Here is a 67,301-nt window from a genome sequence, read left to right on the forward strand (position 1 = left end):
TCTGAGCTGAGACCAGGAAGATGGGGAGGGGTTTACAGGCTGATGTATGTGGCATGGAGGGGAAGAAAGCACTGGCTCTAGAAAGAGGCCATAGCCAAAAAAGAATCACCAACTGACTGAGTGGAGAAAGGGCTTTCTCAGCCCTCCCAGTACTCCCCCACGAGTCTGTTAGTCACTCCATGGGAACCTCTGCACAGAGAAGGTACAGGGGGCAAAAGCTGAAGGAGCCCTGGATTTAAGGGTCCAGAGTTGGACTTGGGCAGTCCCTACTGTGTGCTGCAGTTCATGGGGTCGCAAAGGGTCAGACACAACTGAGCAACTGAGCTAAACTGAGCTGAACTGTGTGACTTGGGGCACGTTCCCCATTCCCAAGTGACTTCTCAGTCAGTGCCCAGTTGGCTAGTGATTGTTAGGGCTTCCCCACTACATTTAATCCTCAGGTAAGGAAACTAAGCCTCAAGATAATGTGAGTTATTTTCCCCCAAGGTCAAGCGGGGGTGGAGGGAGCGTGAGAGCTGGGATCCGGAAGCCTGTGCTCTAAAGCTGTTAGACTCTGTGCTCCCAAAGGAGCCTAATTGTGAATCATGTGGCATTTCCGAGAGTATAGATGTCTCCTGTGCTCTCGGAGATCAGGGAGTGACAGGGTCCATAGAGAGATGATTGGATCCTGGAATGAATGAATTAGTAAATGAACGAACACCTAAACAGTGAACAATAAACATGTGTAGCGGGATATTGGACTGTGGAAGGGTGAAAAGTGAGGACACAAGGAGGATGAGAGCTATGTGGGAATTTAATTCCAGGTTTCCCCGATCCCTTAGGGCAGACTCAGCCTGGAGGCCACTCAGCTCAGCCCCCATTCAGGAGACCCAGGCAAGATGCTGGAGTTCTGCAGGAGATGGGGGGCAATGTGAGGGCAGGGCAACTTTGTGAGCAGGTGGATGTATAAGCTTTAGAAGCCATGGGAAATGATTCTGGGTGTTTTAGGAGAACCAGGCACCTGGTGAGCAGTGGGATGCGGGAGCAGGCACCTCCCAAATCTCAGTGTGAGAGGTCAGGAGGTTGAGATGCTATGAAGGCTGAGAGGCCAGCTCGGGGGCAGGGTTCAGGACCCACCCTGGACCCCAGAGGTGAACTGTTGTTCATGTCCACCTCCAAGCTTTTGTTCTCTGACATTGCCCCAGGTCACAGGGTCTCTGAGAGTGGCTAAATAATGAAACGGGAAAGAGCTGGCAGCAGAGCTTTTTTTTTTTTTTTAAACATAGATCTGCATTTGGAGCTCCAAAATTAAGATACTGTTGTAAACTTTTACACAGTCATTTGTTGTCAAAATCTCATCTGAGAATGAATGTGAGGTTATTATTTTAATTATCCCACCAGTGTAGCTATTTCCCCATTGAACATGTGCTTGATCACTGAGCGCATACAATTGTATTATCTAATTTTGCATTACCTTTGATAAAATTGCCAGCGAAAGAATGTCGTTCTGCCATCTATAGGGATTAAGTCATTAGCGATTTCAGTCACTGACTGACCTATGTTGTTCAGTCAAGTCATGTCTTACTCTTTGTGACCCCATGGACTGCAGCATGCCTGGCTTCCTTGTCCTTCACTATCTCCCAGAGTTTGCTCAGACTCATGGCCATTGAGTCGGTGATGTCATCCAACCATCTCATCCTCTGTTGCCCCCTTCTGTTCCTAAGCTAAGCTAAGTCACTTCAGTCGTGTCCGACTCTGTGTGACCCCATAGACAGCAGCCCATCAGGCTCCCCCGTCCCTGGGATTCTCCAGGCAAGAACACTGGAGTGGGTTGCCATTTCCTTCTCCATGAAAATATTTCATAAATGAATTTCAGTAACTCTTAAACATTCCACAAAATTTCCTAAGAACCTGTGAGAGTATAATACCTGGCAATCCTCTCTAAAACAGAAATTCACCTATCTGCTACATTACTGCTGATGATCTGAAATGTACATGGTCTCTAAAAAATAACAGTACTGAATAAAACTGAAAGGATCATCCAAGTTCCTATATAATACCAAAGTATTTATCCAGGATTACTGAATAAATCATAGCAATTTGGTATCTTCTGTTCCTGCCCTCAGTCTTTCCCAGAATCAGGGTCTTTTCCAATGAGTCAGCTCTTCGCATCAGGTGGCCAAAGGATTGGAGCTTCAGCTTCAACATCAGTTCTTGTTGTTGTTGTTCAGTCACCCAGTCATGTCCGACTCTTTGCCACCCCATGGACTGCAGCGCACCAAGCCTCCCTGTCCCTCACCATCTCCTGAAGTTTGCCCAAGTTCTCCATTGCATCGGTGATGTCATCTGGCCATCTGATCCTCTGATGCCCTCTTCTCCTGCCCTCAATCTTTCCCAACATCAGGGACATTTCCAATCAGTCAGCTCTTCACATAAGATGACCAAAATATTGGAGCTTCAGCTTCAGCAGTCCTTCCAACAAGTATTCAGGGTTGATTTCCATTAAGATTGACTGGTCTGTTCTCCTTGCTGTCCAAGGGACTCTCAGGAGTCTTCTCTAGCAGTTTGAAGGCATCAATTCTTCCATTCTCCACCTTCTTTACAATACAGCTTTCATAATGGTATGTGACTTCTGGGAAGATCATAGCCTTGACTATACTGACCTTTGTCAAAGAGTAATATTTCTGCTTTTCAACACACTGTCTAGGTTTGTCATAGCCTTCCTGCCAAGAAGCAAATGTCTTCTGATTTCATGGCTGCAGTCACCATCTGCAGTGATTTTAGAGCCCACGAAGAGGAAATCTGTCACTACTTCCACCTTTTCCCCCTCTATTTGCTGTGAAGTAATGGGGCCAGATGCCATGATCTTAGTTGATTTGTTTTTTTTTAATTTTAATACCAGACACCTTCAGACCTGGAGGACTCATCTTTTGGAGTCATGTCTTTTTGTCCTTTCATACAGTTCATAAGGTTCTCACAGCAAGTATACTGGGGTGGTTTCCCATTCCCTCCTTCAGTGGATCACATTTTGTCCGAACTCTCCTCTATGACCCGTCCATCTTGGGTGGCCATACGTGACATGGCTCATAGCTTTATCAGGTTACACAAGCCCCTTTGCCACAACAAGGCAGTGATCCACAAAAGCGTAGCTTTAGTCCTACTGATGAATATTCGGGTTGATTTCCTTTAGGATTGACTAGTTTGATCTTCTTGCTGTACAAGGAACTCCTTATCTTTGACAAAAGAGGCAAGAATACACTATGGAAAAAAGACAACTTCTTCAATAAATGGTGCTGGGAAAACTGAAGAGCTACCTGTAAAAGAGGGGCTTCCCAGGTGGAGCTGGTGGTAAAGAACTAACCTGCCAACGCAGGTGACGCAAGAGATGTGGGTTCCATCCCGGGGTTGGGAAGATTCCCAGAGTAGGAACCTACTCCAGTATTTTTGCCTATAAAATACCATGGGAAGAGGAGGCTACAGTCCATGGGGTTGCACAGTCAGACATGACTGAGTGACAAGTAAAAGAATGAAATTAGAACACTTCCCAGCACTGCATGTGTGCTAAGTCCCTGCAGGCTTGTCCAGCTCTTTGCAACCCTATGGACTGTAGCCCACCAGGGAATCCCACTCTGTCCATGGGATTCTCCAGGCAAGCATACTGGAGTGGGTTGCCATGCCTTCCTTCAAGGAATCTTTCTGATCCGGGGATCAAACCCCTGTCTCTGACATCTTCTGTATTGGCAGGTGAGTTCTTTACCCCCACCCACCTGGGAAGCCCTCCTAACACCATACACAAAAATAAACTCAAAATGGATTAAAGACTTACATTTAAGGCTGGAAACTTTAAAGCTCTTAGAGGAAAACAGGCTTAGCACTCTTTGACATAAATGACAGCAAGATCTTCTCTGACCTATCTCCTAGAGTAATGGAAATAAAAGCAAATATAAATGAATGGGACCTAATTAAAATTAAAAGCTTTTGCATAGCAAAGGAAACAATAAACAAGATTAAAGTACAACCCTCAGAATGGGAGAAAATTACAAACAAACAACTGATGAAGGATTAATCTCAAAAATACATAAGGAGCTCATACAGCTCAATATTAAAAAAAAAAAAAAAAACCAGCCCAATCAAAAAAATGGGCAGAAAGCTAAAACAGAAATTCCTCCAAAGAAAACATACAGAGAGTCAATAAACACATGAAAGATGTTCAACAATGCTCAATATCAGAGAAATGCAAATCAAAACTACAATGAGCTATCACCTCACACCAATCAGAATGGCCATCATTGAAAAAAAAAAAAACTACAAACAATAAATGCTGGAGAGGATGTGGAGAAAAGGGAACTTTTTCGCACTGTTGGTGGGAATATAAATTGATTCTAATTTCAGCCACTATAGAGAACAATATGGAGATTCTTTAACAAAATAGGAATAAAACTGCCATGTGATAGTTCCACTACTGGGCATATACCCTGAGAAAACCACAATCCAAAAAAAACACTTGTACCCCAATGTTTACTGCAGCACTATTTACAATAGCTAGGACATTGAAGCATGGCTTCCCTTGTGACTCAGCTGGTAAAGAATCTGCCTGGGTTCGATCCCTGGGTTGGGAAGATCCCCTGGAGAAGGGAAAAACTACCCACTCCAGTATTCTGGCCTAGAGAATTCCATGGACTGTATAGTCTACGGGGTTGCAAAGAGTCAGATAGATTGAGCGACTTTCACACACATAGGACTTGGAAGCAACCTAGACATCAATAGACAGATGAATGGATAAAGAAGTTGTGGTACGTATATACAATGGAATATTACTCAGCCACAAAAAGGACCAAATTTGAGTCAGCTGTAGTGAGGTGGATGAACTTAGTCTATTAAGCAGAACGAAATCAGAAAGAGAAAAACAAATATTGTATATTAACACATATATATGGAGTCTAGAAAAATGGTACTGATGAACCTATTTGCAGAGAAGACATGGAGATGCAGATGTAGAAAATGGACTGGTGGGCACAGTGGGAGAAGGAAAGGGTAGGATAAATTGATACAGTAACACTGACCTACATACACTATCAGGTGTAAAATAGATAACTAGCCGGAAGCTGCTGTATAACACAGGGAGCCCAGCCTGGCACTCTGTGATAACTGTCAACTAAAAAAGATGAAGAACTTGAAGGGAGGGATATATGTATACCTATGGCTGTCATGTTGCAGTTTGACAGAAAACAACAACATTCTGTAAAGCAATTATCCTTCAATTAAAAAATAAATTAAAAAAAAAGATGCACAACTTGAAAATTGCAGGTTAAACTTTATTTGGGGCAAAATGAGGCCTGCAGCCCAGGAGGCAGCACCTCAGATAGCTCTGAGAGACTACTCCGAAGGCGCAGTCAGGGAAGGTCAATAATAAGGTTTTGGTGAAGGAGGAGTTTAATGCAATCAATTGCTTACTTTACAAGAGGTTTTCTGCTAGTCATGAGGATCTGATGTTACCATGAAGGGATTTATTGCTTCTCTAGATATGAGGAGATGCAAGGACTGGAATCATAAAATCAACTCCTGAAGATATCTAACTATCTAAAGACCTGTCCCACCAGATTCCCTGGGGCACATTCCACCTTGAACTTCCTCAGGGGGTGTTGAAGGTCAACAGCTGCAGCAGCACAGGGCTCAATTTCCTGGACCTTCCCGACCCAGGGATCGAGCCCTGGTCTCCCACATTGGAGACAGACGCTTAACCGTCTGAGCCACCAGGGAAGTCCCTAATTCCCACAGAGGCGGGTGACAAACGCCCTTGTGCAGCCGCTGCCACTGCTCTTGGCTCTTGCCAACGCTCAGTGCCCGTTTGCAGTTGACTCAGCCTAGAGGAGTGGAATGGTGAGGGGTGCTCAAGAAAGAGAGGGTATGACTGATTCATGTTGATTTACGGCAGAGACCTCCACAACACTGTGAAGCAATTGTTGTTGTTAGTCACTAAGTCGTCTGACTCTTTGCGACCCCATGGACTGCAACTTGCCAGGATTCCCGGTCCTTCACCATCTCCTGGAATTTGCTCAGACTCATGTCCCTTGGATCAGTGATGCTATCTAACCATCTCATCCTCTACCACCCCTTTCTCCTTTTGTTTTCAATCTTTCCCAGGATCAAGGTCTTTTCCAACGAGTCGGTTCATTGTAAAGCAATTATCTTCCAATTCCCTGGTGGCTCATGATACAGCGTCTGCCTACAATGCGGGTGACCCAGGTTCAATCCCTGAGTTGGGAAGATCCTCTGGAGAAGGAAATGGCAACCCACTCCAGTACTCTTGCCTGGAAAATCCCTTGGATGGAGGAGCATGGTTGGCTACAGTCCATGGCATGGCAAAGAGTGGGACACGACTGAGCGACTTCACTTTCACTTTATCTTCCAATTAAAAAAAAAGGTATCTACTTTGTGACTAGAAGCAACCTTCTACCGAGATGTGTGGTTCACTCAACTCATAGTTCTTACACTGTGTGTTTTTTCAGCCAATAAACCTTAAAAGTTTAAACTCTGAAATATTTGCCTTCAAGGATTTCAAAGGAGAGATTGTGGACCTCTGGCAATTTTCTGGCTATTTCTGAATTTTGCCCAAACTCCACCTTCAGTTGCACTACTTGATGCTCATGACCTTGTAGAAAAGCCAGGAAGATATTGTCTCAAAAGGCTGTGTCTGATCCCAATCTTCCTGAGACTAGGAAGATCAGGGTTACTAGGGCACAATCCCGCCCTAGGCTCCACCCACCCTCCTAATTTATTATTAACAGCCTGAGGATCCACCTGGACTTTCTTTGCTGCCTTCAAGGAAATTGGTTCTTCAGGGACAAGCATGGCCTGGAAGATCACACCACTGCTGTGCCTTCTGGTGTGTGTGGCTGCTGTAGGGGCAGCCCGGCCCAGGACTCAGCTTCTCAATGTCTGCATGAATGCCAGGTACCATAAGGAAAAACCAGGTCCCGAAGACAAGTTACACGGACAGGTAGGCTGAGGGGTCATCTGGGATGGGGAAGAGCTGCCTCAGGGAATGTCTACCCCCGTCCTTGGTAGAGGCAGGGAAGTTCCCTGAACAGCTCTTTCTTCAGTTTGCATCGACTGTTTTACACATACTGTGTGCCCAGTGTGGTCAGAACAATGCCTAGAGCTCAGCTTCTTGGTTGTTGAGTTTCCGTGTTACTCAAATCAGGAAGCAGGCCTGGAAAGACCTTTTGGGGGGAAGGAGGGGGTTGATTTTCTTTTTTTAATTCTTTTTTTATAAGTTTGTATTTGGCTGTGCTGGGTCTTCATTGTGGCCCACAGGCTGTTTGCTGCTCTGCGCAGACTTAGTTGCTCTGTGGCATGCGGAAATCTTAGTTCCCCTATCAGGGACCAAACTCATATCCCCTGCGTTGCCAGACAGATTCTTAACCACTGGACAAGCAGGGAAGTCCCCTTAATATTCTGCTTTTATACTAAATTCTAGGCCATGGGTTTTCAGTCATTCATAAGATCATTGTGTATTTCTGTAATTAGAACTGTACTGGGGTTGTGGTTCATTTAACTTGCTTCCTCACCTTCAGGTCTTTATCACCTTCTCAAAGAGGCTTAATCTGGTCATTCCAGAAAACTGAAATTTCCTGTTCCTCTCCTGTTTTTGCCCAAAGAAATTATCCAGTGCTAAGTTTTCATTGTGTTCCCAGTTCCTAGAAAAATGCCTGAGTTAGCAATAGGAGCTCAATAAAAATTTAAATTAATAAATGTTGTGATGACTGCTATCCCTGGGATTCCACAGTCTTGGAGAACCCTGTCCCCCAAAAAGTGTCCCTCCACCTGATGTTTCTCTGAAGACTGTTGGGGAATCAAGGACTGAAGGGGAGAGGTGGAAACATTCTGGTTGTGCTGGGTGTGAGAGCTCACCCTTGAGTCCCTCTTCCCTTCCCCGCCCTCAATCAACAGTGCAGCCCTTGGGAAAACAATGCCTGCTGCTTTGTCAACACCAGCATCGAAGCCCATAAGGATATTTCCAGCCTGTACAGATTCGACTGGGACCACTGCGGCAAGATGGAGCCTGCATGCAAGCGCCACTTTATTCAGGACATCTGTCTCTATGAGTGCTCACCTAACCTGGGGCCCTGGATCCAGGAGGTATGGGCACCAGCCCCTCAGCAGAGGACAGCCCCTAGCTGATCCACCCACAGCCACTTGCAGGGACACTCCAGGAATTCTGGTCTGAGGAGGGTCATGGGAGCACCTCGTTTGCCCTTTTCCTGTTTGCCCATTTCTGTTACCCTCTAACCATCAGTTCAGTTCAGTCACTCAGTCGTGTCTGACTCTTTGTGACCGCATAGACTGCAGCACACCAGGCTTCCCTGTCCATCACCAACTCCTGAAGCTTACTCAAATTCATGTTCATTGAGTCGGTGATGCTATCCATCCATCTCATCCTCTGTCTTCTCCTTCTCCTCCTGCTTCCAGTCATTCCCAGCATCAGGGTCTTTTCAAATGAGTCAGTTCTTCACATCAGATGGCCAGACTATTGGAGTTTCAACTTCAACATTAGTCCTTCCAATGAACACCCAGGACTGGTCTCCTTTAGGATGGACTGGTTGGATCTCTTTGCAGTCCAACGGACTCTCAAGAGTCTTTTCCAACACCACAGTTCAAAAGCATCAGTTCTTCAGCTTTATAATCCAAATCTCACAACCATACATGACTACTAGAAAAACCATAGCTTTGACTAGACAGACCTTTGTTGGCAAAGTAATGTCTCTTCTTTTTAATATGCTGTCTAGGTTGGTCATAACTTTTCTCCCAAGGAGAAAGTATCTTTTAATTTCATGGCTGCAGTCACCATCTGCAGTGATTTTGGAGCCCCAAAAAATAGTCTGTCACTGTTTCTCCATCTATTTGCCATGAGGTGATGGGATCTTATGTCATGATCTTAGTTTTCTGAACGTTGAGTTTTAAGCCTACTTTTTCACTCTCTTCTTTCACCCTCATCAAGTAGCTCTTTAGTTCTTCTTTTCTTTCTGCCATAAGGGTGGTGTCATCTGCATATCTGAGGTTATTGATATTTCTCCCAGCAATCTTGATTCCAGCTTGTGATTCATCCAGCCCAGCATCTCATGATGTACTCAGCATATAAGTTAAATAAGCAGGGTGACAATATACAGCCTTGACATACTCCTTTCCCGATTTGGAACCAGTCTGTTGTTCCATGTCCAGTTCTGACTGTTGCTTCTTGACCTACATACAGATTTCTCAGGAGGCAGGTGAGATGGTCTGGTATTCCCATCTCTTGAAGAATTTTCCACAGTTTGTTGTGATCCATACAAAGGCTTTCGCATAGTCAATAAAGCCAACATAGATTTTTTTCTGGAACTCTCTCGCTTTTTCGATGATCCAGTGGATGCTGGCAATTTGATCTCTGGTTCCTCTAACCTTAAAACAACCTAATTATAGGGGTGAAATCACCAGGCAATTTAACCTAACTCCTGACTTGTGCTCTCCTGAATAGATAGCATGCCTTGCCTAACCTATTGATTCTTTTCCTAGATTAAAAAAGTAAGGATGAAGAATTACTTAAGTAGCTAAAAAATGATTAGCTCTGTACCTCAAACAGCTCGCTTAGCAAACCTGCAGGCAAGTCACTGGGCAATATGGTATCTGAAGTCAGCCAGTTGGTGCACAATGGAGAATGATGCATAATCTAACTTCCTGCCTTAGTGATTCCCTGAGGTTCTTTCCCTTTTCTCCGTAAAAAACGGGCATGGCCGAACATAATCTAGAGCTGGCTTCAGGACATGAATTAACTTCTCTCCAGATTGCTGGCTTTTCTTTTTTTTTTTTAATTTATATTTTAATTTTTACTTATTATTTTATTTATTTATGGCTGTGCTGGGTCTTGATTACTGTGCGGCCTTTTCTCTGGTTGCAGCGTATGGACTTCTCATTACAGTGGCTTCTCTAGTTGTGGAGCACGGGCTCTAGGGTGCGAGGGCTTCAGTAGTTGTGGCACTTGGGCTCCATTACAGTTCTCCAGCTCTAGAGTCCAGTTCAATAGTTGTGGAGCACAGGGTTAGTTGCTCCACGGCACGTGGGATCTTCCCCAACTAGGGGCTGTATGCATGTCCCCTGCATAGGCAGGTCGATCTTACCCACTGTACCACCAGGGAAGTCCCATTGATTACTGGCTTTTGAGCAGAGAGCAGCTAAAACTGAGTTTGGTTAACAGTGGAGTCACTGCCTCTCTCTCAGCCCTGGACACCATCAGGGCTGTAGCAGCTGAGATCCCTGGCTGACTAGAGCCCTCCTTCCCTGGTTCCTGACCCAGGTGAATCAGAGCTGGCGCAAAGAACGGATTCTGAATGTGCCCCTCTGCAAAGAGGACTGTGAGAGCTGGTGGGAAGACTGCCGCACCTCCTACACCTGCAAGAGCAACTGGCACAGGGGCTGGGACTGGACCTCAGGTGAGAGCTGGGGGGGCGGGGAGAGAGGGCTTTGGAAGGGGTGGTGGGGGTGCGGAAGGGTTTATGGAGACTTGCAGCTGTGGGGCTGGTGGAGCAAGAGGTGGTTCTGGACCCAGTGGCTACAGGCTTCTATCCTCCCCACAGGGTACAACCAGTGCCCAGTGAAAGTTGCCTGCCATCGCTTCGACTTCTACTTCCCCACGCCTGCTGCTCTGTGCAATGAAATCTGGAGTCACTCCTACAGGGCCAGCAACTACAGCCGGGGCAGCGGCCGCTGCATTCAGATGTGGTTCGACCCTGTCCTGGGCAACCCCAACGAGGAGGTGGCGAGATTCTATGCTGAGAGCATGAATGGGGCTGGGCTCCATGAGGCCTGGCCTCTGCGTTTCGGCCTGCTCCTATTGTTGCTCTGGCTGCTCAGCTGAGCTCCTATTATTTTCTGACACCTGGCAATCCCTGCCCCGTTAAGCTCCACAGTCAGTTTGTTCCTTGGTGGAAACTGAATAAAAAGTCAGTCACCCTACATGTGTCATGTAAGTTATTTGAATGTGAGTGGAAATGAGACTTTTGCTTTCCAGTACCACTGACTGAAACTAGTTAGACTTGGGCCAGTTTTCAGTTCTGATACTTGCTATGATCTTGCCAAATAACTTTAATCTTCCAATCTAGGGATATTCATAGCTCTCAATTTCATTTTTCACTGCAGCTTTATCTAGAGCCAGGCAGAGGAATTTATCATTTGAATTGGACCCAAGTATTCCAGAGCTAACTGGAATGCTTGCTCTATCCTTTTCTCAGCTCTTCAACAGAAGAGAGGGCAATGGCAGTGTCCAGCATGGACAACATGTTCTGGACTGCAGGCTAGGAAGAGGTGAAGGGTGACCCGAGAGAGCTCTAGACCTTCTAATACAGCACTACCTGGGGGCTCTGTCCCAAATTCTTTATATATTTTATTCCTATAAGGTATAGATGCTTTGTCTCTATTCTGTTGTTGTTCACTCAGTCATGTCTGAATTTTTGTGACCCCATGGACTGCGGCATGCCAGGCTTCCCTGTCCTTCACTATTTCCGGGAGTTTGATCAAATTCATGACCATTAAGTTGGTGATGCCATCAAACCATCGCATCCTCTGTTGCCCCCTTCTCCTCTTGCCCTCAGTCTTTCCCACAATCAGGGTCTTTACCGATGAGTTGTCTCTTCACATCAGGTGGCCTAAGTATTGGAACTTCAGCTTTAGTAACAGTCTTTCCAATAAATATTCAGGGTTGATTTCCTTTAGGATTGACTGGTTTCATCTTTTCACTGCTATCCAAGGCAATCAAGATTATCAGGAGAAATATCAATAACCTCAGATATGCAGATAACAGCACCCTTATGCAGAAAGCAAAGAGGAACTAAAGAGCCTCTTGATGAGGGTGAAAGAGGAGAGTGAAAAAGCTGGCTTAAAACTCAGCGTTCAAAAAACAAAGATCATGGCATCCGGTCCCATCACTTCGTGGCAAATAGATATGGAAACAGTGACAGATTTCATTTTCTTGGGCTCCAAAATCACTGCAGATGGTGACTGCAGCTATAAAATTAAAAGATGCTTGCTCCTTGGAAGAAAAACTCTGACCAATCTAGACAGCATATTAAAAAGCAAAGACATTACTTTGCCAGCAAAGGTCCATCTAGTCAAAGCTATGGTTTTTCCAGTAGTCATGTATGGATGTGACAGCTGGACCATAAAGAAAGCTGAGCACTGAAGAACTGTTGCTTTTGAACCATGGTGTTGACTCTTGAGAGTCCCTTGGATTGCAAGGAGATCAAACCAGTCAATCCTAAAGGAAATCAATCCTGAATATACATTGGAAGGACTGATGCTGAAGCTGAAGCTCCAATACTTTGGCCACTTGATGCAAAGAACTGACTCACTGGAAAAGACCCTGATGCTGGGGAAGATTGAAGGCAGGAAGAGAAGGGGATAACAGAGGATGAGATGGTTGGATGGCATCACCAACTCAATGGGCATGAGTCTGAGCAAGCTTAGGGAGTTGGTGATGGACAGGGAAGCCTGGCCTGCTGCAGTCCATGGAGTTGCAGAGTTGGATATGACTGAGTGACTGAACTGAACTGAAGGGATTCTAAGTCTTCTCTGGCACCACAATTCAAAAGCATCAGTTCTTTGGCACTCAGCCTTCTTTATGGTCCAGTTTAGTTCAGTTTCTCAGTCATGTCTGACTCTTTGTGACCCCATGAACCGCAGCACGCGAGACCTCCCTGTCCATCACCAACTCCCATGTCCATTGAGTCAGTGATGCCATCCAACCATTTCATCCTCTCTCATCCCCTTCTCCACCTGCCCTCAATCTTTCCCAGCATCAGGGTCTTTTCAAATGAGTCAGCTCTTCCTTCCCATCAGGTGGCCAAAGTATTGGAGTTTCAGCTTCAACATCAGTATTTCCAATGAACATCCAGGATTGATCTCCTTTAGGATGGACTGGTTGGATCTCCTTGCAGTCCAAGGGACTTTCAAGAGTCTTCTCCAACATCACAGTTCAAAAGCATCAATTCTTTGGCACTCAGCTTTCTCTATAGTCCAACCCTCACATCCATACATGACTACTGGAAAAACCATAGCTTTGACTAGATGGACCTTTGTTGGCAAAGTAATGTCTCTGCTTTTTAATATGCTGTCTAGGTTGGTCATAACTTTTCTTCCAAGGAACAAGCATCTTTGAATTTTATGGCTGTAGTCACCATCTGCAGTGATTTTGGAGCTCCCCAAAATAAAGTCTGTCACTGTTTCCATTGTTTCACCATCTATTTGCCATGAAGTGATGGGACCAGATGCCATGATCTTAGTTTTCTGAATGTTGAGTTTAAAGCCTACTTTTTCACTCTCCTCTTTCCCTTTCATCAAGAGGCTCTTTAGTTCTTCACTTTCTGCCATAAGGGTGGTATCATCTGGATATCTGAGGTTATTGCTTTCTCCTGGCAATCTTGATTTCAGCTTGTGCTTCATCCAGCCCAGCATTTCTCATGATGTACTCTGCATAGAAATTAAATAAGCAGGGTGACAATATATAGCCTTCACATACTCCTTTCCCGATTTGGAACCAGTCTGTTGTTCCATGTCCAGTTCTAACTGTTGCTTCTTGACCTACATACAGATTTCTCAGGAGGCAGGTGAGGTGGTCTGGTATTCCCATCTCTTGAAGAATTTTCCATAGCTTATTGTGATCCACACAGTCAAAGGCTTTCGCATAGTCAATAAAGCAGAAGTAGATATTTTTCTGGAACTCTCTTGCTTTTTTGATGATCCAATGGATATTGGCAACTTGATCTCTGGTTCCTCTGCCTTTTCTAAATCCAGCTTCAATATCTGGAAGTTCATGGTTCATGTACTGTTGAAGCCTGGCTTGCAGAATTTTGAGCATTACTTTGCTAGCATGTGAATGAGTGCAATTTGTGGTAGTTTGAGCATTCTTTGGCATTGCCTTTTTTTGGGGATTGGAATGAAAACTGACCTTTTCTGGTCCTGTGGCCACTGCTGAGTTTTCCAGATTTGCTGGCATATTTAGTGCAGCACTTTTACAGCATCATCTTTCAGGATTTGAAATAGCTCAACTGGAATTCCATCACCTCCACTAGCTGTGTTCATAGAGATGCTTTCTAAGGTCCATTTGATTTCACATTCTAGGATGTCTGGCTCTAGGTGAGTGATCACACCATTGTGGTTATCTGGGTCATGAAGATCTTTTTTGTACAGTTCTCCTGTGTATTCTTGCCACCTCTTCTTAATATCTTCTGCTTCTGTTAGGTCCATACCATTTCCGTCCTTTATTGTGCCCATCTTTGCATGAAATTTTCTTGAAGAGATCTCTAGTCTTTCCCATTCTATTGTTTTCCTTTATTTCTTTGCATTGATCATGGAGGAAGGCTTTCTTATTTCTCCTTGCTATTCTTTATAACTCAGCATTCAAATGGGTATATCTTTCCTTTTCTCCTTTGCCTTTCACTTCTCTTCTTTTCTCAGCTATTTGTAAGGCCTTCTCAGACATCATTTTGCCTTTTTGCATTTCATCTTCTTGGGGATGGTCTTGATCACATCCTCCTGTACAATGTCACAAACCTCTGTCCATAGTTCATCAGGCACTCTGTCTATCAGATCTAATTCCTTGAATCTATTTGTCACTTCCACTGTATAATCATAAGGGATTTGATTTAGGTCATACCTGAATGGTCTAGTGGTTTTCCCTACTTTCTTCAATTTAAGTCTGAATTTTGTAATAAGGAGTTCATGATCTGAGCCACAGTCAGCTCCCTATCTTGTTTTTCCTGACTATATTCTCCATCTTTGGCTGCAAAGAATATAATCAATCTGATTTTAGTATTGACCATCTGGTGATGTCATTGAGTAGAGTCTTCTCCTGTGTTGTCAGAAGAGGGTGTTTGCTATGACCAGTGTGTTCTCTTGGCAAAAGTCTGTTAGCCCCTGACCTGCTTTGTTTTGTACTCCAAGGCCAAATTTGCCTGTTACTCCAGGTATCTCTTGACTGCCTACTTTTGCATTCCAGTCTCCTATAATGAAAAGGACACCTTTTTTTGGTGTTAGTTCTAGAAGGTCTTGTAGGTCTTCATAGAACGGTTCAACTTTACCTTCTTCAGCATTCCTGGTTGGGGCACAGACTTGGATTACTATGATATTGAATGGTTTGCCTTTGAAACAGATCATTCTGTTGGTTAAAATTAAAATGTAAAATTAAACTTACAATGAGGTACTATTTCATACCCACTAGAATAGTTACAATAAATAAGACAGGCAGGGACTTCCCTGGTGGTCCAGTGGTTAAGACCCTGTGCTCCCAATGCAGAGGGCCCAGGTTCAACCCCTGGTCAGGGAACTAGATTCCATAGCTAAGAGGTCACATGCTGAAACTAAAGATCCCACATGATGCAACAAAGATCCTATGGGCCACAACTAAGACCCGGTACAGCCAAATAAATAAATACTTAGGAAAAAAAAGACAGGCAATGACAAATGTTCACCAAGATGAAGGGAAACTAGAACCAGCCTGTATTGCTAACAGGAATGTGAAATAGCACAATCCTTTGGAAAACAGTATGGTAGCTTCTCAAAAAGTTAAGCAAAACCCATTGATTCTACTTCTAAGCAACTACTCAAGAGAAATGAAAATACAAATCCACAAATGTGCATGTTCATAGAAGCATTATTCAGAAAAGCCCCAAACTGAAAATAACTTCAATGTCCATAAACTAGTGAGTAGACAGACAAAATGTGTTGTAACCATACAACAAAATGCTATTTAGCAATAAAAAGTAATGAACTATTAGTACACGCTACGTTATGGGTGAACCTTAAAAACCTTATGCTAGGTGAAAGTCCACTAGTCCCAGAAAAGGCAAACTTATAGAGATAGAAAGTAGACTAGTGGTAGCCTGGGGCTGGATTTAGGAACAGGAATTAACTATAAATGGGCATAAGGAGGGATGAAAATGTTCTAAAGCTCATTTATGGTGAGGTTGCACCGCTCTGGAAAATCATTGTAAGCATTAAATGTATAAATGTTATGATATGCAAAATGAACAAATGCATGGATGAATAAATGAATGATTGCCTATAGAATACACTCCCTTGCAATGGCAGTATATAAGGAATTTTACACATTTTTGAATTTCTGTTTAGTGTATTCATGAGGGGATATATTCTAAGCAGTTTAGTGACTGGGGCCATAAAAATCTATCACCGGAGCCAAACTCTATCCCATCATGAACTTTGAGAGATTTGTTGGGCCAACGTGGCAATAAAGGAGGGAGTCAATTATTGGAATAGTTGTAGATGATATCAGCGTGGATGCTTAGGAGAGTGGCCCATTGACCAAGAATTTTTTTTAGGGAGAATGTTTACTGTGGTTGGCACAAGTATGGTCTACTAAATTGAGGGTTAGAGACCACAGCCAGGAGAAAGAAAAAGGGCTGTATCATATGACTAATCAAAAAAAGAACATGAAGCACATTACCAAAAATACCAACACAATGACCACAATCATAGAGCCTTCATCAACTTCCCTAATTCTTTAAAAATGATTTCTGATTACCTGTTTGTATGTTGAATCTGTCTCCATAGAAGTCTCCTTCTTTGGGGCTGGAATTTTTCTGGAAACTGCAAGTTCCAAGGCTCTGACAGGTTAAATCATCCAAGCGTTAGTTTATGGTGGTGACATCAGATTCATGAGTCTATTTTCCAGTTAGTCAATTATGGTAGGATCTTTAGAAAAACAAGAGGAGAGAAGAGAAACCCTTGTTAGCAGGAACCAAGATTTGGTCAATCTATTAATTTCTAGTATCAGAATAAAAGAGAGAATTTTCACTCGGGTGTAATTTCAGGTTGGTGCAAAAATAATTGCATTTTTTGCATTGGAAATGATGTTAGACAAAAAGCAAATTTGAGTGATTTTTTTATTCGAGTTCAAAATGGGTCATAAAGCAGCAGAGAGAACTCACAACACCAACAACACATTTGGCCCAGGAATGGCTAATGAACATACAGTGTAGTGGTGGTTCAAGAAGTTTTGCAAAGGAGATGAGCCTTGAAGATGAGGAGGGTGGTCGCTGGCCACCGGAAGTTGACAACAAACCAACTGAGAGTATCATCAAAGCTGATCCTGTCACAACTACATGAGAAGTTGCTGAAGAACTCAACATCGACCATTCTACAGTCGTTTGGCATTTGAAGCAAATTGGAAAGATGAACAAGCTCAATTAGTGGGTGCCTCATGAGCCGACTGCAAATCAAAAAATCATTGTTTTGAAGTGTCGTCTTCTTATTCTATGCAACAACAATGAACCATTTCTCGATTGGATTGTGACACGTGAAGCAAAGTGGATTTTATATGACAACCGGCAATGACCAGCTCAGTGGCTGGACTGAGAAGCTCCAAACATGGTTACTGTTGGTGGTCTGCTGCTTGTCTGATCCACTACAGTTTTCTGAATCCTGGTGAAATCATGACATCTGAGAAGTATGCTCAGCAAATTGATAAGAGGCGCTGAAAACTGCAGCACCTGCAGCCCGCACTGTTCAACAGAAAGGACCCAATTCTACTCCAGGACAACGCCCAGCCACACATCGCACAACCACGCTTCAAAAGTTGAACGAACTGGGCTATGAAGTTTTGCCTCATCTGCCATATTCACCTGACCTCTTGCTGACCAACAACCGCTTCTTCAAGCATCTTGACAACTTTCGCAGGGAAAATGTTTCCACAACCAGCAGGAGGCGGAAAATGCTTTCTAGGAGTTCTTTGAATCCTGAAGCACAGATTTTATGCTACAGGAATAAACAAGCTTATTTCTCACTGGCAAAAATATGTTGATTGTGATTGCTCCTATTTTGATTAATAAAGGTGTGTTTAGTCGTAGTTATAATGATTTAAACTGCAATTTCTTTTGCACCAACAGAGCATGCACCTACTGCTGACTGCTGTGTTCCACGAGGTCTCAGCTGATGGCTGTTTTGAGGAGAACGTATTATTAGAACCTGGAGCGGGAGAGGTGGACAAGGAGAGTCTGTCTTCTTGGCCAGTTTAACCAGCCTGTTTTTTATAATTCCATTTGTCCTCTCTATTTGCCTCAGCTCTGTAAGTGATGCACAGCAGATGTGTTTAGAAATCTTGAGGACCTTACAGCCCATTTTGTAAGCTGTACATGAAAATTACTATCAATAATAGAAGGTCATCTTAAAGAATAAAATCATCCTGGAAATAGATTTGTTGACAATCATCATGCAAACCCTTACTTATGAAAATGAGTGTGCTTTTTACTCATTTGGGAAAGGCCGCAATCACTAAACATTCACAGTCATAATCCATTGAAGAAAGAAACTCGCTCAGTTGTATGTGACTCTTTGCGACCCCATGGACTGTAGCCTACCAGGCTTCTCCGTCCATGGGATTTTCCAGGCAAGAATACTGGAGTGGGTTACCATTTCCTTCTCCAGGGGATCTTATTGCCTTGTATAAAAATCCTCTAGAAAGGATGAGTTCTTTTCTTTGCTCTAACATCTTTTTCCACAACATGAACACGATGTACAGGGAAGCTCTCATAACACCGATAAGCAGGATTTTAAAACATGGAGCATACCAATTATACCTATTTTTAGCATCCTTCCTTGTCTCCCTTGTCTCCTTCTTTACTTATGAGTGCTGTGCCAAGAGGGAGCAAATTTTTTATGTATTCTAGCAGCTGTCTGGTAAGTTCCAAGATGATTTTGGTATAAAATATGTCTTGATAGGTTTATTATTCTGAATTTAGGACCTGATCTTGGAGAAGGGAAACAAACAAACAAAAAAAGTGTTGTCAGGAAATAGCCTCACTCTTGGCTATATTATTAATATGACAACTATATGTTGTAACAACCTTTCACTAAGAGTTTAACTTCTCTAGAAATGAGGGATCCTACTATTTTATGTTATATCATGACCTAAGAGCATGATGCAAGTTAGTACAAAGCCCTCAAAATTAACATGCCTTTTGAAAAGTGAAAGTTCAAATTCAGGGACTTCCCTGGTGGTCCAGTGGTTAAGAATCCACCTTCCAGTACAGTGGACCCAGTTCGAGCCCTGGTTGTGGACCCAAGATTTCACAAGCAGTGGGGCAACTAAATCGGATTCTGGAACTACTGAGCCCATGTGCTCTAGAGCCCACGCACTGCAACTAAGACCCAATGCAGCCAAATAAATATAATAAATAAATATATATGTATTTTTTAAGTAAGTTCAAATTTAGGTTGGTAAGGATGTAACTTTGCTATACGTGCAAAACATATAGGAAAAACTAACTTATTATTCATTTTAACAGTAGACTGTATACTCAAAGACCAGTTCACTTACAAGTGACCAATATTATTTAAAGCTTTATGCTTCTTTAAATAGAAGGAATTTGAAGAAGAACTTCTGGAATGACAGAGTCAGAACATCTGAAAATCCACTCCTCCATAAAAGCAGTAACACTGGAAAAACTTGTTAAAACCAACTTTTCCAGAACTCTGGAAATTAACCAAAGCTTTCAAAAATCTAAGGAGAGTTTATTCAAGAAAAATTGCTGAATATCACTAGGAACAGTGAACTTTGTGGCATTTTTATTTGCTTTTCCCATCCTCCTCTCCACAACACCACAATAGTATCCAAAATCGGCAGTCTCACAACTCCTGCTGCTGCTGCTGCTAAGTCGCTTCAGTCGCGTCTGACTCTGTGCGACCCCACAGACGGCAGCCCACCAGGCTCCCCGTCCCTGGGATTCTCCTGGCAAGAACATTGGAGTGGGTTGCCATTTCCTTCTCCAATCTCACAACTCCAGTAACTACAAAAACCAGTGACCTAGCAGCCACTAGAGGGGGCAGAGTGGGTGTGAAACTCCCCAAAAAGCTCTGTTCCGAGAGAACTGTCACTGCTTGATCTATCTGGAAGCTCTGTGAAGAGCCCTATTCACAGGGCTTGTCTGACTCAGAGCCCACGCGGTGAGAAACCCATCCCCCGGTGTTTGTCTAAACAGTCAACAGCTAATTATTTGACATCCCAGCTTCCTACCAGTTGTGGCAAACCAGAGGCATGATTTAAAGAAAAAAAAAAAACTTAAAAGTAATATTAGGGAATGAGAAGCTAAGAGAGAGCTTTCCCCATCTACTTGGGAATCCTAAAATTTATGTGCCTTTGCAGAAGTGTATGTCCAGGAAATACCTGAGAAGGCACCAGTCCCTTAACTCTGGTGACCTTGAGGCCTTGCTCATGCAGTTAGTGATGGATAAGGCAGAGTAAACTGTTAGAGCATTTGAAGCTTGCCTGAACCAACATACAGAGTCCCTTAGCAAAGAGTAGGAGACATTGTTTCAAGGCATTTAAGGAAAGCTCTGTCCAATCATTGGCTGACAACTGAGCTAACCAGGCAGAAACTTCAGTGACTACCATGTACCAGAACAGACTTTATAGAAGTAGTCCGTGAAAATCAATAAACAAATAAACAGCACTAACATAGCAAGCTCTGGTTGAAAAGATATGATTTCTGAAGTTGTCACATATATTATTTAAAATATTCAGTTTTCAGCAAAAAATGTTGGACATACAAAGAAACAGGAAAGCATGTCCTAGCAAAGAGAAAAAAGTAGTCAATAAAAACTGTCCCTGAGGAAGCCCAGATGTTGGACTTATTAGACAAAGATAAGGTATTAAGATAGAATACCTCTAAATCATGTATTATAAATAAGACTACAGGAAACTGGGTCTAAGGAAGTCAAGGAAAATAAGAAAATGACATCTCACCAAATACAGAATATCCATGAGATATAAATTATTTAAAAAGGAAATAGAAAATTCTGGAACAGAACAGTACAATAACTGAAATTAAAAATTTACTAGAACTTCCTGAACTTGATAAAGAATATCTACAAAGAGCACTAGAGCTAACATCATATGTCATAATGAGAAACTTGAGGCTTCCCCGAGAAGAATGTCTCTCCTCACCACTCCTTTTCAATAGGATACTGGAAGTTCTAACCAATGCTTAGGATGAGACAAGAAATTAAAGCTATACAAGTTGGGGATGGAGAAATAAGTGTCTTTGTTAGTAGACGACATGTTCCCCTATGTAGAAAATCTGCAAGAACTGACCAAAATAACGCCTGGAACTAGTAAGTGATTATAACAAGGTTGGAGGACATAAGGTCAATAAGCAAAAGTCAATCTAGCCTTCCCACATACTAGCAATGAACAGTTCGGGTCCGACTCTTTGTGACCCCATAGACTATACAGTCTGTGGAATTCTCCAGGTCAGAATACTGGAGTGGGTAGCCTTTCCCTTCTCCAGGGGATCTTCCCAACCCAGGGATCGAACCCAGGTCTCCCATAGTACAGGTAGATTCTTTACCAGCTGAGCCACGAAGGAAGCCCAATGAACAGTTAGAATTCAAAATTAAAAAAATATATATATATATATATATTATGTTATGGGACTTCCCCAGTGGTCCAGCGGTTAAGAATCTGCCTGGCAGGGGACACAAGTTTGATCCCTGGTCTGGAAAGATCCCACAGGCCACACAGCAACTAAGCCCTGGCACTACAACTATTGAAACCCTCAGGCCTATAGCACGTGCTCCAAAACAAAAGATATCACTGCAGAGAAGCCTGCACATGTCAACTAGAAGCAGCTCCTGCTCCTCACAACTAGAGAAAGCCCACAGGCAGCAAAGACACAACACAGCCAAAAATAAAATAAAGAAATAAAAAGTTTTAAAAGATCAAAACTTATTGGATACAGCTAAAGCATTGTTTAGAGGGAAATCTAGAGCTACAAAAGCCTATATTAAAAAAAAAGATTTTAAATCAGTAACCTAACCTATTACCTTACAAAAATAAAAACAGACTAAGTAAAATAAAACAAAGTAAACTCAAAGCCATCAAAACGAAAGAAATAGGGAGTAAAGCAAAAATAAATGGAATAAAAGATAGAAAAACAACAGGGAAAATGAAGAAAACCAAAAGTTGGTTCTCTGCAAAAGTCAACAAAGTTGATATGTCTTTAGCTACTTTGATATCAAGAAAAAAAGAGAAAAGAATCAAATTATTAATATCAGGAATAAAAGAGGGGATATTACTCTTATTCTCATAGAAAGAAAAAGCATCATAACAGAATATTATGAACAACTGTAAGTCAACAGATAACGTAACACAAATGAAATGGACAAATTCCTAGAAAAGCACAAACTATCAAAGATGACACACAAATAAGTAAAACATTTAAATATACCTATAGTGAGTAAAGGGGCTTCACTGGTGGCTCAGACAGTAAAGAATCTGCCTGCAATGCAGGAGACCTGGGTTCAATCCCTGGGCCAGAAAGATCCCCTGGAGGAGGAAATGGCAACCGACTCCAGTATTCTTGCCTGGAGAATGCCATGGACAGAGGAGCCTGTCAGGCTATGGTTCATGTGGTTGAAAAGAGCTGGATACAACTGAAGTGACTCAGCAGGCATAAAAAGTAAAGAGATTGAATTAGTTTTTAAAAAATCAATTAGTTAATTAATTTTGACCATGCCTTGGCATGTGGGATTTTAGTATCTGCATCAGAACCTGCACCCCCTGCAGTGGAAGCTCAGAATCTTAACCATTGGACCACCAGGAAAGCCCCTGAATTAGTAATTTTAAAACTTCCTCAAAGAAAAGTTCAGGCCTAGATGGTCTCAGTGATGCGTTCTACCAAATGTTTGAAGGATAATGAATACCAATCCTTCGCAGATTCTTAAAAAAAAAAAAAAAAAAAAAAGGAGAGAACACCCCCCAACTCATTCTATGAGACCAGTATTACCCTGATATAAAATTAAACAATATCAAGAAAAGAAAACTATATCTTTTATGAATAAAGATGTAAATCTCAACAAAACATCAAAGAATTCAGCAGCATATAGAAAAGGATTATACACCATTACCAACTGGGAGAATTTAAAGAATGTAACTTGGTTTAGCATCTCAAAATCAATTTATTTAATATGTCATATTACTAGAATAAAATACAAACCACCTGATCATCTCAGTGGATGCAGGAACATCATTCGACAAAATCCTTTAATTAAAAAAACAAAATAAAACACTGAACCAACTAGGAATAGAAGGGATTTTCCCCAATGTGATAAAGGACTTCTATGAAAAACCCACAGCTAACATCCTGTTCTAAGCCAAAAGGCTTTACCCCTAAGATCAGCAATAAGACAATTATAACTCTCATCTTGCTGTATAAAGGTTGTAGCTAGGGCTATTAGTGAAGAAAAAGAAATAAAAAACACACAAATTGGAAAGCAAGAAGTAAAACTATTTTTATTCACAGATAACATGACATTCTGTATAGAAAATCCTAAGGAACCCTCAAACACATGATTATTAACAAGTGAGTTCAGCAAATTTGAGGAGGCTCACACTTCCTGATTTCAAAACTTACTACAAACAATAATAAGACAATGCAGGAGCAGCAGATAGATAGGATAGAACCTAGAGCCCAGATTTTTGACAACAGTGCCAAGACAATGCAATAGGGGAAAGAATAATCTTTTCAAGAGATGTTGCTGGGGCACAACTCAATATTCAAATGCAGAAAAATTAGGTTGAAACTTTATTTTACACCACACACAAATTAACTCAAAAGTGGATCAAAGACCTAACCATAAAAGCTATAACTATAAAACTCCATAAGAGAACTTAGGGGAACAGCTTCAATAATTTCTTAGCTATAGCAAAAGTAACCAAAAAAAAAAAAAAAGATAAATTGAGTTACATCAAAATTTAAAACTTCTGTGCAACAAAAGACAAAAGAATACAGAATCAGAATATATGTCTGATAAGAAGTTAACCCAGAATATATATTGAGAATTCCTATAATTTAACAACAAAAGAAGTGTAAACTGATTAAAAAATGGGCAAATAACACAAACAGATGTTTCTCCAAAGAAGATATACAAATGACCAACAAGCATATGAAAAAATGTTCCACATTACTAATCATTAGAGAAATGCAAAATAAAACCACAGTTACATATCACTTCATACCCACTAGGGTGGCTATTATTAAAGAAACAAACAAACCAACAGAAGATATTAATACATTCTGGCCAGAATGTGGAGAAATTGAAATTCTTGTACACTGTTGGTGGAAATAAAAATTGTGCATCCATTTTAGAAAACAGCATGACAGTTCCTCAAAATTAAAAATAGAGGGACTTCCCTAGTGATCCAGTGGCTAAGACGCCAAGCTCCCAAGGCAGGGTGCCTGGGTTTGACCCCTGATCAGGGAACTAGATCTCACGTGCCACAACTAAAAGTTTGCAGGCTGCGACTAAAAGACCCTGCATGCTACAATTTAAAAAATTAAAAATAGAATTACCACACGATCCAGCTATTCTACTTCTGGTTATATATCCAAAAGAATCGAAAGCAGTGTCTCAAAGAGATAATTGCATACCTGTCTTCACAGTAGCATTCTTTAGGATACATTCCTGGTGGTCTAGTGTTGGACTCAGCACGTCCAACACACAGGGTGCCATTCAATCCCTGGTAGGGAAACTATGATCCCACATGCCACGTGGCATGGCCAAAAAAAAAAAAAAAAAAAAGACAATGTCTTGGTAGCATTCTTCACAACAGCCAAAATGTGGAAGCAGTTCAAATGTCCAAGGATGGATGAATGGATAACATATTATCCATTGTAGTATACATACAATGGAAAATTATTCAGCTATAAAAAGGAATGAAATTCTGACATGTGGATGAACCCTGGGACATTCAGTTTAGTTCAGTTCAGTTCAGTCGCTCAGTCGTGTCCGACTCTTTGCAACCCCATGAATCGCACGCAGCACGCCAGGCCTCCCTGTCCATCACTAACTCCTGGAGTTCACTCAGACTCATGTCCATCGAGTCAGTGATGCCATTCAGCTATCTCATCCTCTGTCGTCCCCTTCTCCTCCTTCCCCCAATCCCTCCCAGCATCAGAGTCCTTTCCAATGAGTTAACTCTTCGCATGAGGTGGCCAAAGTACTGGAGCTTCAGCTTTAGCATCAGTCCTTCCAAAGAAGTCCCAGGGCTGATCTCCTTTAGGATGCACTGGTTGGATCTCCTTGCAGTCCAAGGGACTCTCAAGAGTCTTCTCCAACACCACAGTTCAAAAGCATCAGGACATTAGGCTAAGTGAAATAAGACAGACACAAAAGGACAAATAATGTGTGACCCCAATTATATGAGGGAAAATCACTGCAGATGGTGACTGCAGCCATGAAATTAAAAGATGCTTGCTCCTTGGAAGAAAAGCTATGACAAACCTAGAGAACATATTAAAAAGCAGAGACGTTACTTTGCCGACAAAGATCCATCTAGTCAAAGCTATGGTTTTTCCAGTAGTCATGTGTGGATGTGAGAGTTGGACTATAAAGAAAGCTGAGCGCTGAAGAATTGATGCTTTTGAGCTGTGGTGTTGGAGAAGACTCTTGGGAGCCCCTTAGACTGCAAGGAGATCAAATCAGTCAATCCTAAAGGAAATCAATCCTGAATATTCATTGGAAGGACTGATGCTGTGGCTGAAGCTCCAAAACTTTGGCCACCTGATGCGAAGAGCTGAGTCATTGGCAAAGACCCTGATGCTGGGAAAGATTGATGGCAGGAGGAGAAGGGGACGACAGAGGGCAAGATGATTGGATGGCATCACCGAATCAATGGGCATGAGTATGAGCAAGCTCCGGGAGATGATGGACAGGGAAGGCTTGCGTGCTGCAGTCCATGGAGTTGCAAGGAGTCGGACACGACTGAGCGACTGAACAACAACAACAAAAAGAGTAGCCAAATTCACAGACATAAAAAATTAAATGGCCATTGCCAGGGACCGGGGAGAAGAGGAAATGCGGACTGCTGATATAATGGAAATAGAGTTTCTGTTTTACAGAATGAAAATGGCCTAGAGATGTGCTGCACAACAATATGAATATACTTAACACCACTGAACTATAAGCTTAAAATAGTTAAAACAGTAAATTTTCAATAGTCTATACCACATTTGTTTAAAAGGCTAAAAAATTGCTTAATTATGTTTACAGATATGGTAGATGGTGAGGTATTATTTTTTATCAGATTTGAGACAATTTTTCTCTGTGACCCTTGACTTCTATACCTCAACTTCCAGCTGGTTCATCTGGCTGCTCATAAATTAATCTGATTTCTGCCATTCAAGCCTTCTCAAGCAATCTAAATGTCCATCAACAGATGAATGGATAAAGAAGATGTGGTGTGTATACATATGTTTTCACACACATAAATGCACACACAGGGGCTTCCCTGATAACTCGGTCAGTAGATAATCTGCCTGCAGTGCAGGAGACCCAGGTTTGATCCCTGGGTTGGGAAGATGCCCTGGAGAAGGAAATGGCAACCCACTCCAGTATCCTTACCTGGAAAATCCCATGGACAGAGAAGCCTGGTGGGCTGCAGTCCATGGGGGCAGAGTTGGGCATGACTGAGCAACATTGAGGAACTGATGCACACACAATAAAATATTACTCAGCCGTAAAAAAGAATGAAATATTGCTATTTTCAGCATATGAATGGATGTACAGATTGTCACACTAAGTAAAATAAGTCAGGTAGAAAAAGACAAATATTGTATGATAACACTTATATATGGAATCTAAAAAAAATACATTACTGTGTGGTGTGGCTAAAATAATAATAATACAAATGAACTTATTTACAAAATAGAAACAGAGTCACAGACATAGACAACAAACTGATGGTTACCAAATGGGAAAGGGGATAGAGAAGAATAAATCAGGAGTATGGGACTAGCAGTTACACACTTGTAATAACCTACAATGGAAAATAATCTTGTAATAACCTACGATGGAAAAGAATATGAAGATGTATACCTGAAGCTAACACAATATTATAAATCAACTATAGTTAAATTGGGCTTCCCTGATGGTTCAGACAGTAAAGAATCTGCCTCCGGTGCAGGAGACCTGGGTTTGATCCTCAGGTCAGGAAGATCCTCTGGAGAAGGGCATGGCAACCCACTCCAGTAGTATTCTTGCCTGGAGAATTCCATGGACAGAGGAGCCTGGTGGGCTACAGTCTATTGGGTCGCAAAGAGTCGGTCGGACACAACTGAGTGACATCACACACACACACATAGTTAAATTGAAAAAAAAATTTTTAAGCCTACTCAGTATATGACAGACTTTTCTACATATAATTCTTCACAGTTTTCTTGTGAGCAAACTGAAGCTGAGAAACATTCAGTAATATTTCCTATAGCTGTGGGAGAGATGGAGCTATCACTGGGTTCCATCATGGCTGCAAAGCCTGGGTTCTTCCTCACTAGGTCCCATTCCCCTCAAGTCAGCACTTGGGGTTAAAAATTCAGATGCCCTCTTGGAGATGAGCAATCATCCAGATTTTTTAAAATTTAATTTGTCTTTGTTTTGGCTGTGCTGGGTCTTCATCACTGCTCAGACTCTTCTCTAGTTGTGGAGAGTGGGGGCTACTCTCCAGTTGCAGTGCGCAGGCTTCTCATTGTGGTGGCTTCTTTTGTTGAGGGGTAGGGGCCCTCGGGTGTGGGGGCCTCAGGAATTGCGGTTCCCAGGTCTAGAGGGCAGACTTGAGTAGCTGTGGTGCCCGGGGTTAGTTGCTCCGAGGCACATGGGATCTTCCTGGATCGGGGATTGAAGCTGTGTCTCCTGCATTGGCAGGCGGATTCTTTAGCACTGAGCCACCAGGGAAGCCCGCTCGAGATTCTGATGAATGTTGAATGTGTGGACCCTGGAACGACTAAATTAACAAACAGAGAGACGAGTGTAAACAAGAATGGCTCACTTGACAGACTAAAGGAACCTTGGAGAGGGTGGGATCCAAAGAGAGGGAAGAGCAGGAGAAGATCTGAAAGAGGAAATTGTATCTATACTTACCAGAGCTCTTAATCAGTCTGTCCTGCGCTGAGGACGGAGGCCACAGAGGACAGCCTGGCAGCTTGGAGCTGCCGCCAGCCTGGAGAAAGGCCGGCCCAGTCAGAGCTGCGTGTGAACCTCGTAGCAAAGGAGGCTCAGGAGCTGCAGTCAGGAGAGTCGGCAGGTTTGCACACAGGGCAGGGACGCAGCTCTCCTTAGAGAGAGCACTCTCCGTGGGGAAAGTGACTTAAAGGGGAGGAAATTGGAGGAGGGGAGACCTTACTCCAAACGCAGAGCCAATGGAAGTGAATTCCAGAAAGAATGTTTGGAGAGTCCCTTGGCAGGGCTTGGGGCTCAACAACATGGGGGATGGTGAGGGAGAGGGAGGTCTCCATTATCAATTCTTAGGTCCTTCGGTGACAGAGTCTAAAGGAGCAGATCTGTTCTGTAGGAGGTAGGTGAGGGGGTGGAAGGTGAGGGGCAGTCATGAACAGAGTAGGGGGCTGTCGCTTTCGCTGGGTGCCTCCCATGACTTTAAGTTCTTGTCTGGTTAGCAACTCCAATGTGGGGGACTTTTATGCTGTCCCTTGTCCTCGGATCTTGCATTTGTTCTTTGAAGGATAAAGGCAGGGATCTGGTTGATTTGTCCAGAAGTCGCTGAGGAGACCAGAGTCACGATGGAAGGAAATGATTTTCAGAAAATAGGGAAGGAAAAAGAAGTCTGAGAAAGCAAAGCTGTCTAAAAACAACCCCCCTCGTCATTTCTGTATCATTTAACCATCACCATCCTGTGTGCTACCTCGCTTGATCCTCACGCTGAACCGGAGAACTCAGCAGAGCTGGGTCACTGCCATGCCAGGGTAACAGGGTTTCTAAGCTGGCATGGAAACCTGGGTGATCAAGGGTGTGAAGGCAGAGCACTTGCTGGACACAGGATGAGGCTGTGTCCTCTTCCGGAGAGTAGGGCATGGACCTGAATTATTTAGTTACTTCTCTTGGGTCAGTCCAGAGAGAAGGTAGGCGCACAAGGAGTCTCCTCTAACTTGGGAAGATTCCCCCAGGGAATCTAATCCCAGATGCCCTTTTGAGCCCCCCAAGCCTACGGTGAGGGAGCCGCTGCCCTTGCCAATCTTCTCTACTCCAGCCTCAAGGAGCCTCAGGACCCCAGCCCTGAAGGAACAGGGTCTGACCCCATCCTTCACTGTGGAGTTGGGGAGACTGAGGCAGAAGGCAAAGGGGGGGGACCCTGCGAGGGGCTCTCTCCCTTCAGACTTTGGTCTCCTCCACAGCTGCCTCTGCAGGAAAGGAAAGAGATGCCCTGGAAACTGACACCACTTCTGCTGTTTCTGGGTTGGATGACCTCTGTGTGCAATGCCCGGACCCGGACAGACCTGCTCAACGTCTGCATGGATGCCAAGCACCACAAGGCAGAACCCGGCCCTGAGGACAAGCTACACAACCAGGTGAGGATGGAGTGTGGCTCTGGGTTGGGAGGGGGCTTGTTCAGACAAGGAAGAGGAAGTCAGGGTGATGGGGGAGGGGTTGAGGGGTCAAGCCCTTCCACTACACACACACATCCTGAGTTACTATTGTGGGAAAAGATGAAGGCAGGATGGGGGTACAGTTGATGTGATTCTAGAGGTGGCCTGCTCAGAATAGGATCCCATGTTGGCAATAATGTGGAATAAACACTTCCTGAGCACCTCCCAGGTGTCTTGTGTGTTCTGTGCATGGTTTCGTATTCCCAGAGGTCCTGCGATATGGGTAGATGATGTTCTCCTCCACTTGATACAAATGAGGAAACTGAGGCCCAGAGAAGCACATGGACACCCAGAGGATTTGGTCGGGACTTGCCCCTGTGATGGGGTGGGGGTTGAGGTGGGCACTCCCAGGGGTTTAAAATGTAAGAGACGTCAACATATATTACTGCACGCTGTAATGCAGTACACCTTTCCTCCTTTGCTCAAAAAGCCACCTTGCAATGAGGCTTAATACAACCACCCTCTTTCAAATTTCAACAGTCATTCCATATTTCTATTCCCTGCTGTTATTTTGTCCATATAATTGATCAGATCCTGATTTTTTTCTCTTTCAGCTTCTTACTGTCTCCTTTGACTGGAACATATATTTCTGCCTGTTTTGTTCTCTTCTGTATTCCCAGCATCTCGAACAGTAACTTGTATAAAATAAGTACTCAGTAATTATTTTTTAGGGAATAAATAAATTACTTTGTATGAAGCACTGTATAAACGATAGCTATTGTCTTCCCAAGACAGGGCTTCTCCCTGGCTCTCACTGCCCCCATCAGTCTTGTAACTGTGTCTCCCCCAAGACAGGAGTTTCTGGAGGCCAAGGACAGAACGGTCCTAACAGTGAGCATTCTTAGGACAACCTGCCTGAGACAGGACAGCAAGAAGAGCCAAATGGGAAGAGGCTGGAGGTGGTAGAGTGTGTGGTCTGGAGGCAATTAGTCTCATGTCTTCCCGACCCAGTGCACCCCCTGGAAGAAGAACGCCTGCTGCTCTGCCAGAGTCAGTCAGGAGCTGCACAAGGACACCTCCTCCCTGTATAACTTTACCTGGGACCACTGTGGCAAGATGGAACCCGCCTGCCAGCGCCACTTCATTCAGGACAACTGTTTGTACGAGTGCTCACCCAATCTGGGGCCCTGGATCCAGGAGGTACTGGGGTCTCCCTCCTTCCACCCCAGCAGGCTGCCCCCAACTCAGTCACAGCTGTTCCTACCAACATCCCTGGCTGACTGAGCCTCCCTGCCCCTACCTTCTCCCCCAGGTGAACCAGAAGTGGCGCAAAGAACGGTTCCTGAATGTGCCCCTGTGCAAAGAGGACTGTCAGAGCTGGTGGGAAGACTGCCGCACCTCCCACACCTGCAAGAGCAACTGGCACAGGGGCTGGGACTGGACCTCAGGTGAGGGCTGGGGTGGGTGGGGAGATGGAGGTGTGGGGTGGAGAAAGGGGGTCTGAGGATTTGGGATTGAGCAAGGATTCCTAGGGGCGGCCAGAGTTAAGCTTTGGGCCTAGGGACAGAATGTATGTGCCCACCCTCTCTCCCCCTGCAGGATCGAATAAGTGTCCAAATGGGACCACCTGCCGCACATTTGAGGCCTACTTCCCCACACCTGCAGCCCTGTGTGAGGGCCTCTGGAGTCACTCCTACAAGCTCAGCAACTACAGCCGGGGCAGCGGCCGCTGCATTCAGATGTGGTTCGACCCTGCCCTGGGCAACCCCAACGAGGAGGTGGCGAGATTCTATGCCTTGGCCTTGACTGCTGAGGCCTGGCCCCAGGGAATTAGACCTCTCTCTCTCTGCCTGGCCCTGATGCTGTCACTCTGGCTCCATGACTGAGTCCAGCCTGTCCCCAGGTTTGATGACCAGGCTGGGCTCAGTTCAGCTCCCACAAATGAGGGAGCCATCAGCACACTTCCATTCATTATCCATCCCTTTGTCATCCAGTTCCTGCTCCAGGGTGGGGCTTGGGGTTTCTCTGACAGCCAGTTCTAATAAATAGACCAACACCTCTGAGTCTGATGAATTATTTTGGTTCTGAGTTTGTGTGTGGTAGAGGGCAGATTCCATAGTTTTTGGATTCCTTCAGATTAGAGAAACAAAACATAAGCTTGTTCTGCTACTCACTATGTGAAAATGAATCAGTTGCTTGAATTTTCTTAAACCAGTTTCCTTCTCAATAAAATGAAGATAATTATCCTTCCTTCTCTCATAGTTGTGAAATGTTGCCTAGAAAGCATGTGTGCCCAGTGCCTGCACATTATTAGTCCTCAGGGATCCTGTGGCCCTTGTAGCCCCAAATGAGGGAGCCAAGTCCAAGACTTTATTATTTACATTGGGTCCCAGAGGAAGGCCTTTTCCCCAGGTTCTGTGCTCCCTTCTGCTGCTATGGGAAAACTGGGGATTGGAGTCCAGAGAAGGCTGGGGGTGTGTGTGTGTGTGTGTGCGTGTGTGTGTAAACAAATTCACCCATGATACTGACTAAAGGGGCAGAGTTGGGGCTTGGCACCTCAGAGAAGAGGGCAGTCTGTGAGGTTCCTGCAGAGCAAACACTGAAGATTCTAGCCTTAGTTAAGCCCTGCTGAGTCCTGGAAGCCTGGCTGGAAGAGGGGTGGAAACTCTTAGGGCTTCTCAGAGGCGGGAACTATCCCTAACACCTTTGTCCCCTCCAGGATTGGTAGGTGTGCCTCTCCTGGATGACTGCTCTGCCGTTAGCCCCCAGAACTGGGCCTCAGTTTACCTCAGGGTCTCCAGCTTCCCCTTGGAGGAAACCTTTGTCTCCACATCCCAACCACAGTTATCCTCAGAGAGGCGCAGGTACCTGCAGGTACCTGAATGAGAACTTCAGGCAGGTGGTGTCATCAACTTGAAACTAGAAGCCAGGAGTTAAGACTCAGTCTAGGTCTCTCCCGCCTCCTCACACCAGGAGGTAACTGAAGGGGGAAGTTGGCCACAGATTAGAGGACGAGTAATTGGGTTATTGGAGAGGTCTTGAGACACTGTTTCGCGTGTGGGTGGGTCTCAGTCATTACGTTTATCTAGTCTGGAAGGCCCTACCGACCCCTCTCCACGTCCCCGGTTTTGCTCCAGGTGGGTAAAGTCACTGTATATTTGAAACAGAGAAAGGAACTCGTTGAAATTGACCCAGACACAGATTCTATTCAGCAAAGTGAAAGTTCCCAGGTTAAAGGGGATCCTCTGACAGCGGCCTGAGTTGGCGGCAATGGGAACCAGGCGGGAGGCCTATGCCTTTAAGGATCCAGGGGGCGGAGGGGCGGGGCAGGAAGCGGACTCCCAGGAGACGCCGCCACCGGCTAGGTCTTTTTTTGGGGAGGGGCGGGCCAGACCCTGCTAAGAGCGGCTGACCTTTCCGGGCGGCCCAGGGGCCCTCCCTCTCCTGGTGGGAGGGGAAGAGGCCAGAGGACGACGGAGCGAACCCGGTCTAGGGAGCTCCTGGCTCCGCGTCCCGCCCACAAAGGCTCAAGTTTGTTGACTTGGAGGGAGTAGCTGGGGCGGGGGCGGGTGCTAATAATACCCATTCGTTCCGCCGCCGCGCTTTACAGTTTACACAGCTGTCATCTTCGTTACTCCTTAATTAATAATAAAAATAGCCGCCTTTCGGGAGCGCCCACTGGATGCCGGGCCCCGTACCGAGAGCTTTACAAGCACAGTCCCGTAGACTCTGCCCTCAAAACGTTATCCCCATTTTACAGAGCCGGAAGGCGAGGCTCGGAGAGGCGCCGTGACCTGCCCGAGGTCAATCGGCCGGTCAGCAGCTCTGGGATCAAGGCGCTGGGCCCGGGCGAGGCGGGGCGCGCGGGTGCTACCCCCGGCTCCGCGGAGAGCCGCGGGGGCGGAGCGGCGGGCGGGGCGGAAGGCGAGGGGGGTGCGGCGGCGGAGGATGGCCATCTTAAGTGGCCGCTGAGAGTCCAGGGCCGCTTCCCCGGGGAAGGGGGCTTCGGAGCAGCCCAGGAGGTGGGAGATTGAGTACGGCAGCCGAGGCTCTAGGGAGAGGTCGGGAGTCCGAGGGGCTGAGGGAACTTTCTTCTGTATGGGCAAAGGGAGGCCTGCTCTCTTGACTGCTGAGCCCCTCAAGGCCGGGGCCTGCGGGTATGGGGGATGGTGCCAGGGAACTTGGCCGAGAGGGGGAAGGGCTCTGCCTGGGCTGAGAGGGGCTGCCAGGGACGGTGCTTGGGGATTCGAGGACACTGGAGCTCTTCTGGGGGTTTGTGAGGGATCCCCCCACGGGATTTGGACCCAGTAGAGTTTGAGGGCTCAGGTCTAAGGGGGCTGGATTTCAAGGGAGTTGGAGGTGATGGGGAGAGGGGACGGCAGGAGGTTCATCATGGGATCCTTTGCAGATTTTGGTAACTCGATCCTACGAGTCTGTAGGGAGTCCGAATGGAAAGGATTTGAGGGTGGGATCAAACGTTTATGGAAGTTGGGGGGTCGTATAATTGCCAGTGTAGAAGGAAGGGGTCGGGATCCCGAAGTGTCGGGCGCAGGATGGGGGGGGACTTGGGCTTCGATGCGGGGGTTAGGAGCTGGATCTCCTCTGGTGATGGCGGGGCAGGATCATGTGGGGTTTGAGAGGCCTTGGGATTTGGGGGGTCCTGGGTCCTGTGGGATGCAAAGGGCAACTTCCCCATGGGGAAGAGGGTGGGGGCAGGGGCGGGCCGGGCCTCGGGCCGAGCGGTGGGGGTGGGGGCCGGCCGCCCGGCTCCGCGCTCCGCTCCTGCCCCTCCCCCGCCGCCTCTGAACAAACTTTTCTTTCTCTTCAAGTTGAGGCCGGCGCTGCTGGCGGCGTCGGCTGCGCGGCAAACCCGGCGGCAAGCGCGGCGGAACGCGGAGCTCCGATCTCCGGGTCGGCTTCGCCGGCGGATCCTTAGCCCCGGGACCCGGGCCCGGTCCTAGCCTCAGCCCCGAGCGTCCCGGGGCGGATGGCGCGGGCCGGTGGGCACCGGAGGCGCTGAGCCCTGCGCGGGCCATGGCCTCCGCGTGCGGGGCGCCGGGCCCGGGGGGCGCCGGGCCGGGGGCCGCTTTGGGCAGCCCAGCCCCCGCCTGGTACCACCGCGACCTGAGCCGCGCCGCCGCCGAGGAGCTGCTGGCCCGGGCAGGCCGCGATGGCAGCTTCCTGGTCCGAGACAGCGAGAGCGTGGCGGGAGCCTTTGCTCTCTGCGTCCTGTGAGTGGGGCCGGGGCTCCGATCGGGCGGGGGTACGGCCCGGGCTTTCTTGAGTGTTGTGGGGGTAGGGCCTGGGACGGTGGGACGCCAGCGCCCCCCAGAGTGAGGACCTTGGCTTTCTGCTGGACTTAAGGAAGGATGCAGGGAGCACTTCCTTCCTGCTGTGTGTCTGGGGGCAGAGTATGTGGGGTCCTGCTGCCCCGGGTGGCTGTAATTGGGGAAAATGCAAGGAGTCTCTGGTAGACCGGGTCAGGCATCCTCCAGGCAGGCGTGAGGGTGTGCATTCCACGGTTGTGTGCATTTGTGTTTATGTAGGGATCAGGTATCTGACAAGGAGCCGGGGCCAGAGGAACTGATGGCCTGTGTGGGGGGATGCCCAGCAGCTTCCTTATGGGGACTTTCTGAATCCCAGAACTGAGACTGGGGCCTGCCTGGATATGTATGACTGGGTCTGGGGGGCAGGGTAGTGTGGAGGAGAAGGGGAGGGAAGGCTGTATGTGGCCATGTCATTATTTCATGAATCAGTGGGTGAGTGTGTGTGCTCTAGCTCTTGGGAATGCGGCTGCCCTAGGCCTGAGCTGTAGGTGCTGAGTGTGGGGCTAGACTTGGCAGCTCTCCGAGTGGGCCTGGTTTTGTGCTTCTACCCATCAACCATGTGTGGCGGTGGTGTTGGGTGGGTTTGCACTTTCGGTTTTGGAATCTTCCTGAGCTGCAGCGCAGCCCCCCCCCCCCCCCCGCCCCAGATCAGCCACTGGGTGGGCTCCTGTAGGCCTCTGGAGTGGGAGGTAGTGAGTGGGAAGCTGTGGCGCTGCTTTGTTTAGCTCTAGTTATGTTGCTCAGCCCCATGAGCCCTCCCAAGTCCCTATCCTTGTGTCTCTTTCCCCTCTGTTCTCCTCACATCTTTGGGGGTACACTGGTCTAGGCCAGGGGTTTTCAGTTGGGGTTGATTTTACCCCTCAGGATAGTTGGCAGAGATATTTTTGATTGTCACAACTGGGATCATGCTACCTGCTCCTAGTGCGCAGAAGCCAGGGATGCTGTTCGACAGCACTCAGGACCGCCCCTCACAACAGAAGAATGTGGTCCATAATGTTAGTGGTGCTGAGGTTGAGGAACGCTGGCCTAGACAGTGGATCTGAAGAGGAAGGGGCTTATGTCCCTTGAGTTTCAGCTTATGTCCCACGTCTGAGGCCCAAGAGGGGAGACTGATGAGGGACAGCCTGGGTAGATGAACATCTTAAGAGTCCTGCATACCAGCCCCCTATGAGGCATACCCCCTAATTAGGGAGGGGAGGGAGGCAGGTGCTAGGTCAGCTGTTGAGTGGGAGGGGGACAGCTGGGCCTGTGTCTGGATGAGGAACATTATTGTCCCAGGAGGGAAAAATTCTGGCTCCATTACCAGGGAGGGGCTGGGTGGGGTGGGGGTCTGTCTGTGTGTGGGGGCTTCAGCTTTACCAGCTGACTCTGGTTACTCCCTGCATCTCAGGAACCTAGAGGTGGGTGATCAGAAACATACTTGCTTACCTGTACATGACACCTATGTGTACAGGGGAAACAAAGACACACCCCTGCCCCTGTAGTCACAGGCAATCCAACAAGCAGGCCAGGATACAAGTCCTGGTCTCTGTCCTGACTCTAAATGCTAGCTTGGCCTCTTCCTTTGTGGCCTTAGGCAAATTGCTTTTCTTTGAGCCTCAGTTTCCTTTTCTGGAGAATGGGGATAATAATAATAATATCTTCCTTAAAGTGTGAGGATTAAATGAGATCATGTCTGTAGGACATTGAGTACCTGGCTTGTCACAGAGACAGGACACAGTTAATGGGATGCTATTATTGTTATAAACACAGACCCACAATCCACAAACCAACACACCCAGTCACACACAGATACCCACACAGTTTGTGCCCAGTGGTCAGGAGAGTCCCCAAAAGTTTACCTGAGAGGAGAGGGTGGCCCTGTGCCCAGGGTATAGGGTCTCCTCAAGTAGACGTTTGATCCTCTCTAGTGCCAGTACCCACCTACTGCCCCACACATGGTCCAGGTGACTCCCTTGGGCAAGCCTGCCTGGAGGCGTGGCTGTAGAGAGATCCTCCCTCCCCACCGAGCGCGGGTTGTACCATTTGGACCAGGCTCAGCTGTCACCTGCTCAGCTGTTGCTGCCATCTGTCAGCACCCCTCATGCCCCTCCTCAGCTTGGGGCTCCTAGAGGCCCAGGTCCCCCACAGCGGGCCCCCATGTGTCCTCCCAATTTCCTGGTGTCTGAGGAAGGGGAAGGAAAGCCCTAGGGTGGTATCCCCACATCCCCTCAGCAAGACTGCTTCAGACACACTGGACTCCAGCAGAACCACACAACCAGTGTAAACACAGGCGGCAGACACACGTGTGATTGCACGTCACCCATGCACGCAGATGAGTTACCCAGGCTTCTGAGGACTCTTACTCTGGCGGGGGCCCCGGACTAGTACCACAGCCCAGAGGGTCTGTTTAGACAGCTGCAGAAGCCACAAAAGAGCTGCCTGTTGCTTCCCCGGCCTTGCAGTGGGTGTGGAGCATATGTAGGTCTGGGGTGGGGTCCGGTCAGTCCTGCTCTGCTTAGCACCAGCAGGATAGAGTGGACAGGCCCCATCATTAACCCTGTGCAGCCTGGGTAGACAGTTTCAGGGAAACGTAGCCAAGGGGCCCCGGGGGCTGGGCCCACTGGTTGGCAGGAGGAAGGGATGCCTTGGGACTTAGATGCCATCCTGGGGGAGACAGATTTGGACCCCCTGCTTTGCTGTCAGGTATCAGAAGCATGTGCACACATACCGAATTCTACCTGACGGAGAAGATTTCCTGGCTGTGCAGGTAGGAGCTTGGACCCTGACCCCATCCTTGATTCTAGCCTAAGGTTGGGGACCAGGTGACTGACCCTTCTCCCACTCTTGCTGGCCTGCAGACCTCGCAGGGTGTGCCAGTGCGACGCTTCCAGACCCTGGGGGAGCTCATCAGCCTGTATGCCCAGCCCAACCAGGGCCTGGTGTGTGCCCTGCTGCTGCCCGTGGAGCGGGAGCGAGAGCCGGACCCGCCGGATGACCGTGATGCCTCAGGTGCTGCCTGGGTGCCATGTACCTTCCCTGCCCCTCACCGGACATCCCCTGTGACTTCCCACCCCATCTTCTCAACCTGCCTCCTCTGAAGCCCCCTGCCACTCTTCCTGGTGCCTGGGCCATTTATTCCCTTCCATGGAAGTCCCTGACAGCCATGGTGCCCACCCCCCGCCCTACCCCCCACTTCACGGAGAGCAGGAGGCTCATACCGCTGCCTCCTGGCTCCTGTCCACAGATGGGGAGGATGAGAAGCCCCCACTGCCCCCGCGCTCTGGCTCTACCAGCATTTCTGCCCCCCTGGGGCCCAGCAGCCCCCCAGCAGCCCCTGAGACCCCCACAACTCCAGCTGCTGAGAGGTGAGACCCCCAATCCCTCCTGAGCAGGCAGTCCTTGTCTTTTCTGAGAACCATGTCCTCAACAAAGGTGGGAAGACCTTTAAGGCACCCCCTCCCCGACCCCCAGGAGGCAGACACCCTGATCTGTTGCACTGTCATTGCCACTTGTACCATCTCCTCTAGGGAGGGGGTGGGGGGTGCTGGAACAGTATCAGCGGGCCTCCACTGACCTCTTAACCCCTCCCCCAAGTGCTCCCAATGGGCTGAGCACTGTCTCGCACGAGTACCTGAAAGGTAGCTACGGGCTGGACCTGGAGGCCGTGCGGGGCGGAGCCAGCAACCTGCCACACCTCACCCGCACCCTTGCCACCTCATGCCGGAGGCTGCACAGGTACCTGGGGCACCCAGCACCATGCGCTCCACCCTTACCTCATACCTGTCTTCTCCCACCCGCTTGCTACGCAGATGCCCTGACCTTTGACCTCTGGCTCGGTCCAGAGAGCCTGCTGTTGCCTCCTGACTTATCCTCACCTGAACCCTTGTATCCTCATGGTGGCGGCTGAAACCCCTACACACTCAGCCCCTTTTCCCTGTCCCTGGGTCAGAGTGGGGAGTTCTGACCTAGTGTCTCCATAGTGAGGTGGACAAGGTCCTGTCAGGTCTCGAGATCCTGTCCAAGGTGTTTGACCAGCAGAGCTCACCCATGGTGACCCGCCTTTTGCAGCAGCAGGTGGGACTGTGGAAAGACCTCTGGGGAGTGGGTTTGTGTTCTGGGACTGGGCGAGGGGCCTCCTGCTAGGTGGTCTCATGGACAAACCTCATTCTTTCTCCCTGCAGAACCCACCACAGACCGGGGAGCAGGAATTAGAGAGCCTGGTGCTGAAGCTGTCAGTGCTGAAGGACTTCCTGTCAGGCATCCAGAAGAAGGTGCCCTGACTCCTGACCTCTAACCCCTGATCCCCTCACCTGGCCACTTGCCTTGTCTTGATCTGAACCCTGAATCTATAGTTCAGCACTGACACCAACATCAGCGGTGGCCCTCCCTGCCCCTGCCCTCAGCAAGGCTCCTGACCTCGCCCTGCCCTTGCCCCCTCCAGGCCCTGAAGGCCCTGCAGGACATGAGTTCCACAGCTCCCCCGGCCCCACTGCAGCCATCCACACGTAAGGCCAAGACCATCCCTGTGCAGGCCTTTGAGGTACATAGCGGGGGGTGGGGGGGATATTCCAGGGCAGAGAGCGGGTGGAGGTGAAGAGGGTGTTACCTACTCCCCAGGTCTTTTCAGCAACACCCCCACTTCCTGGCCTGCAGGTGAAGCTGGATGTGACCCTGGGTGACCTGACCAAGATCGGGAAGTCACAGAAGTTCACGCTGAGTGTGGACGTGGAGGGTGGGCGGCTGGTGCTGCTGCGGAGGCAGCGGGACTCACAGGAGGACTGGACAACCTTCACACATGACCGCAGTGAGCCAGGGCCCAACCCAAGATGGGCAGCAGGGTGGGCCCCCTGGGTCTGTGGGCACAGGGTGGTGTGACTCATTCTCCATCCCCTAGTCCGCCAGCTCATTAAGTCCCAGCGGGTCCAGAACAAGCTGGGCGTCGTGTTTGAGAAGGAGAAGGACCGGACGCAGCGCAAGGACTTCATCTTCGTCAGCGCCCGGGTGAGCAGCACATGGGCCTGGCCACCGGGGGCTGCAGGGGTCCCTGCCAGATGGGAGGAAAGAGAGGTCATCCCTCACGGGGCAGGCAGTTATGATGGGGTGCAGAGTATGTGTACTGAGAGTGGGAGGCCCAAGGGTGGGCTGATAATCATTCAGTGAACATTTACTGAGCACTTGCTGTATGCTTGAGGAGTGGGTGTGTGGTGGTGAGCCAGAGGTGTGTCCCTGTCCTTGAGGGACAGGCCACTTAGCAGGGTAGGCCCGTGGAAGGGGACTTCCTGGCTGCCCACCTGTGCCTGACTGACAGCTGTCCCCTGCAGAAGCGTGAGGCCTTCTGCCAGCTCCTGCAGCTCATGAAGAACAAGCACTCCAAGCAGGACGAGCCCGACATGATCTCCATCTTCATAGGCACCTGGAACATGGGTCAGGCCCGCGGAGGGACTGGGGTGGGAGAGAGGAAAGGCCCCAGGCAGGGGCCTGACTGCCCCGTCCCCTCCACCTCCAGGAAGTGTACCGCCTCCGAAAACTGTGACATCTTGGTTCACATCGAAGGGTCTGGGGAAGACCCTGGATGAGGTCACGGTGACCATACCCCATGACATCTATGTTTTTGGGACCCAGGAGAACTCAGTGGGTGACCGCGAGTGGCTGGACCTGCTCCGCGGGGGCCTCAAGGAGCTCACGGATCTGGATTACCGCCCGGTGAGGGGATGTTGTCTTGTCTAGCCCCTCTCCCCACACACTGGCTGGCTCCCCACAGCTTGACTGGCTCTCCTTCTGGTTCCTGGGAATATCTTTTAGGAAGTCTACCCTGAGTCCTTTATGCTGTAGGAAGGCCACTCTTTCTGGTCCCTCAGGAAAAGGTGTGGCAGGCCTTCTTACCTTGTGATTTCCAGAACCGTCTATAATGTGGGCTGGGCAGGGTGAGGGTGAAGGGAGATGGGGACAGTGGCCCAGCCTGGGACAGGGGTGACCCTGCACGCTCTCCCCAGATTGCTATGCAGTCTCTGTGGAACATCAAGGTGGCCGTGCTGGTCAAGCCAGAGCACGAGAACCGCATCAGCCACGTCAGTACGTCCAGCGTGAAGACCGGCATTGCCAACACCCTAGGTGAGGAAAGAGGGTGGGGTCCCTCTGGCCACTCCTCCTGCTTCCTTTCCAGCCAGGGTCCAGGGTCTCCTCCTATCTATAGAACTCTTTGAACTTGGCAAAGCATGTTCATATTCTAAATGTCTTCCAGCCTCAGCAGGAGGCATGGCCAGGATAATTATCTCCATTTCATAGATGATAAAACTCGAGCCCAGGTGGTCAAGTGAGCTGTCCAAGGTTACACAGGCTAGTATGTGATAGAGCCTGGCACCAGCATAGTGCCCAGGTCTCCCTGTTTGCAGTCCACTGCTACCTCAGGATAGATTGTGCTCAGTATCTGCAAAGCCTTGCCCCTTCACCACTGGGGTCCCTGTGATCTCCGGGGACTCTGCTCTCACATGCAGACAGACTCAGACCATCCAGATGGGGCTGCAAGTGCCCGGTGTGGACCCCAGAGAAGGCGTGGTTGTGTATGCAGGGAACCGCCTGCCTTACGGCTGTGGGGGAGTTGGGAGGATCTTTGCAGTGCTGCTTCAGCGGGTGGGGGGTGAAGTTGGGAGCCCACTGAGGGTGCCCCAGGCATTCTTCTGTTGCCCTGACAGGAAACAAGGGGGCCGTGGGTGTCTCCTTCATGTTCAATGGCACCTCGTTTGGCTTTGTGAATTGCCACCTCACCTCGGGAAATGAGAAGACTGCCCGGTGAGGGAGTGCCTTCCCAGTCATCCCTTTAGCCTTACCCTCTATTCCCGAGAGCTATTCCCTCTCCCATACTCTAGTCCACAACCCTCCTACATCCCTGTCCCCCAAGGCCTCCTTCCTTACCTCAACTCAGGACCCCTCTGTCTGTCCCTGATTTTGACCTTGTCCCCAGCTCCTTCCTCTGTCCCCAGGGACCCTGATCCCTGCCCTGTCCCCAACCCCAGCCAGAGACTTCTTATCTCCATGTCTGTCCCTGACATCTGACCCTGGAGCTCCCCCTACCCCCACCATAGGCGGAACCAGAACTACCTGGACATCCTGCGGCTACTCACACTGGGCGATCGGCAGCTCAGTGCCTTTGATATATCTCTGCGTTTCACTCACCTTTTCTGGTTTGGGGACCTCAACTACCGCCTGGACATGGATATACAGGTGTGAGCAGGGCCCAGTGGGTGGTGGGTAGGGAGGCTGGGCTGGGGCCCAGGTGGGCTCTCACCTCTAGCTTGAAAGGGCAAGGCCCCAGCTTTTATGTCCCCTCTCCCCTCAGGAGATCCTGAACTACATCAGCAGGAAAGAGTTTGAGCCCCTGCTCAGGGTGGACCAGCTCAACTTGGAGCGGGAAAAGCACAAGGTCTTCCTTCGATTCAGTGAGTATGGGCGTGGTAGCGGCAGTCCCTGAGGCTAGGGTCCTTGTGGTATCCCTGGGTCTTCAGGGCCCTGACCCCTCCATCCCTGCCTTTCCTAGGTGAGGAGGAGATCTCCTTCCCACCCACCTACCGCTATGAGCGGGGTTCCCGGGACACGTATGCCTGGCACAAGCAGAAGCCAACTGGGGTGAGTGAGGAGAATGGGTTAGGCCCGGGGAGACCCCCCAGGACTGTGAAGAATCAAGAGTGTGTGTGGGGTCAAGCCTCTGCACTTACCATTCCAGCCTCTATGGCCCGTTGAGGCCTCAGGGGTGTTCCTGGGTGTTGGAGGTGGATGTCGGACCCAGTGTGGTAGGGGCATGGGCCTCAGCTAAGCAACCCCCAACTGACCCCTGCCCACACTGCTGTCCCCTGCCCCAGGTCCGGACCAACGTGCCTTCATGGTGTGACCGGATTCTCTGGAAATCCTATCCCGAGACCCACATCATCTGCAATTCCTACGGTCAGAGCCTCCCGGACAGGGTGATGGGCGATCCCGGGTGGTCCTTGACCTGACTCTGCCTTGGCTTTGGGAATCGGGAGCAGAGAGTAAGGAGCTTTCCGCTGAGCCCCCATTCCTACTCCCCTCCCCCAGGTTGCACGGATGACATCGTCACCAGTGACCACTCCCCTGTGTTTGGGACGTTTGAGGTTGGAGTTACCTCTCAGTTCATCTCCAAGAAAGGTGGCTATTCTGGCTGTGCTGTGGGCACGGCATCCATCTGGGTGGGTGCAGGTGTAGCCTGGGGGGTGTACACAGCTTTGAAAATATCTGAGTGTGTGTGTGTGTGTGGGTGTGTAGGGGCGGGCACATACATGCATGTGCAGGAATGTGTCTGAATATGTGATGTGTAAAGGTGTCTGTGTTCCTGAGTCATCGTGGGAGGTATATGCCCGTGAGCAGGTGTGTGCGTATGAAGGTAATTGTGTACATGTTTCTGCCTGCCTGGGGCTCCTTGTGTACCTGTGTGCCTAGTGGCGTGGTGGATTGTTGGCGGGCATATCCTGCAGGCACTCCAGTTCCCGGCCCCTTCTCGGATGGTCTCTCATTCTTGGGCTTTGGGGTCTCCCTGGGCTGCTTGGGATGGAGGAGGCCCCTCCTGGCCTTCCCCCTGCTCTGCCAGGGCTCCAGATTCCCTGCCCCAGTGCTCAGTCTCTGTGTCCTGTTCCTTCTGCCACCCTCTCAGCCCTCCTGTCTGCATTCCTCCCTTTGCCCCTCAGGGCTCTCAAAGACCTCAGACCAGGCCTACATCGAGTTTGAGAGCATTGAGGCCATTGTGAAGACGGCCAGCCGCACCAAGTTCTTCATCGAGTTCTACTCTACCTGTCTGGAGGGTCTGAGGCGGAGCCCAGGGCTGGGTGTGGGCCATGGGGGATGGAGGCCTGAGGTGCCCAGAGTGGGCAGCCCCCTAGTTAGGGGGGAGGGAAGCTGAGAGGTGGCACTCAGTTGGGTGTCCCCTTCCCCCTCCAGAGTATAAGAAGAGCTTTGAAAATGATGCCCAGAGCAGTGACAACATCAACTTCCTCAAGGTGCAGTGGTCCTCACGCCAGCTGCCCACGGTGAGGCTTGGGGGTGAGGGCACCGAGGGAAGTGCAGCCAAACGCCAGCTGGAGCCTGCCTGGGAGGGTGGGAAGAGCCCATGGTGTGGGCTTGTGCGTGGAGTGGGCATGAGTGAGGACGAAGGCATGTGCTTTATTTGCGGGGGGAGGGGGTCTGGAGACCAGGTTGCAGTTCATTCATTTGTTCCATAAATACTTCTCAGCTTCACTAAACGTCAGATGCTGTGTTGGCCATTGTTGATGGAGAAAATCAATTAGTTACAGGGCTCTTGAGTGCTCTGAAAGGCCCATGGAAATCTTTCCTTCAGGTGGATGGGAGTAAGCACAGACAAGCTTGAGGGTGGGATGAGCCAGAGCCATGGCAGGAAGTGGGGTGGGGGGGTGCTTTATTCCTCACTGGGCCTCTCTGCTCCCAGCTCAACCCCATTCTGGCTGATATCGAGTACCTGCAAGACCAGCACCTCCTGCTCACAGTGAAGTCCATGGATGGCTACGAATCCTATGGTGAGGGCAGAGGGGGGCCGAGGGGCACAGGAAGCTGGGCAGGGCCCTAGGAAGGCTTGCTAATTTGCTGGTCTGTTCCATCTGCCCTTCAGGGGAGTGCGTGGTGGCGCTCAAGTCAATGATTGGCAGCACAGCCCAGCAGTTCCTGACCTTCCTATCCCACCGTGGCGAGGAGACAGGCAACATCCGTGGCTCCATGAAGGTGCGGGTGCCCACAGAGCGCCTGGGCACCCGTGAGCGACTCTATGGTGGGGGCTCCATTGGGAGGGGTGTGGGGCATACAGTGGGGCGGTGCGGGCAGGTCTAGGAGAGGAGGACCAGGGCTGTGGGGTGGGCGTTGGAATCCCTGGAACATTTGGCAGTTGTACAGCCAGGTCTGGGGGGTGGGCCTGCCCTGGGGAGTAGCTGGGAAGGGGCTAGCTAGCCCGTGGGTGTCTATGAGGTGCAGGACCCCAGGTCCCTTCTAAGTCTCCTTTCCCTTCCTCTCCCAGAGTGGATCAGCATTGATAAGGACGAGGCAGGAGCAAAGAGCAAAGCCCCCTCTGTGTCCCGAGGCAGCCAGGATCCCCGGTGAGCTGGGGCTCTGTGGGGAGTCATGAAGGGGTGCCTGGGGACTTGTGGCCAGCCCCTGCTTCATCTCCCTCCCCTGTGTACCCTGACAGGTCGGGGAGCCGCAAGCCAGCCTCCACAGAGGCCTCCTGCCCACTGTCCAAGTTATTTGAAGAGCCAGAGAAGCCACCACCAACTGGGAGGCCCCCAGCCCCACCCCGAGCTGCTCCCCGGGAGGAGCCCTTGACTCCCAGGTGAGAGAAGGAAACTGTCATTCCCATCCTTTATCCATCCTGATCCATCACTGTGCGTGGCTCTCAGGGTTGGCCTGGGGATCATCCTCTGCTTGGGTCTCTGTGGGGCCCTATGCCCGTGGCCACTGGCCAGCCAGGCCTCCTGATGGTGTGGTTCTGAGTCAAAGGGAGCACAGTCAGCCCCTCCTCTCGCTTCTACCTTAAAAAATAGACTTAGAAATGGTTTCTGCAACAGCTCCCTTAGATACTTAACTTGAGCCTTCTGTTTGGAGAAGGCCTGTGTCTCAGCACAAGTTGCCCTGGGGCATTCTATGGAACACTGTCCTACAAGATGCCCCACTGGAAACGGCTTGTTGTCAAATGAGTTTGGGAAATGGTTGTTGCTAGATTCTTTTCTTAGATATTCCCAGTGCACAATAGTATCAGCAAAAGCTCTGAGCTTGTGGACAGGAAGGAAATCCTTTTTCAGCTGTGTTGAATATAGTTTCCCAAACTTAATGGGCCAGGAAACTTTTCCATGCAATAACTATTAATATCCTGGGGAACTACAGTTGACCCTTGAACATGGCAGGGGTTAGGGGTGTATAACTCATAGTCATCCCTCTGGATCCTCAGTTCCTGTGTATCTGAAGTTCCACATGGATTCAACAAATGTGGCTCATATATCGTGCAGTACCGTAGTAGTGAAAAAAAAAATCTGCATAGAGTTGGACCCATGTAGTTCAAGCCCATGTTGTTTAAGGGTCAAGGTCAAGTGTAGTGTTCCGTGGATCATACTTTGGGAAAGTGAGGCTTGCTTTTTAATTATATCGTTGTCATTTGAACATAAATAAAAACTCCTGGTGCATTTTCAGTCATCTTCAGCTGTTATCAGTCACTTTGGTTTTATCTTCAGCCTTGAGTATAACTAACCTGAATCCTTGAGTAAGATTCCTCAGTAGACTGGCCTCAGATGTCTCCAGGGCTTTCCACATCTGGCTGGTCATTCTCATTGAAGGCTTTTATTGCCCTGCCTTCTGGCCTCTGTTTTCACCCATTTTACAGCTTTTACAGTTACAAAATCCAAAAAAGGTCGGAGACTCTTAGTGAGTGAGGCAAGGAAGATTGGGGGTTATCCAGTTGTCTCCCCAGTTTTAGAGGTGAGGACACAAAGGGGCAGAGAGGGAAGGTGATGTGCCTACGGTCACATGCAAGTCTAGGGGTGGGGGCTTACATCTCCTGACTCCCCACCCGGTGCTCCTTCCACTGCATCCCCTGCCCTTCTCTCCTTTGATTCTGGGCCCTGATTTTATTCTGCTCCCAAACCCAGGTTGAAACCAGAGGGGGCTCCAGAGCTGGAAGGGGTGGTGGCCCCCCCACCCAAGAACAGCTTCAATAACCCTGCCTACTACGTCCTTGAAGGGGTGCCACACCAGCTGCTGCCCCCGGAGCCACCCTCACCTGCCAGGGCTCCTGTCCCACCTGCCACCAAGAACAAAGTGGCCATCACAGTGCCTGCCCCACAGCTTGGGCGCCACCGGGCTCCTCGCGCGGGAGAGGGGAGCTCATCAGATGAGGACTCCGGGGGTACACTGCCCCCTCCAGACTTTCCACCACCACCACTGCCAGATTCGGCCATCTTCCTGCCCCCTAGCCTGGATCCTCTGCCAGGGCCAGTGATCCGGGGCCGCAGTGGGGTTGAGGCTCGTGGCCCACCACCTCCCAAGGCCCATCCAAGACCCCCGCTCCCGCCAGGCCCCTTGCCCACCAGCACTTTCCTGGGGGAGGTAGCCAGTGGGGATGATCGCTCCTGCTCAGTGCTGCAAATGGCCAAGACACTGAGTGAGGTGGACTATGCTCCCGCCGGGCCTGGCCGAGCCATGCTCCTGCCAGGCCCCCTGGAGCTACAGCCGCCCCGGGGGCTGCCCTCGGACTACGGCCGGCCTCTCAGCTTCCCTCCGCCTCGCATCAGAGAGAGCATCCAGGAGGACCTGGCAGAAGAGGTGTGTGGGCCAGGGGTGGCTGTGTGCCTGCAGAGTGTGCCTGCCCGCGGTGGAGGCATCCCTTCACCGTTCAGCACTCAGTGGAGTCCTCTGCCTTGGGCTGGGCACTGGGGAGCTGAAGGTTGCAAGAAGCAGCCCCTTGCTCTGCCTCTCTCCCCACCCCAGAGCACGTGGCAGAATATGGCTGTCTGCAAGTCCTTTTGTGGGTGCAGGCCCCCTCAGTGCTTCCTCTAACCTGCTCTGTTCCCTCAGGCTCCGTGCCCGCAGGTCGGGCGGGCTGGCGGGCTGGGTGAGGCAGGCATGGGAGCCTGGCTGAGGGCCATCGGCTTGGAACGCTATGAGGAGGGATTGGTGCACAATGGCTGGGACGACCTGGAGTTTCTCAGGTGGGGGCTGGGCTGGAAGTGGATGGGGTGGGGCTGGGCTTGGGGGCGAAGCTAGGGGCTCTCTGGACCGCCTGGCCCTTCTCCCAGCATCTCTTACCCTTACAGCGACATCACTGAAGAAGATCTGGAGGAAGCTGGGGTGCAGGACCCGGCTCACAAGCGCCTCCTTCTGGACACCCTGCAGCTCAGCAAGTGACCGCGGTGGCATTTTGAAGCTGCGAACTGAGCGCCAAACCCGCCCTTGAAGGCCCAGCCAGAGCCCTGGAGTTTAAGAGTTATAAGGGGTCGGGGCAGTACTTTTCTGCCTATTTATTGGGGACCTGTGTTCCCTACTACCCAATCATTTGCCCAATCATTGTCCTAATTAGGACATCCTACCCCTCACCTTTTAGAGCCAGGGCTGCGGAGGTGAGTTGCCATGGTTACCGAGGACCTCGGTTTTTCTGGTGCTGTCCTCCCTTTCTGGGCCACTCCTCCAGCCCCAGGGGGGCCATGGGTCCATATGGGTACGTCTTGGGTTCCCACTTTCACCGTTGTTCCTGCTGCCCTCCACCCAGCCTGAACCAGTGGTGGAGGGGCTCAGCTGGGACCTCTCCCAACCCCCGCTCAGGGGTGTCCGTCCGGCAATGAAGGAATAGCCCGAGGAGAATCGGGCTGGGGTTTATTTAAGCTTTTCTGTGTGGGTTTAGGGAGGGCGGGCACTTTAATGTTATTGGGGCTGGTCTGGGTAGGGGCAAAGAATCTTGGCCACAAAGCGCCAGTTTGCTTAGTTTTGTCTCCCGGTCTATACCACCTGTGCTGCAGCTGTGTGGCAGCTGGGGGTTCCTCGCTGGTCATAAGGGGAACTGGGCTCTTGCAGGCAGCCTATCCCCTTCATGGGTACTGAAGGGTTCCAGTGTGATGTCAATAAATTAAGTTTTATTTGGATTGAGCAAAACTCACCTCAATAAATTACAAGTTTTTCAAAGAAAAGAACAGCAACAACAACAAAAAAGACAGGAAAGAGGAAGCCCTCTGTCCCGATGCCCTGGCAGCTCTGCTCATCTCAGGGCCTCCCCTCTGTGCCAGACTGGCTGAGGATGGGTGGGGAGGAGTGAGGGACAAAACAGCGGTGGAACCCTTTGTGCCTCTCATTATCCCAATGATGACCAGCCTTTGTACCGGTGGGGTCAGTGTGGGTGGGCCCAAGGGCTGGGGCAGCAGGCTGGTCACCAAGCCGAGGGGAGACCCAGCCAGCTGCAGAGGCAGGGAAGGAAGCCGGGCTGTTCCATTTGGGGATTCGCCTTTGAGCACTGTTGGGGCAGGCATTGTTTGATCCCCTTTTCAAAGAGAGCCAGGCTAGAAGCTGGGGCTCAGCTCTCCTGGAGGAGAGCTCTCCCAGTGAAAAGTACCCGCCCCCACCTCCACCCCCACCCCCACGGTGCGGAATGTGGGTGGGTGAAGACAAGAGTAGCCCTGGCTTGGTCTCCGAAGCTGGGGAGGGCAAACGGAGGGGTCAGACACAGTGGGAGTGGGGCCATCAGGCAGACCTGGGATGGGAAGGGGCTGTCAGGCCCTGGAGGGGCAGGGGTAGGCAGGCCCGGAGCCTCTGGAGGCCAGCGGCTAGAAGAGATTGGTCTTCAGGGCCGGGCCGGGCTTCCGGTGAAAGGAGGACAGAACCCCCGAGAAGGGCCCGGGCCCAGGTTCCGCCGGCTGCCAGGCCTTAAGCAGCTCCGCCGCGCCCGCGCCTGGCCCGCCGCCCCCACCGCCCGCCACGCCGGCCCACAACGGGCCCTTGAGTTGCTGTGGCCCCGGCCCAGGTCCGGGCCCGGAGCCCAGGGCGGCGGGCAGCGGGCTGGGGCTCAGGCGCGGGCTGGCCAGGCCGGGCGCGGGCGGCGGCGGCAGCGACGCGGTGCTGTCGGGCGTGGGGCTGCACGTGGACTCCTTGGAGTCGTCGTCCTCGGACGAGCAGCGCGCCTCACCCTTTTTGGCTCCCGCCGCGCCCGCCGCACCCTTGGCGCTGGCCGCACGCTCCTGTTTGCGGAACTTGGCCCGGCGGTTCTGGAACCAGACCTGCGGGCACAGGGACCGGTCAGCCCGGGGCCGCCAGGCGCGAGTGAAACCTCCGTCCGGAAGGGGCCCGGTCGCGATTACTACCAACCAGCCTTCCGAGTCTTGGCCCCTCGGCCCTCCACCACTGCTCGCTGGCCTCCTCATCTCTCGCCTCACTCCCCTGCTCCACTGGTCCCTTCCCCCAGGTCCTCAGCGTCTTCCCCTTGGGATCGCACCCGCGGACCCCGCCGCCTCCCGGTGTTCTCTGCCTCTTGGGCCGGACTCGGTCTTCGCTCTCCTCGTCTCCCAAAGCCCTTGCCCCAGTTCCTCCCTACAAGAAGCCCAGGGCTGTGGAGAGCGGGTTAGGGTACTTGGGAAACCTTTTGTTCAGGGTCTTCAGTAAAGGCGCTCCAGCTGAACATCTGAACTCAGATTTATAAGATCGACAAAAGTCTGTTTCGACCCGGCTCCTGCGCCTACCCTGTACCCCGGGCGTTCCAGGCTCAGAGGTTTCACAGCTGCAGAGCTGAAGAGGGGGCCTGGAGGCGCTGGCAGGCTTTCCCCCTCTTCCGCCTATTTTGGCCCCGAGGCCACCTGGAGTTGACCCTCTACCCACTCGTCCTCCATCCTGGCTTCCCAAGCATCACTCTGCAGTGCTCAGCCCTACCCGGGAGACTGAGGGGAAATCGTGACGCTGAATAGCTCCGTTCTGCCGAAGGCCTCAGGCCCCTTCTGCCCGCCGCCTGCCTCCCGGGGCTGCCGGTCCTCTCCTGCCCTGTCACCGCCTGCCCGCGCCCTGGCCCCTGGCCCTAGCTCTCTGCCAGCAGGCTGCACCCGCCGGCTGCCCAAGTGAGGCCCCTCTGTCCCGCGGACTCCCAGGTGTCAGACACTAACTTCCCGCCCCGCTCCGCGCGCGCACGCTCCCCGCACATATCCGCGAAAACACACCTGCACGCGAGCCTCCGTGAGGTCGATCTTGAGGGCCAGCTCCTCGCGCGTGTAAATGTCGGGGTAGTGAGTCTCGGCGAAGACGCGTTCCAGCTCCTTCAGCTGCGCGCTGGTGAACGTGGTGCGGATGCGCCGCTGCTTGCGCTTCTCGTGCAGGCCCGACGGCTCCGGGAAGAACTTGTAGGGCACTACAGATGTGTGCGGGAGGCGGGAATCAACGAGGGTGGGGACGTGAGGAGCCGAGCCCGGCCCGCTGGGTTCTGCGCCTGAGGGATCGCTTACGGTCCCCTGCCCCTGACCTGGCCCCTGGGCTTGGCCCTCTCAATCTGAGATCGCTTCATCACCGCTGGATTAGAGCCGGCAGGGATGAAGGCGGACAGGGCGCGGGGAGACCTGGGACCCAAAAGCTGCAGCGAGGGAACCACAAATCTGATCCTCTGGTCAAGACTCTTGACCGGTCGCTGCCCTCCGCAGGGCTCCTTCCACCTCCCACCAGTCTACCCACCCCTGTGACCCTCAGCATGTCTCTCCCTCAGTCGACCTGACTTCTGATCCTGTTCTACCCTTCCTAGCCTGGGCTGTCTGTGAGGTCTCACCAACATCCTGTCTCTCCAATAACCTGTCTCATGGACTGCAGCTGGGTGACTGAGACTCTCCTGCCTAGGTCTACCTTCAGCCCTGCCACGGACTCTCTGGTGTTTAAAAACTTGGCCATCTTCACCCTGCATCCTTCTCCCCAGAGCTCATTTCCTCAGCCCCATTTCACATCCCATTCTCCTCCAGGTGTCCCCCTCTCCTCTTCCTCATCTCTCTCCATCCTCATCGACCTGCAATTTCCCCCTTCTGGACCATTCTTCTCTTTGTGCCCATTGTGAAGGGTTATTTCTCCCCTCCCAGCTTCCTCCATCTTCTCTTTGCCCTTCTTCTTCCTCCCAGGCACCTCCTTCTGTCTACCAGCTCCTCCAAAAACCAGCTCCAACCCTACCCATCACTCTTTCTGTCCAGTCTCCTATCTGCCCCTTCTGCTTCCCATTGCTCCACAGACAGCATTTCTGACACTACCTCCCCATTCTTGTCTCCAGCCCCTGTTTAGGTCTCCCCATTCTCCAGAGATCTCCATTATCCTTATCTTTGTCATGTCTCCCTAGTTCTCTATCTCCCCTAATCCTGTCTCCAACACCCCATGCCTATCCTCATCTTCCTCATCTGTTTTCTGTCTTCCCCGGTCCCCATCTCCCATAATTCCTGCCCACATCATCTGGTATTTATTTCATCGCCCCAGCCCTGGGTCCCCATTTCTCCCACGGACTCTGATCTTTCCATCTCTGCTCAATCTTTGTGTATCTGTCCCCGTCTTCCTCATCTCAGACTTCCAGCTTTCTGGGGCCCATCTCCCCTTTTTCTGTTTCTAGCTCCACAGTCCCCATGTGCATATGACCCCAAGTACCCAATCTCCCTATCCCTGTCCCAGTTTGACTCCAGTTTCTCCCTGGTTCTCATTTCTCCAAGCTCAGGTCTCTCGCACTATCCCTCCCCATCACACAGGTCCCAATCTTCTACTGAGTCCTGTGGTCCCAGGAAGGAAGGAAATGAGATTAGGTGGGGCAGCTTGGACTCTAACTGGAGAGATGAGGGCGGCTAAGAGCCTTCATGAGGTTGAAGGTTCAGTTAGAGACTTGGATGAAGGAGGCTTGGGCATCTCATGGGGCTGCTTCTAGGTTCTGCAGGGCTCTAGCTGGGAAAATCTCCAGGGGAATGGAGAAACAAAAGTGGCTTAATGACCTGAGCATCCTTTTCTTCTGACCACAGAATGGGTTTCAGTGGTGCAAGAGGGTTTGGGCACATGTAGGATGGGTTTGAAACCAGGCAGTAGGGGCTTGATGGTGCTGGAGCTCTAGGAAGGCTCCCAGCTGGGCAGCTCATCGGCCGCCAGGGCCCATCCTGGGGCCGGGCATGACATAGGGTGGTGATGATAAGGATGGGCAGTCTGATTGGCCTGAGCTGGGAGCAATCTTCCAAGGATACAGGGTATGGAGAGGTTTGGTGGTCAATCGTTGCATGTGGGCAGGGGAGGGCCTGGTGAAGAGTCTGGGGCTAGACCGGGGATCTGTTTATTTCCTTGACCTGAAGAGCACAGGATAGGGATACAGCGGCGAGAAAGAGGAACAGGAAGGATGAGAGGGTGGGGCTCAACTCTGCCTAGGGAACCTCCTCTTACTCGAGAGGCTGTAGGTCCCGCGGGAAGTTGGAGGATCTGGCTAGGGCAGAGATTGTGCGGCTGTGGGGGACCGTCGCAACCACTTGCCGAGTGGGCAGGGGCTGGAGGTGCCGTAGGATTTGCAGGGAGGGTTGGACCAGGGCTGGGCTCACCTGCCGAGTAGGGCGCAGGCTGATGGTCCCGTAGAGCGCCAAGCGCGCAGTTGGAGGAGCCGAGCGCGGGGCAGGGAGGCCCGGCCGCGGGGAAGGCGGGTCGCAAGGGACTGTACTGGAAGCCGCCGGGCTGGCTGCAGGCGCCGAAGTCGCCGTAGGCGGACGCCTCCATGGCCGCCACGCACGAGTCGTACGAATTGAGGTAGGAGTAGTCCATCGGCCCGGGGGGCGGGGGCGGGGGCCGGGCCTGGCCGGGTCGGAGTCTGGGTCCCAGGCCGGGTTGGGGTCAAAATGGGATTTGGAGCGTCAGGCGCTGAGGACCCGAGGCCAGTTCTGAGCGCCCGCGAGACCGCCCGCCCCGTCGCGGCCGCGCTCCGCTTTGGTGCAACGCAAGTGCAGCCCAGCCCGGCCCGCGCGCCTTTTAACGCGCAGGACCCCGCGGAGGGGGTGGGGCGGGGCGAGCTCGTCGAGGCGGGGCCTGGACGGCCAAGACCCCGCCCCCAGTCTCCCCGACCCCCCACCCAAAGGGTCGCCGCCGCCTTCTTAGGGCTCGAGAGATGCAGGGCAGGCTGCCCGGGCCCCATCCCTAGAGTCCCCATCCCGCCCCAGTCCGGACCAGACCTTCAGTCTATGCATTGTGCCAGGCCGTAGGGTCCCGACCCCTTTCCCTGGCCTCCCCACCTGCGGCCCCGCAGAAGGGAGGGGAAACAGGCCTGGCGGCGCTCGTGTGAAGAAGTTAATTCAATTCGTCCAGTTAACCGAGTTATTCTGATTCAGTCCCTCGGCCCCGCCCCCATCAAGGTCCTATCCCGGAGGGGACCACGGAGGCGGCTCAGGAGGGCGTATGGCGACAAGAACGAGAAAGAGATGGGACCTGGGATGGGGATAGAGGATGTGGATGAAGAGAGGAGACAGAGTCGGAGACAGGGAGAGAAAGGGACAGAAACAGTGATGGAGAAAGGTGGAGAAAGGAATAAGGGATAAGGGTTCACAGACAAGGATGAGACATGGAGGAGAGAGCTAGATTGGGGGCGGGGCGGGGGAAGCAGAAGGGAGACAAGGACGGAGGTGGCGACCAAGGTGAAACATGTACAAGAGGAAGGTGAGGATGGAGGTGGGGACAAGGCAGGGAGACGGAGGAGACAAAGATAACAGACAGACAGAGGGGATGGAGAAAGTGAGGGAGGCAGGCATGGAGACAGAAGCCACATGAACGAGACACGGTCGGAAACAAGGATTGCAATGGAGATCAAGAGAGAGATGAGACAAAACAGGGCCGTGATAGTGAGACAGACACACAGAGGGTGAGTCTCAGTGACACAAGGCCAGGGACAGACACAGCGGAGGAACAGAAGCTAAGGGGCGGAGAAAAAGAGCCTTTGGAGAGCTGAGACCCACCAGCTGGAGTGCCTGGCGGGCAGAAGGATTGCTGTGAAGGCGCCACCTGAAGCTACTGAGGGGGAGGGCTGCCTCTATCCTGACTTGTGCCCTGCACCTTCAAGGCCCAGCCTGCCCCTCCCCTCCCCCAGGTCCCATAGCTCAGTCCCTCCCCGTATTGCTGCGGATGTAAACCTCTGGTTCCCAGCACCCCGGGCACAGAGTATGTGTATGTGGCTATGTGTGTGTTCAAGGTCAAGACCAGGCAGTAACCAAACAACCCCTTCACTCTCAGCTTCTACCCCCTCCTCCAGAGGCCTTTTTCTTTTTCAGGAAAACCACCTAGATTCAGTCTGGACCTGGCCACAGTGTGCTCCACAGACTTGGCCGTTGGCCTCCACACTGTGGGGCCATAGGATACAGAATCTTTTCCAGGAGAACAGAACAGAGAACTCTTCAACCCCTGCAGCTCACCGGAGAAGGATCTGGCAGCTTCCTCACCCAGCCCCTAGCCTCCTGCACCCAGTGTTGGCAGATCCTGCCAATGAGGAAGTGGAGACCCAGCAAGAAGGCAAGGAAGTGGCAGCCCTTTGGTACCAGCCAGAGTCCTAGGGGAATGAGAGAATGGCTCCCTAGTTCCCTCCCCGCTAGCTTAGTTACACAGTGGGGAGCAGGCCCACCGTCAGGTCATCCACTTCCCCGGCCACTCATTCTTTAATGCCTGTCCCCCATTTCTATACTGCTGCTTGTAGGGGGCTTGAGGTGTTTTCTCTAATTACTTTTTAGGAGGTCTAAACTAAAACTGACTCAGAATGTTCTTTCTGCCCGTGTGGGAGGTGCACCTTGACCCAGGGAACCAAAGGATCTCAGAATCGGAAATCAGACAGTGCCACTGCTCTCTTCCCTAGAACTTCTGTGGCTCTCCGCTGTCCTCAGGATCAAATCCAAGCTCTCACTCTGGCCCACAAGGTCCTCCATGCCAGTGCTCCAGCCTGCTTCCCCCTCACTGTGGTTTTCTTTGCAGCCCTCACACATTGATCTTTTAGCTCAGAGTAGTCTCCGGTTGGAATGTTCATTCCAGTCTCCTCTCCACCACGTTCCCCTCCCCATCCCTTACCCTCACACACAAAAAAATTAAAAATAAAAAAACCCGAAACCTGGGAGACACTTGTTTGTCATTAGGTCTCAGCTTAGATGGCACCGCTTCCTGGAAGCCTTCCCTGATATCCCTAGACTAGGTTGGGTGTTCTGTAGTACCTCCTTCTCTTGGTTACTCACCTTGCTGAAGCATTTGCGGTAAAGTGCAAGGTGTAGGGCAGAACTGGGTCCTCATGTTGATCACTGCCCTGGAGCCCTCCCTCCCACGGTGGCTAGCACATCACGGTACTATCGGAGGTCTTCCCATATCTGTTTGTTGAATGATTCATGAAGGTGAGGCTGAACTCTTTGTGTTGGGGAGTCCTGCCTTGTGTCCAGGAAAGGAATCCCATCCTGGACTCCCACTCCCCACTCTTTGAAAAGGGATCACCCTCCCTTCTTCATCCGCTCACTCCCCAAGGACAGGAAACTTCCTCCCTCTGGCCAGCCTTCTGCCTGGGAGAAAGCCCTTCCTCGTCTGAAGAATTTTCACGGGGCCATATCCCTTCCACAAGGACAAAGTGGAAGCAAAGGGGCAACTGAGGCTTGTGTGCAGGGACCAGCAGGGATGCAAGGCCCTGGTTCCATCTGCCTCCATTTCCATGATCCATCCCTGTCTTGTCTACTCTTTGGTCATGGAGCCATTAAGTTCCTTTTTCCCTCTAAACCGACTTAAGTTGGGCTTCTGACACAGCCAAGAGCTCTGACCAATAAAATCTGTAAATGCTTGACACCTTTACAGGGAATCAAACAAATGGCTGTGGTGATTGGAAGTTTTGTGGTAACGTGCCTGTTGCTGGCTCAGCTGGGCAGAAGCTGCCCTTCTCCCGACTCAGGACTCTGGAGCTGGAGGCTCCTGTCTCTGCAAGGAGCTGTTTGTGCTGAGGCTGGCACTGACACTGAGGTGAAATCCTAGAAAATGTTTGAACCCTGTCTGTTGTTGGGTTCAGGTGTTTCAGATGGTGTAGGTGGGGCAACTTTGGAGGCCAGGCTGCGTGTGTGTGAGATATGGGGACACCCACGAGGGCTTCCTGAGAACTCAGCATAAAAGGAGACAGGTAGAATGGGCTGGGCTCTGCAAGGGCCTCAAAACAGAGAGGCTAGTGGTTGTGATCTGATGTGGACGCTCATTCTGAGACCTTCCTCCCCCAAATGTGTGCACTCTTGAGGAAATAAAAATGCTCTGACATGAAACATTGTCCCAGAAACCCCTGGCAAAGCCTCCTCACTGAGCATGTCTTCACTTCCATAGCTGATGATGGATTCTGGATCACTGGGTTCCAGCTCTGGTGCTGCCACTTTCAAGCTGGATGACAGGGGGAGTTACTTAGCCTCTCTGTGCCTTACCTCTCTCATCTGTAACCTGGTTTACTTTAATGATTTAGTGAATTAAAATATCTGACGTGTTTGGATAGTGCCTGGCACACAGTAACCATTAAATAAGTTAGCCACCACCACCACCACCCCTCTCTCTCTCACCAAGTGACTGAGGCCCATGACTGATAGACCCAGACCACACTCTGGTTGAGCTCCTCTGATCTGTTACACCTGATACCGAGACATGTAATCCAGATATAGACCCCTGTCTTTGCACCACAGCATCACCTCTACCTTCGAGATTTCAGAAGACACCAGGGCACTGCAGAGTTAGCTGGGATCGCTTAATTTTTTTGCCGGTGAGGAAACTGATGCCCAGCGAGGGGTCCTGGAGGAAAAGTGAAAACAGTGGGAGTGTGTTGTGATGGTGGATTCCTTCCACAGAGAGAGCTGTGTGCAAAAGGGAACCTGATGGGAGGGTGCAGTGGAGACTGTCTTCTCTACTGCTCTGGTCCCAGCTCTGTGAGCCTGGACAGTGGAATTACCTTGAGAGCAGAGGAGAAAGGACCCATGCCCTGGAGAACTCTTGCTGCCTGTGGTCATTTGGAGAGCTCCCAGGCTACTTCTGCAAACCAGCACAGATCTTGACCTTCCATCAGACTCTGAGCAAGGCTCTGCGGAGCTCAGAGTGTAGGCAGCAGGCTGATCCCCGGATCCAGTGCACTCCTGTCAGTCCTCCTCTCCTCTAGGGGGAGAGCACGGAGCGCTGGCTCCTCCTGCCTTAGACATGCATCTGCTCAGCCTCTGAAGCAGTGCCGCAGTGTCATTGCTGAACAACTGTGACCGGAAGCCAAGCTTAATCAGACACCCATGTCTACCTTCTAGTAAGGGATGGAGTTTATCTATTAGTGAAAAGTTAACACATTTTTGGTCTTGCTTAAGGACCTTAGAACTCCTTTCACTTGCATTTATCAGTATCAACTTCATCAGCAACCTTCTTCCAAATCGCTATTCTCTCCTGCTATAAATTCTGGTCCAGGGAAGGTTGGAGGCAAACATATTAACTGTATATTCCCAATCTGTCTATCAGGACCTGACCTATAGTTTTGAGAATTCCCTGGTAGTTCAGAGGTTAGGACTCGGCACTTTAACAGCAATGGCCTGGGTTCCACCCCTGGTCGGGGAACTAAGATCCCAGAAGCCAAGCAACATGGCCAAAAAAAACCCCCCAAAACCCAAAACAGAAGTGCAGTTTCTTGTTCATCTCTCTGTAATGGGGACAACTTTTCCCTTATTGACCATTTTTTTTCCCACTAGTACCATAGGCTATCCAGTCTTCTATTAATTTCCATTTTTATTTGTAACTTCTAGCATTAGGCCTTCCCAGCGATCCTAAACATCCAAAATATTTAGCCTTCAGAGATCTCTGAAGGATGAGAAAAGATCTTAACTCAGTTCTACAAATATATCTCAAGTATCTGATCTATGATGGAAACAGGGGGCACTAGACACATGCAATGGCACCCCACTCCAGTACTCTTGCCTGGAGAATCCTGTGGACGGAGGAGCCTGGTGGGCTGCAGTCCATGGGGTCGCTGGGAGTCGGACACGACTGAGCGACTTCACTTTCACTTTTCACTTTCATGCATTGGAGAAGGAAATGGCAACCCACTCCAGTGTTCTTGCCTGGAGTATCCCAGGGACGGGGGAGCCTGGTGGCTGCTGTCTATGGGGTTGCACAGAGTTGGACATGACTGAAGCGACTTAGCAGCAGCAGCAGCAGACACATGGGGATAAATTAATCCTGGATGCTTTCTTATTTTTCAGACAGACTTAAAATCTTTTTTTTACTTATTTGGTTGTACCATGCAGCATGCAGGACCTTAGTTCCATGACCAGGGATCAAACCTGCGCCCCCTGCAGTGGAAGCGAGTCTTAACTACTGAACCATTGGGGAATCCCCTTAGAGGCTTTCTTTAGGGATCTTCCGATTTGGTGGGCACAAAAGCACTTATTTATGGGGAGGTTTTCCTTAAAATGTCTTAGCTGTCTGGGTAAGAAAATGACACATAGAGGGTGAGGTGAGTTCGCTCTTATTTAAAAAAAAAAGAGAAGGAGGGAAAAAGGGTTTGATCTTCCCAAACATGCCATACCTTGCCAAGCTTATTTAAACTTTTGCTCGTGGGAAGGGACCTGCCTGAGGGCTGCCATAGTGGTCATCTGTGGTGTGGCCACCCCAGCACGGCTCTTCTCTTGGGAACTGTCTCCTCTTTCCGCATGGCTACCTAGGGAACCGTTGTTCTTATACAATCCTACCCTCAGCCATAACTGGCCCCAGGTGTGGTTACCTGTTTGAAGATGGGTCAATAAAACCCTTTCTCATCATTTTTTTCTTATTTGAATTGAAAAACAAGTCATTCTGTTAAAAAAAAATTTTTTTTTTTTTTGCTTATTTATTTTTGGTTGCACTGGGTCCTTGTTGCTGTACGAAGGTTTTTCTCTAGTTGTGAGCAGGGGCTACTCTCTAGTTGTGATGCACAGCTTCTCATTGCAGTGGCCTCCCTTGCGGAGCACAGGTTCTCGGCACTCAGGCTTCAGTATCTGCAGCATGTGGGCTCAGTAACTGTGGCTCGCGGGCTCTAGAGCGAAGGCTCAGTGGTTGTGGCACATGGGCTTAGTTATTCCCCAGCATGTGGAATCTTTCCAGACCAGGGATTGAACCCGTGTCCCCTGAACTGGCAGGGGGATTCCTATTCACTGTGCCACCAGGAAATCCTAAGTCATTCTCTTTTGAATGATGAAAGTTATAGACATAAAGCTCAGGGAATGTTTCCAGCCATATTCCCCCATGAAAGGAAGGAAGGTGGATGCAGTGAAGAAAGAATAAATTAAAAGTTGAGACAAAAGCTATAGAGGCTCATGTTAGAATTTAAGAGCCTAGTTTCAGTTATTCTGGAGACATCCTTACTTATTTTTGCAAATTAGTTGTTCAGCCCTTTATTGAATTTTGTTATCCAATACAGTCTTCTTTATGTTTAATCTATTTCAAGTTGGATTTCTGTCACTTCCAAACAAAGAGATTCAAATTAAAAAATTGATATAAGGTATGCAGTGAGGCCAACAGCAGACCCTAAAAACTGGAACCAGCCTTCTTGATACAGAGTGGGATGCAGTGAGAAATCCCTCCACTTTGAGCCTGGAAATGAGATGTCCTTGTTAGGTATTAATGAAGTAACTGGGAAAACTATTGCATGTTTTCTCTTAGAACTTAACCTCAACTTTCTCCATTGCCCTGTGGTTGCAACTTCAGAGGATTAAATTTTAAAAATGGTATTTGGCAACCTTGAGAAGGTGCTTTAAGAGGACAAGTGGGTCTTCCCTGGTGGCTCAGTGGTAAAGAATCTGCCTGCCAGTTCGGGAGACATGGGTTCGGTTGACAAGGGTTCGGTCTTTGATCTGGGAAGATCCCACGTGCCTCGGAGCAAGTAAGCCTGTGAGGCACAGCTATTGAGCCTGTGCTCTGGAGCCCATGCTCCACAAGAGAAGCCATTGCAATGAGAAGCCTGTGCGCTGCAATGAAGATTAGCCCCTACTCACTGCAACTAGAGAAAGTCCGAGCAGCAACAAAGACCCAGCAGAGCCAAAAATAAATAAATGAAATTATTAAAAAAAGAGAGAGAGAGAAGACAAACAGATGAGGAACAGCAGGATGATTCTAACTCATAAGGAAGCCTCTGCCGTGGCCAGCAGTCTGAGGCTGCCACAGCAGGAGTCACGTGACCTGCAGATTGGCCATACTCAAGTTTTCTGCCACACTCTAGAGTGAATGCATTTGACTAGGAAACAGTGACTGACAGATGAAATGGGAATATTTGGGAAGATCTAGAGGAATTGGGCTTCCTAGGTGGGGCTAGTGGTAAAGAACCTACCTGCCAGTGCAGGAGACATAAGAGATGCAGGTTCGATCCCTGGATCAGGAAGATCCTCTGGAGAAAGACATGGCAACCCACTCCAGTATTCTTGCCTGGAGAATCCCATGGACAGAGGAGCCTGGTGGGCTACAGTTCATGGGGTTGCAGAGTTGAACACAACTGAAGTGACTTAGCACGCAGAGGAATTAGAGAAGTGGGGTTCCCCCAGTTCTTCTGGGCACCCGACCTGACAGTAGGAAAGAGTTCGCTTTTTTTTTTTTTTTCCACATCCAGCATCTGAAACCACTTTCTAAGTTAGGGGAATTCCCCACCTAATAGATTCCAGATACTTAATCTTTGAACTTCCCTTGAAAACAAGATTGCATAGATAACCAATGGGAACTCAAACAGGGGCTCTGTAACAACCTAGAGGGGTGGGATGGGGAGGGAGATGGAGGGAAGTTCAAGAGGAAGGGACATATGTGTACCTATGGCTGATTCATGTTGATGTTTGACGGAAACCAACAAAATTCTGTAAAGCAATTCTCCTTCAATTAACAATAAATAAATAAAAACCGCATTGCAGATGCTTGACCTGTTCTCAGCCAGTCATGTGCATTGATCCTAGACTAAGCTAAGGAGTCTATAGCTAAGGAACTGAGGACTCAGCGACCATAAGAATCCTCTCCAGCGGAAATGGGGTTGCAGCAAGATCGAGTTCTAGGTGCAGTTGGGGCCATTGCTGGTGTGGTTGCTCAGTGGGCAGGAGGGACTCATATTCCTCCTTCCTTTCTGTTTCCTGGAGTGTGATTTCTAACCTCAAACGTTCTAAGATAGCTGCTGGAGTTTCAGTCATCACATTCACTTTCTAGGCAGCAAGAATGAGGAAGAAGGGACTTCCCTGGTGGTAGAGTGGTAAAAAAAATTCACCTGTCATTGCAGGGGCCGTGGGTTTGATCCTGGTCCGGGGACAGTCCACATGCCATGGTGAAACTAAGCCAGTATGCCCCAACTACTGAAGCTTGCATGCCTGGAGCCCATGCACGGCAATGGAGAGTGGCCCCCACTTGCAGCAACTAGAGGAAGCCCACTAAGCAACAGAGACCAGCACAACCAAAAGTTAATTCATTGATAAAGAACAACACACCAAACAAAAAACCCCCAAGAGCACTCTGCCAGCCACAGAAATACCAGACATCCCCCTGCCCAGGATTATAAGTGGCTGCTGTTCTTAAAAAAAAGAAAAATGAGGAAGAAGGGAAACAAAAAGTATATCTGTCAGTGAGATATCTCCCTATAAGGAACCTTCCAGAAGTTCCATGCAAAACTTCTGCTTACTTCTTTTCTGCCTGAACTCAGCCGTATGGTCACATCATACTTACTGAGAATTTAGGAAAGGCATGATTTTAGCTATGTACATTAGTATTACAAATAAAATAGAGTCTTTATTGCTGAGAAGTAAGGATAGAATGGATATTAGGCAACTGTATTAGTTATCCACTGCTGCATAACAAATTACCCCAAACTTATTAGCTTAAAACAACGCACACTTACTAAGTCACAGTTCCTGTGGGTTAGGAATCTGGGCGTGGCTTACCTGAGTCTTCAGCTTCAGAGCCGCCTCCAAGACTGCAATCTAGGTGCCAGATTTGCAATCTCAAATGAAGGTTTGACTAAGGAATGATTTCTTCCAGGCTCACTCACACGGCTGTCACCAGGACCCGTTTCCTCCAGGGATGTTGGTCTGAGGGGCTGAGTCCTTACTCATGTTGGCCAGATGTTGGCCAGAGGCTGCCCTCCTTTCCTTGCCATATGGGCCTCTCCATCGGGCAAACACGTAAGAAGAGTCAGAGAAACGCCAGAAAGACTGAAGTCAGCCTTTTATAACCTATCCTTGGAAATGACATGCTGTCACTTTGGCCATTTCTCTTCCTAAGAAGCAAGGTACTGCTCACACGTCAGGAGTGGGGATTATCCAAGGGCCTGAGCATCAGGAGGCAGGGATCTCGAGGAGTCACGTCCGAGGCCATCTGCCACAGCAGGCAGCGAGTGATCTCTGTTACAACCCCAGCTTACTGCTGAAGATAGCCAGAGACTATAGCACCCTCTCCCTGTCTAATGGGATCACTTGACTTGTTTGAAGACTGTGTAGGCTTCCCTGTGGGGAATTATGTGCAAGAGGAAGCTAAGTCTCCTCATGCCTCATCCCACTGACTTAACTGTCTCCACACTCATGATCAGAATCAGATCCGACATGCATCAGAGTCACATATGAGGTCAAATTCAAATTTAGTGGGAAGAAGTCCTTCCCACTAAAAGGATTAAAAGATTTTTCAAATGTATATCAATAAAATCTGGCAAATATATGTGAGAATGGATTCTGAGAGTACAGGGCTAAGGGTGAGGAACCTAATTTAAAATCAGGCTGAACTGACCAATGTGAGTGCACTTATATCCAGAGAGCCTGGATTCCGTGTGCTGATTATAACAGTTGAGAGCTCTAATTGCCTTTTTTCTTTTTTTAAAGACGAGTTTCTTTTCTTAGAGTCTAACATCTTATTATATGACCTATCCACCCATCTATCCATTCTATCCATCTGTCAATCTGTTGTATTTTTCTGATATATTCACAGTAAGTTGCGGACATTTGTACATTTGGCCCCTAACACTTCAGTATGCGTATCATTACGTAGAGAAAATATTGTTAATTTTTCTGGTAAAATTTTCATACCTAATGAAATGCATAAAGCTAAGCGTACCATTCAATGAGTTTGACACATGCATCCATCTGTGTAGCCCAATCCCTTAGCATCATCATAGAAAACCCCTTCATGCCTCTCTCCAATCAATCCCAAGCCCATTCCCTCAGAGGTGGCCACTCTTCTCATACTTTCCCACTACAGATTAATGTTGCCTGTTCTTGAACGCCTCTGAGTACTCTGTAAATCTTCTACTCAGCATAGTATTTTTGAGATTCATCCATGTTGTGTGTATCGATAGTTCATTGCTGAGTAGTATCTCACTGAATGACTGTTCCTGTGTAAGTAGAATTCTCAGATGTCTCCCAAGGTTCCTGCCGCCTGGTACAATCTCTAGTATGGTGAAGATGATGGGATAGCACCCCCACGATTAGGTTGTCAGAGAGCACATTTGAGTTTTTTTTTACATTTGACTTTTTTTTAAAAAAGCTATTATTTATTTTTGACTGCACTCGGTCTTTGTTGCTTTGTGTGGGCATTTCTCTAGTTGCAGTAGGCCGGGGCTCCTCTCTAGTTACCGTGAGTGGGCTTCTCACTGTGGTGGCCTCTCTTGTAGAGCGCGGGCTGTAGAGAGCCAGGGGTTCAGTAGTTGTGGCGGGCAGGCTTAGTTGCCCCACAGCATGTGGAATGTTACAGGACCAGGGATCGACCCTGCGTCCCCTGCATTGGTAGGCAGATTCTTTCCCACTGGACCTCAGGGATGTCCTACTTTTCTTCTTTTTAAAATATTTACATTTAGCTGTTTAGCTGTGTCGAGTCTTAGCTGTGGCGCGGGGATCTCTGGTTCCGGCGCGGACTCTGGTTGTGGCGCACGGGCTGCAGATGCGCAGCCTCACTGGATGCAGCACTTGCGCTTAGTTGTTTCACAGCAGGTGGGATCTTAGTTCCCCGATCAGGGGTCCAACGCGTATCGCCAGCATTGCCCCGTGGATTCTTAACCACGGGGCCAGCAGAGAAGTCCCAGCACATCTGACTTTTAAAAAGGGGATTATATGGGTGGATCTGACCTAATGACATGAACCTTTTACACTGGGTCCAGAAGTCTTAAACAGTGAAGTCAGAGAAATTCGAAGCATGAGAGACCCTTAACAGGAAGAAGATTCTTCATTGATGGATGGAGGGACCACTTAGCAAAGGATGTGAGTGATCTTTAGGGGCTGAGAGTGATTTCCAGCTGAGAGCCAGGAAGAAAACAGGACCTCAGTCCTTCAGTCACAAGAATCTGAATTCCAGTAAGAGCCTGAATAATCTTGAGACTGGATTCTTCCTCAGAGCCCCCGAAAAGAATGCAACTCAGCTGACACCCTGAGATCCAAAATCGATGATAGTCCAGCCACATTCTGGCAAATGAGAACTGTGCCAGACTTTGAAATACAGACTGGTGAGCTGAAATAAATGTTGTTTTGAGCTGCTAAGTGGTGGGGTTATTTGTTACACAGCAGCAGCCAACTAATACTGCAGTGTGTTCAGCCATTCTCTTTTGATGGACATATAGGTTATTTCTAGTTTGGGACTATTATCAATCATGTTGCTATGAATATTTATGTTACAGTTTTTTTTGTGTGTGAATCTATTTTTTCATTTCTCTTGGAATGGAAATGTTGAGTCATAGGATAGATGTATATTTAGTTTTCTAAGAAACTGCCAGAGCTTTTCCTAAAGGAGTTGTGCCATTTTATACTTTTACTGATAGTGCATGAGAATCCTAGTTGCTCCACATACTCCTGAAAGTCATATAGTCTTAGTCTTTTTTTTTTTTTTTTTTAATATTTCCCATCCTGGTGGATGTATAGTGGATTTAATTGTGGTGTTTTTTTCTTTTTAAGTTGGTTGACTGACACCTGGATTCACTGATGAAGTTAAATGAAATTGAGAATCCTTTGATATAATGAAGAAGAAAGAATTTAAACACTTTGGGAGATGGGAATGTTGGTTTATAAACCTCTCGTTCTAGGTTTATAAGTTATCTACCCCTAATTCCATCCCCTGGAGGGCCCAGATGACATACTCTTCACAAAGGTATTGAGAAATACATTTATGAGAGAGTGATGGCATCTTTGGAAAGTACTGTAGCAACTGGTTCTGCAGGCCTGTGATGGTCGAGGGAGACACTACATATAGGGCCAAAGAATATGGTCAGTTCACTAATATTCTGATATGTAAAACCAAAAGTCCTGAGGAACTGGTGAACAGAGGGCAGCTTAAGACAAGATGGAGAGTTATGATCTCTCACCCAGTTTCCAGGCCTGGGTTAGTGCACAGCCTTGAATGAAGTGAAAGCAAGCATGCTTCAGTTCAGTTCAGTTCAGTTCAGTCGCTCAGTCGTGTCCGACTCTTTGCGACCCCATGAATCGCAGCACGCCAGGGCTCCCTGTCCATCACCATCTCCTGGAGTTCACTCAGACTCACGTCCATCGAGTCAGTGATGCCATCCAGCCATCTCATCCTCTGTCGTCCCCTTTTCCTCCTGCCCCCAATCCCTCCCAGCATCAGAGTCTTTTCCAATGAGTCAACTCTTCGCATGAGGTGGCCAAAGTACTGGAGTTTCAGCTTTAGCATCATTCCCTCCAAAGAACACCCAGGACTGATTTCCTTTAGAATGGACTGGTTGGATCTCCTTGCAGTCCAAGGGACTCTCAAGAGTCTTCTCTAACACTGCAGTTCAAAAGCATCAATTCTTCACAGTCCAACTCTCACATTCACAGTCCAACTCTCACATCCATACATGACCACTGGAAAAACCATAGCCTTGACTAGATGGACCTGTGTTGGCAAAGTAATGTCTCTGCTTTTGAATATGCTATCTAGGTTGGTCATAACTTTCCAAGGAGTAAGCATCTTTTAATTTCATGGCTGCAATCACCATCTGCAGTGATTTTGGAGCCCATAAAAATAAAGTCTGACACTGTTTCCACTCTTTCCCCATCTGTATAAATATCTGTCTATATATTCCTGTAGATTTCCCTAGTGGGACCTGTAGTCATTTCTCAGGGTAAATTATGGGTTGAACTATGTCTCTCAAAAAGATATATTGTGGGACTTCCCTGGTGGTCCAGCAGTAAAGAATCTGCCTTGCAATACAGGGGACTTGGGTTCAATTCCTGGTTGGGGAACTAAGAACACACATTCTGTGGAGGGACTAAGCCCACCTGTGTGCTGCAACTGCTGAGCCTGTGCACCACACCTGAAGAGTCCGTGTGCTTCATCAAACGATCCCACTGGACTCAAGGATGATCCTGCCTGCCGCAACTAAGACGTGACGCAGCCAAATAAATAAATAAAAATTTTAAAAAATCAAAGACAATTCAGTAAAATATAATTTTCCTTAAAAAAAAACACACACCACAAAAAGGTATGTTGAAGTCTTCACCCAGGTACCTTTGGAATAGGTGACTTTATTTGGAAATGTGTTCTTTCCAAATGTAATCAAGTTAAGATGAGGTCGTATAGAATTAGTGTGGGCCCTGATTCAATGACTGATGTCCTTATAGGAAGAGGACATCTGCAGGACTGATGTCCTTACAGAGACACACAGAGAGGACACCATGTGAAGATGGAGGCAGAGGTTGGAGTGATGCTACTGCGAGCCCAGGAACACCAAGGACTGCTGGTGACCCCGGAAGCTAGGAGAGAGGCACGGAATAGGCGCCCCTCAGAGCCTCGGGAGGAGCCAGCCTGCCGACACTTCGACTTCGGACTTCTGTTCTCCAGAACTGTGAGAGAATACATTTCCGTTGTTTTAAGTCACTCAGCTAGTGCTACTTTGTGAGGGCAGCCTTAGGAAGTGAATAGGAAAACTGTGACACTGGGTCTGTTGACGCTGGCTGTAATGCTAATTGGGACAGTAGTTGGCACCCTGGCCGACCAGTCAGAGTGGAGACAAGTGGTAAACTGACTTGATTCTCATTCTCAGCCCACGGAATAGGGCTATTTTTTTTTTTTAATATGGCTATTATGGTTGAAGGGGCTGGCAGACTTCCCTGACGGTCCAGTGGTTAAGAATCTGCCTTGCAATGCAGGAGATGTGAGCTCCATCCTT

At 49.4% G+C, this 67,301-nt stretch overlaps 4 protein-coding genes and 1 non-coding gene across 5 annotated transcripts; 4 read left to right on the forward strand and 1 right to left on the reverse strand.

Annotated features, from left to right (window-relative positions):
- Positions 1–6,829: 6,829 nt before the first annotated feature.
- LOC128060534 (folate receptor alpha-like) lies at positions 6,830–10,870 on the forward strand. Its single transcript, XM_052652937.1, has 4 exons — positions 6,830–6,979; positions 7,933–8,121; positions 10,310–10,445; positions 10,590–10,870. The coding sequence occupies exons 1-4, from the start codon at positions 6,830–6,832 to the stop codon at positions 10,868–10,870; spliced, it is 756 nt and encodes a 251-aa protein (XP_052508897.1).
- Positions 10,871–15,258: 4,388 nt separating this feature from the next.
- Positions 15,259–15,331, forward strand: TRNAG-CCC (transfer RNA glycine (anticodon CCC)). Its single transcript has one exon. It is a non-coding gene; the product is annotated as a tRNA-Gly (tRNA).
- Positions 15,332–27,683: 12,352 nt separating this feature from the next.
- Positions 27,684–31,517, forward strand: LOC128060409 (folate receptor beta-like). The gene is made up of 5 exons (XM_052652811.1): positions 27,684–28,096; positions 29,202–29,375; positions 30,405–30,593; positions 30,706–30,841; positions 30,993–31,517. Exons 2-5 carry the CDS (start codon positions 29,226–29,228, stop codon positions 31,277–31,279), a joined length of 762 nt encoding a protein of 253 aa, XP_052508771.1. The 5' UTR covers positions 27,684–28,096; positions 29,202–29,225; the 3' UTR covers positions 31,280–31,517.
- A 2,895-nt stretch (positions 31,518–34,412) lies between these two features.
- Positions 34,413–48,339, forward strand: INPPL1 (inositol polyphosphate phosphatase like 1). The gene is made up of 28 exons (XM_052652252.1): positions 34,413–34,624; positions 37,406–37,469; positions 37,561–37,711; positions 37,947–38,067; positions 38,297–38,437; positions 38,683–38,776; positions 38,884–38,973; positions 39,144–39,242; positions 39,356–39,506; positions 39,597–39,703; positions 40,024–40,126; positions 40,209–40,405; positions 40,696–40,813; positions 41,395–41,491; positions 41,785–41,923; positions 42,039–42,138; positions 42,237–42,325; positions 42,559–42,640; positions 42,773–42,862; positions 43,399–43,512; positions 43,649–43,737; positions 44,154–44,241; positions 44,334–44,489; positions 44,733–44,811; positions 44,904–45,044; positions 46,354–47,026; positions 47,279–47,412; positions 47,518–48,339. Exons 1-28 carry the CDS (start codon positions 34,428–34,430, stop codon positions 47,606–47,608), a joined length of 3,795 nt encoding a protein of 1,264 aa, XP_052508212.1. The 5' UTR covers positions 34,413–34,427; the 3' UTR covers positions 47,609–48,339.
- Positions 48,340–49,014: 675 nt separating this feature from the next.
- Positions 49,015–52,978, reverse strand: PHOX2A (paired like homeobox 2A). The gene is made up of 3 exons (XM_052653311.1): positions 52,762–52,978; positions 50,392–50,579; positions 49,015–49,464 (listed from the first exon to the last, which is right to left on the reverse strand). The coding sequence occupies exons 1-3, from the start codon at positions 52,976–52,978 to the stop codon at positions 49,015–49,017; spliced, it is 855 nt and encodes a 284-aa protein (XP_052509271.1).
- Between the last annotated feature and the right edge of the window lie 14,323 nt (positions 52,979–67,301).

The sequence above is a fragment of the Budorcas taxicolor genome, chromosome 15 (genome assembly GCF_023091745.1).
Source record: "Budorcas taxicolor isolate Tak-1 chromosome 15, Takin1.1, whole genome shotgun sequence".
NCBI lineage: Eukaryota > Metazoa > Chordata > Mammalia > Artiodactyla > Bovidae > Budorcas > Budorcas taxicolor.

Excerpts from the sequence above, each read along its gene's own strand:
- LOC128060534 (XM_052652937.1), top strand. The coding sequence starts at position 6,830 with ATGGCCTGGAAGATCACACCACTGCTGTGCCTTCTGGTGTGTGTGGCT. Across the intron at positions 6,980-7,932 it reads AAGACAAGTTACACGGACAG|TGCAGCCCTTGGGAAAACAA; the intron begins GTAGGCTGAGGG and ends CTCAATCAACAG. Across the intron at positions 8,122-10,309 it reads TGGGGCCCTGGATCCAGGAG|GTGAATCAGAGCTGGCGCAA; the intron begins GTATGGGCACCA and ends TTCCTGACCCAG.
- LOC128060409 (XM_052652811.1), top strand. The coding sequence starts at position 29,226 with ATGCCCTGGAAACTGACACCACTTCTGCTGTTTCTGGGTTGGATGACC. Across the intron at positions 30,594-30,705 it reads TGGGGCCCTGGATCCAGGAG|GTGAACCAGAAGTGGCGCAA; the intron begins GTACTGGGGTCT and ends CTTCTCCCCCAG. Across the intron at positions 30,842-30,992 it reads GGGCTGGGACTGGACCTCAG|GATCGAATAAGTGTCCAAAT; the intron begins GTGAGGGCTGGG and ends CTCCCCCTGCAG.
- INPPL1 (XM_052652252.1), top strand. The coding sequence starts at position 34,428 with ATGGCCTCCGCGTGCGGGGCGCCGGGCCCGGGGGGCGCCGGGCCGGGG. Across the intron at positions 41,492-41,784 it reads GGAAATGAGAAGACTGCCCG|GCGGAACCAGAACTACCTGG; the intron begins GTGAGGGAGTGC and ends CCCCCACCATAG. Across the intron at positions 42,863-43,398 it reads TCAGTTCATCTCCAAGAAAG|GGCTCTCAAAGACCTCAGAC; the intron begins GTGGCTATTCTG and ends TTTGCCCCTCAG.
- PHOX2A (XM_052653311.1), bottom strand. The coding sequence starts at position 52,978 with ATGGACTACTCCTACCTCAATTCGTACGACTCGTGCGTGGCGGCCATG. Across the intron at positions 50,580-52,761 it reads GCCTGCGCCCTACTCGGCAG|TGCCCTACAAGTTCTTCCCG; the intron begins GTGAGCCCAGCC and ends ACACATCTGTAG. Across the intron at positions 49,465-50,391 it reads TCACGGAGGCTCGCGTGCAG|GTCTGGTTCCAGAACCGCCG; the intron begins GTGTGTTTTCGC and ends CTGTGCCCGCAG.